This window comes from Lygodium microphyllum, chromosome 8, assembly GCF_053477565.2.
Source record: "Lygodium microphyllum isolate KBCC chromosome 8, Lygodium_microphyllum_v1.1.10, whole genome shotgun sequence".
Lineage (NCBI taxonomy): Eukaryota > Viridiplantae > Streptophyta > Polypodiopsida > Schizaeales > Lygodiaceae > Lygodium > Lygodium microphyllum.
In genome coordinates, this window is record NC_141142.1 from 54,866,490 (window position 1) to 54,938,578 (window position 72,089).

General features: G+C 38.6%; 1 protein-coding gene across 1 annotated transcript; it reads left to right on the forward strand.

Moving 5' to 3' along the window:
• The first annotated feature begins 20,546 nt into the window (after nt 1–20,546).
• Nucleotides 20,547–35,730, forward strand: LOC148032299 (Chaperone DnaJ-domain superfamily protein). Its single transcript, XM_087682943.1, has 8 exons — nt 20,547–20,955; nt 21,180–21,278; nt 21,384–21,485; nt 21,621–21,680; nt 34,499–34,605; nt 34,694–34,776; nt 35,052–35,139; nt 35,215–35,730. Exons 1-8 carry the CDS (start codon nt 20,860–20,862, stop codon nt 35,426–35,428), a joined length of 849 nt encoding a protein of 282 aa, XP_087539069.1. The 5' UTR covers nt 20,547–20,859; the 3' UTR covers nt 35,429–35,730.
• Nucleotides 35,731–72,089: the final 36,359 nt, after the last annotated feature.

Consider the following 72,089-nt stretch of genomic DNA (forward strand, 5'->3'; position numbering starts at 1 on the left):
TGTATCTTTAGAAAAAATAACTATCCTATGTAGGCATGAGACCTTGCCATGCTAGATTTTCCCTAATCAAGAAAAGTTAACATAGGCAAAACAAGTCCAACCCTATGGTGTGCATGGGGCCATTTTGATGACTCCAAACTCCATCCTTGCACAAGGTAGGACCGAGAGAGAGAGAGAGAGAGAGAGAGAGAGAGAGAGAGAGAGAGAGAGAGAGAGAGAGAGAGATCAACTATCCTATGTAGTCATCATCTTTCCATGCAAGATTTTCCCTAATCAAGAAGAGGTAACATGGCCAAAACAATGCAGACCATATGGCCCACATGGGACCATTTTGATGATTATAGACTCCATCCTTGTGTACCATTAGCTGGGGAAGAGAGAGAGAGAGAGAAAAAAAAACTTCTTCAACTATCCTATGTAGACATGAGATCTTTCCGCGCTAGATTTTTCCTAATCAAGAAGAGGGTAACATGGCCAAAACACAACTCAAAACCTATAACATGTGTGGGACCATTTTGATGACTCCAAACTCTAACCTTGCACACTGTAGGATTGAGATGGGGGAGAGAGAGAGAGAGAGAGAGAGAGAGAGAGAGAGAGAGAGAGAGAGAGAGGACCTAAGAGTGTCCACCTAGGAGTTTTTTTGTAATGTTAACAATATATATTATGTGGAATCACCGTGAATGTTTTTTTGTATTGGCATAATATCTTAAAGGGAAGCAACTTGGAGTTATTTTGAGCATTGATATAATACCTTAAAGGGAAGCATACTACCTCAAGCATGTGTAAATATTACCTTAAGCATGTCTAGATCTTTCCCTAGGCCTATGTAGATATTATCTTGAATCTAGATCTTGAGTGCTTGACATATCTCCTACACACCTAACTCACACCTAGGCTCAAGAAGACATAACTCTTACCTAGTCTTGCTTATATTGGATACCTTGCTCCAAAGCTTTATAGAGTTGTGAAGTTTCTTAACACCTTGACTTGCAAGATGTTACCTTGAGTCACATTTTTGCATCCATAAACATTTCCAAGAATTGATCATATTGATCTAGAAAGTCATCATTGAGCACTTATTAAGCTCTTCTTAGGAATGTCATAACATAGCCAAAATAATTCAAACTCTCTAGTGCACCTAGGGCCATTTTGATGATTGTGGACTCATCCTTGTGCATCATAGGGTCAAAGAGAGAGAGAGAGAGAGAGAGAGAGAGAGAGAGAGAGAGAGAGAGAGAGAGAGAGAGAGAGAGAGAATATAAGAGTGTCCACCTTGGAGTTTTTTTGTAACACTAGTATAACACCTTCTTTTAAATCACCATTGATGTTGTTTATCATTGGTACAATATTTGGAAGGGAAGAAACTTAAAGTTATTTTCATTGATTTAATACCTTCAAGGGATGCATACTACTTCAAGAATGTGTGGGTCTTACCTTGGGCATATGTAGAAATTACCTTAAATCTGGATCTTGTGTGCTTGACATATTTCCTACACACATAAGCTTGAGAAGACTAAACTCTTACCTAGTCCTGCTTATTTGGATACCTTGCCCTAAAGCTCGCTAGAGTTGTGAAGTTTCTTAATACTTTGAGCTTGCAAGATGTTACCTTGAGCCACACTTTCACATTCAAAAATCCTTAAGAGATAGCCTAAGAATTGATAATATTAAGATAGGACGTCACCATTGAAGCACTCATTGCACTCTTGCTTAGGAGCCTCCTAGCATAGCCAAAAGAACTAGGACCCTACAACATGCATGGGGCCACTTTGACTCCAAACTAATGATTGCACATTGTAGGGTCCAGGCGAGGAATAATGAGAGAGAGAGAGAGAGAGAGAGAGAGAGAGAGAGAGATCTAAGAGTGTCTACCTTGAGTTTATTTGTAACATAAGCGTAACAGTTTCGACAGAATCACTATGGATGTTTTTAAGCATTAGCACAATATTTGGAAGGGAAGCAATTTGGAGTTATTTTGAGCATTGATATGATATCTTGAAGGCAAGCATACTACCTCAAGCATGTGTAGATCTTAACTTGGGCCTATGTAGATGTTAACTTGAGTGTGGATCTTGAGTGCTTGACATATCTCCTACATACCTAAGCCTAAGAAGATAGAACTCTTACGTAGTCTTGCTTATTTTGGATACCTTGCTTTAAAGCTTTCTAGAGTTGCGAAGTTTTTTAACACCTTGAGCTTGCAAGATGCTACCTTGAGTAACATATTGACACTTAGAAACCCTTGAAAAAAAGGCTAAGAATTGATAATATTGAGCTAAGGAGTCACCATTGAAGCACTCATTGCGCTCTTAATCAAGAACCTTATAGCATAGCCAAAACAACTCGGATCTTATGGCACACATGGGGCCATTTTGACAATTCCCTACTCTATCCTTATGCATCATAGCATATACGTGTGTGTGTATGTGTGTGTGTGTGTGTGTGTGTGTGTGTGTGTGTGTGTGTGTGTGTGTGTGTGTGTGTGTGTGTGTGTGTGTGTGTGTGTGTGTGTGTGTGTGTGTGTGTGTGTGTGTGTGTGTGTGTGTGTGTGTGTGTGTGTGTGTGTGAGAGAGAGAGAGAGACCTTTATCAGATACCTAAGCTTGTCTTGGATAATAAAATAGTAGACTTCAACGATGTAACATACTAGAGCTTTGACATAATAAAAGAATACAACTAGACTTGGAGAAAAAGATAATATCATGAGCCAAACTTTGAGATGGAAGGTGTAATAGTAGTAGAAATAAGATAACTCCTATTTTGATCTCTAATTGGTCCTATGTACATGGTAGGGTTCATGGATCACAACAAGGGCTGTAACTTTCACTCCAAAGCTTGAAATGGGGTCATGTTTGTACTTAAAGTGATTAGACTGGGCCTCTTGAGCTCATTTATGGCATTAAAATGATGAGGATCCCCACCCAAAATAAATTTATATCAAGAGCTCAATTTTCTACTACTATACTCCTTCCATCTCAAATTTTGGCTCACGATACCATCTTTTTCTCTTAATCTATTTGTATTATTTTATTGTGATGTAGTTATAGTCTATTACATCATCCAAGTCTAGTCTACTATATCATCCAAGCCTAGGTATCTGATGAAGTTCTCTCTCTCTCTCTCTCTCTCTCTCTCTCTCTCTCTCTCTCTCTCTCTCTCTCTCTCTCTCTCTCTCTCTCTCTCTCTCTCTCTCTCTCTCTCTCTCTCTCTCTCTCTCTCTATGTGCACAAGGATGGAGTAGGGAGTTGTCAAAATGGCCCCATGCAGGCCGTAGGGTTTGAGTTATTTTGGCTATGTTACAAGGTTCCTAAGCAAGAGCACAATGAGTCAATGGTGACTCCCTTCTAGCTCAATATTATTAATTCTTAGGCTATCTTTCAAGGGTTTCTAGATGCCAAAACACAACTCAAGATAACATCACTATTAAGTGTCACTACAAGGATTTGAGCTAGTAGCGACGCCGATTAGCGACGGCGGATAGCGGCATCGCTATTGGTGTCGCAAATAACGACGCAAATAGAGACACTCCACAGGGAAAAAAAGCAGCCGAAATCGAGCGTGGTTTTCATTTCACGTTTGCTCCATTGTGAGTTTTGAGAGCGAGAGCGAGGGAGAGAGCGACCGTCGTGAGAGAAGGAGAGGAAGAAGACTTGCCGCCGCCGCCGCCGCCGCCGTCGTTGTTCGCGAAGGAGAGGAGGAGCCTTCATCGCAAAGAGGAGCCATATCTCATCGGTGAGTCTCCCTCTCTCTTTCTTTTGCTTGTTTAAGGTTTAAATCACTCTCTTTTGCTTGTTTAGGAGAGGAAATGAAAGAGAAAGAGAGGGAGAGGGAGAGGGAGGGGGAGGAAATGAGAGAGAGAGAGAGAGAGAGAGAGAGAGAGAGAGAGAGAGAGAGAGAGGAGAGTGCATTCTCTCTCTCCCTCTCCCTTTTGCTTGTTTAATGTTTAAATCACTTTCTTTTTTGCTTGTTTAGGAGAGGAAACGAGAGAGTAAGAGAGAGGGAGAGGGAGAGGGAGGGAGAGAAAGAGAAAGAGAAAGAGAGGGAAAGGAGAGGGAGGGGGAGGAAATGAGAGAGGGAGAGAAAGAGAAAGAGAGGGAGAGGGAGGGAGAGTGCATTCTCTCTCTCCCTCTCCCTTTTGCTTGTTTAATGTTTAAATCACTTTATTTTTTGCTTGTTTAGGAGAGGAAATGAGAGAGAAAGAGAGGGAGAGAAAGAGAGAGAGAGGGAGAGGGAGGGGAAGGAAATGAGAGAGGGAGAGAAAGAGAAAGAGAGGGAGAGTGCATTGTCTCTCTCCCTCTCCCTTTTGCTTGTTTAATGTTTAAATCACTTTATTTTTTGCTTGTTTAGGAAATGAGAGAGAAAGAGAGATAGAGAGGGAGAGAAAGACAGGGAGAGGGAGAGGGAGGGGAAGGAAATGAGAGAGGGAGAGAAAGAGAAAGAGAGGGAGAGGGAGAGGGAGACGGAGACGGAGTGCATTCTCTCTCTCACTCTCCCTCTTACTTGTTTAATGTTTGAATCACTTTCTTTTTTGCTTGTTTAGGAGAGGAAATGAGAGAGAAAGAGAGAAAGAGAGGGAGAGGGAGAGAAAGAGAGGGAGAGGGAGGGGAAGGAAATTTAAGATAATAGACTTATTGATAATGGTATGCAATGTGCTTTGCCATGGGCCACGTACATTGGTGACTCTTTAAGATGGCTTAAAATTGGTCATGTCCTTCATAATGTCCAAGTAGGGGATCTAATTGTGATATGCATAATTCATTGTTTTTTTATTAACTTTATAGGCATAACAAATTAGAAATCATGCCAACTAGTCAATGAAAGGACTAAAAGAAAATGATACCCTAGCTAATGGTCATTACGGTACTTCATCAAAATGAACCCAAAAGTATTGTTATAGAAGAAGAATCTCTTAAATTGAGTATAGGATATTTTCTCTCAGGTCTTATGACTACGAGTAGAATTGATTGAAATAAATTTTATTACTATAGTTGATAAATTTCATAAATGGCATTAATTTTAATACGCGATCCTAGGACAAAAAAACCACATTTCTAAGATGCTTTTTGTTGAGACTGATTTATTATTAGACTAAGAGATCCTCAATGATGCTCATAAATGGATTACTTATACTCAAAGTCCTCTAGTGCAGTTTTTTACAATAACGAATAATTATCTACCGGGACAAACAAATCCTTGAGCATGATACAAGGCCGAGATATAATATCGAAAAATCTCTCAACTACTATGTACAATGCAAGATTTATGGTCAACTTGCATCTTGACGTACATCTTCATAAAGCTATCCATTTAAGACTCGTTTGCTGTAATGTAGATAAGATGGAAAACGAAGAAGGTCTTATTGTTCAAGACCACGAGACGTATCTTAATCAGCGTGTCCCATGTCCTTGCACTCAATGCAAGTTGGCAATTAGATGAAAACGCCGATCGTCTATAGAACACGTACGACGATTTGGCGAGTTTCAATCTGAGATCATTGATCAGGCGATTGCGGATTTTCAGCAAACGGTAATTTGAAGTTAATATTAATCATGCATTGTACTCGCAAGCTAATTGAAAACCATACACAATAAGATTGGGTCTTGTTGGCAAACTTTCTATCCAGGGGGGTGATGTCTCGACCCAAGGGGGAGTGCACCCTTTGCGACCAATTAGAAGAGTTCGTGGACGTGCAATGGATGGATTGCAGAAGCCAATCCACCACTCGCAAGGCCCATCTATACCGTCAATGCCAGAGGAGACAGACAACCTTCCCGACCTACCTACAATCTTGGAGCCTGAGATGGAGGCAATGATCGATGCATTGATTCCCATGGATGTTGAGACATCTGACCCACTTAGAGAGGAAGCATCCATACCATTATATGATGGGTGCCAAGTATCTCGGTTGAAGACATTGCTTGCACTCTTAAGTGTGCAAGCAAAATACGGTTGGAGCGATAGGAGTGTGACTGAGTTATTCAGGTACCTTGCACATAGGCTTCATTGATTTTTTTTAAAACAGTATTATTGCAAACATTTGTGTTTTTTAAAGGTGTTTTATGATTTTTTTCAGGTTATTGAAATATCATATATTACCACCTGCAAATACCATGCCTGAGTCTCGTGATGATGCACGACATGTTTTACGGAAGCTTGGCATGGACTACAATAACATCCATGCATGTATCAACGACTGCATACTGTTTTGAGATGAATATGAGACAATGGAGACATGTCCAAAGTGTGGTGCTCACAGGTATCGACAGGACTTGCAAGGGCAAACCATCCCTCAAAAAGTTCTCAGACACTTTCCGCTCATCCCCCGCATAAACTACATGTTTCACACGTCTGGCATGGCAAGCTTAACAACGTGGCATGTGCAGAATAGGTCCACAGATGGAGTTCAACGAATATTAGCGGATTCACGCGCATGGAGCCACATTGACTCTACCTTCCCAACCTTTACGCAAGAGCCATTGAATCTTCGGCTTGGTCACGCCATGGATGGTGTGAACCCATTCAGTCTGCGCTCGACTTCTTACAGTGTGTGGCCTATAGTGCTTGTCAACTACAACATCCCTCCATGGCTTTCTACAAAGAAAGGACATCTCATCCTTAGCTTGCTCGTCCCGGGCCGCTACAAAGTAAAAAATATGGACATGTATCTTCGTCCATTAGTCGATGAGCTTAAGATTTTGTGGAAGGAGGGGGTTACTATGCAAGATATGAAGAGGCGCGATGGTCGGCAGTCAACCAACATTCGAGCCATTCTCATGTGGACGATGCATGACTTTCTGAGATTGGGAGAGTGCTCAGGTGAGCAGACCTCCGTTCTCGCTGGTAATATCTATATTTTATTTCATTCAATCAAGTATTCACTAGGTCGTGGCTCGCCTTACAGGTCTGGTTACCTCAAGTTATCATGCATGTCCATTGTGTGGGCCACAGTTAGACTCTCGAAGGTCATGAACCATGAAGAAGATGGTATATCAAGGACATGCCGCTTTCTTGCCGGAGAATCTTGAACTCAGGGAAGGTTTTCTTAGACGACCTCCAGTATGTATGAACGCTGCAAGCTGGTACGAGTTGAAAATGGTAAACCCGGAATCACATCCAAATGGAATGCGATGGTTCTCAGTTTTCTACGAGTTGCCATATTGGACCCACTTACAGATCAACCACTTGTTGGATCCCATGCATATTTTCAAGAATGTGGGCAGCTTGCTATGGGACCACATCACAGGCAGGAAAGAGAGACACTATAGGGCCATGAATGGATTTGAAGGAGGTAGGTAAGATGGAGGCGCTTTTGCTGCAGTCGAGTGCTGAAGGGGGAGTGCAGCTTCCTCGCGCTCCTTGGGTTTTGTCTACCAAAGAAGAGCACATTGTGAAGCAAGTAATCAAGTCTATCCGCACTACGATGGGTATGATGCGTTCTCTCAGGTCCGCATTTTCTAAAGATGACCAATTGTCGAGGCTAAAATCCCATGATTAGCATAAGATATATCAGGTTTGTGAATAGAATGGATTGTAATTAGCGTGGGCATTTTGCAATTTGAAAAGTGGCCATTATTCATAATGCTTTCTCATTTGTGGCAGTTTGTCCTACCGATCGCGATCGCAGGATGCCTTACTCCGGAAATTCGTGGGGCCATTTACAAGTTGTCGACTTTGGTGCAATGGATCTCACAAAAAGAGATTAAGACGTCCTCTATTGAATCCGCAAGGCGGGGAGTAGTGGAGACGGTCTGTCTCTTTGAGAAATACCTACCCACTAGCATGCTCACGATACAAGTTCACCTTCTTGTGCATCTTGTGGACGAAGTGGAGATTGCTGGACCTGTCCATACGCGATGGATGTTCTTCCTGAAGCGCTCCATGAAAACCCTAAAAGGCTTTGTGTGACAACGAGCTCGTCCAGAAGGTAGCATGGCAGAAGATTGGTTGGTGTCAGAGGCGTTAGTGCATATCTGACAATGGCTACCAACGGTGGAACCAGACAATGAAATGCTATGGACGTTGAAGGACGATGATAGACTGACTGGAGATGTGGTGGTTGGAAATGGGGTAGAAAAAAGAATGGATGCCTCAATGAAAGAGAAGGTGAATCGCTTTTGTATGTTGCACCATGCCTCCATGGAGACGTGGCTTGCCAAGTACCAAATTGCAAGGCAAGATCGAGAGGAAGCGCGAGTTGAATTCCGACGCAGTACGCGTCATCGACCGATTCGATATCTCGAAGGCATGGAGGAGATGCCGCGGTTTATGTCAACACGATGGTTGCATGGAGCCTTGACCACAGCATCCAGCGAAGGGACAGAGGTCTCAATGGAGGAGTGGGAGTTCTCGAGGGGATGTAGTCCAAAGGTGATGAGGGGTTTAGAATGTGTCGTATCTAAATTTTATATGCGACATCTAATTTGAATGTTTCAATGTACAGTACAAAATATATAGTGCAGCGTGGTCATGCAGACGGCATTTTCGTGTAGAGTGTATTGACAAAATGCACTCCACAATGGATTGTGGTGTCATGGCAAGGTTTGAGCAAGAGAGCCGGAGACGAGCAACGGATCCAAACACGGTTGTGGATAAGATGGAGTATTTTGGGAACTTGCAAAGTATTATTACGGTGGATTACCGTAGCTTCTCCATGATACTATTCGATGTGCAATGGTTCAAAGTGGTACTTGGAGGAGCTAGATTCGACGAGGTCCATCTGGATTTCTCGAAATAGATTCCGAAAAAAAATGGACGGATATGTTCGATGGTGGTATGTTATACCTGGATTTCTCGAAACAGTTCGATGGTGGTATGTTATACCTTCAACTCCTCGAAGTGCGAGAGTATATGATCAAAGCGATGTTTCAGGCATAGATGAAGAATATATGCAAATAGAGGGGTCGATATTACAAGGGGTGGAGGCCACCGCAAGCTTGGAGCCCGCATCAGCTAACAATGATGGAAATACAGAAGTCCAAGAATTTTTTGAGAACAAGGCAGACTCGTTTTTTTGTGGTGACATGTCTATCGACCTTCCAGTGTATGCAGAGTTGTGTCAAGAGATTAACATGGGACCATAGAATACTTCATTCTTGGAGAATTGTATTACTCAATTCGTTGTTTAGATATTCCATAAAGGTACATAAGATATGCATTTTAAGAGGGATTTTTCAAAAATGATTTATATTATATCTGTGCTTTGTATAGTTTAAATTGATTATTCTAACACCATTTTTTATCTGTGCAGGTCACATTTTCAGGATGAGTCGAGGGATGAGCGATGAGGAGTTTCAGGACATGATGGCACGCATGTCTCCAGATCAGCTCACGAGATTCAGAGAGATGGCAAACCAGGAGCTGTCTCGTTCTTCGTCCGGACGCTCTGCTAGATCTGCTTCAGCGTGATTAGATGCTTCAACTTCGAGCAGACGATCTCGACGCTCACGACTTGGGCTAGAGGGAGGGACTGCATTAGGATCAGGGGAGTGCTGTTGTGGAGACACGGATGTGGTGTCTCCGTCTCATCGTTCAGCTGGAGCTGCATCACCTCCAGGATTTGTCACACCTATGGGGACGTCTACTCCAGTTACTCCGGCTTTTGCGCAGCCGTCAGTAGTGGCACCCCTTTTGGTGGCACCCCTTTGAGTGCCACTCCGAGAGAGGTTACCCCCGTCGGTACACCGGATGTACAGGGGTCTCTTGGATATGCCCAGGAGCGTGGACGGAGATGGGAGAGGACCCATCTTAGGCAAACTCCTAGGGGTTATGGATACCTAGTTCATAGTAGGTCATGAGCCATCATCATGAATGATGAGGGGAGGAGGGTGATGGCTCGCATGAGGAAGTTGTGCCAACAAGTTTTTTAGCACAACGTCCTGGATCATTGGAAGAACATACCGGAGGGGAGCAATGACTACATAGTAGCATCCTTGCACGAGGAGTTTCCGGTGCCAGCCGCAGTAGATAGATTCTCTACGAGCTGGATGATGGATTGCATGCGTGCATACATGTCACATAAACGATCCGACGCACGCAAGGCAATCAAGAGTGGGGCTGCAAAGCCCGAGTGGTTAGATGCAGACGACTGGTGCCAACTGAGGGAGGAGGCTACAGATTCGCCAAGACGTTGGAGTCAGCAGCAGCGGGAGGCGGCGAGGGCACGACTCGAGGCCGGAGTGGTCCATCATCTTGGGAGTGGCGGCCACATGACATATTTGGAGGAGTTTGTAAGTTTCTCTTTTGTTTTGCTTATTTGTTTTTTTGAAATATTCTTTGTACTGACAATCATGTTTCTAACAGTTAGCATTTTGTTTTCTTTGCAGCACTCCATTACAAATCGCGATCCGCAAGGCCTTGAGACTCGATATGCAGAGAGGCACGGTCTCAATGCATTGATCGACCGATTGTATAAATGCGGCGGCCTTGTAAGTCACTCATCTTTCTTGTCCGTAGTTACCATGAGATATTTGAATGCATTATTGTATGGTAGATTGATATGTTGTTTCTTTTTCTGCAAAATCCGTTCGATGCTCCTTTGCGGCGGGACAAGCTTTCGGGGGACGAGGATTTCTAGCTCGCCCTTGGATCCTTGGAGCTCACACACCTTTAGTTTTTAGTCGCCTGATCTATGTAGACATTTTCTATGTATTAGTGATATCCTTTCATGATTGTACCAATCGCATTTTATGCGATCATGTATTTATTTCATGTATCAGTTTTATGATTTCAGTATACATTCTTTTTGTTTGCAAGCGCTTTGTATGCAGTAGTGCAGAAACTATTTTGTATGGCTCTCATACAGCACACAGTGCTAGCTGCCATGCCACAAATTTTTTTTTTCCATGTTACCATCGCTATTTGCCTCGCTATGCGCGTCGCAAATTCTCTGGTTGCGTCGCTACTATAGCGACGCATATAGCGACGCCAATAGTGACGTTTCTATGGTGTCATCCATAACGATGCTTTTTGCGATGACGGGGGCAAATTTTGTTGTTTGTATTTTCGTCGCTTTAAATGTCGGTATAAGGTCTATATCTTGTAGTGTGTTTGACAATATAATATACTGTATATTGCTTGGTATATTGAAAATTTTGTTAACATTGTTAAAGTAATAGCTTTGTCTAGCTTAATAAATGAATTTTTTAAAAAAAATCACTTGGGAATCGCACTCTATTGATAACTTCCAATCCAATACAATTATCCTTTATACTAGGGTTATATGAGGCTTTTGCACAAACTCTTCTTTTCTCTTTACATACCAATGACACCAATTAGTTGGAGAAAATAATAATTGTTTGAGCTAATATTACAATATATAAGAAATCTTATAACACTAATTACTTGGAGAAAAAGATAGTATAATGAGCCAAGATTTGAGATAGAGGGTGTCTAGTAGAAAATGGCCATTTTAAGACCATATATGAGATCAAAAGGCCCATTCAAACCTCATAGAACCAATGTACAAATGAAATTTGGAGAAGTTTTAAAGCTTGATCAAACAAAATTTGTTATACTTTTGGTATCTTTAAGCATTAGAAAGGCTGGCACAAAGATTAGTATATCATAGCACCCTTTCACGAGGGATAAGTTTATATATATGTAGTAAAGGATTTAAATTCTTTGGGTAGTCAAAACTCTGTTGTCTATGGAGCTCCTCCCAAAGGATTGCAATACTTCATCTCTAATTTAGGTAAATGTGGTTGATGATTTTTTCCAAGGAGACCCCAATAAAATGTTTACATGGGTTTCAAGAGTTGTACTCTCTTCAAGTTTCTCACTAGTTGTTCAATAATACTTATGGATGGTGAGTAACAACAAATTCTTGGAGGTTTCTAAAGTTAAAGCTATGCTTATAAAGAAGATAATGCTTATAAGTGATCTAAATTTTATTTTCATTATTTTTATAATCCATGGTATCATCTATACATCTCATGGCATCAACAAAGTATCTTTAATTAAATCTTTATTGCTTGAAGGCTTTCCAATTTGTAAGTGAAGAGTATGGGAAGTTCTTTCAATCTTCCATACATTGTACCTTTGTTGGAAGAATATATCATAGAGCAAACATTCAATTCATTTCTAGAAAGAATGATAAATGATAGCCAAGATGAAAATAAGATAGCCAAATTCCGCATGTATGATGCTCAATATACTTGTTAATGATTTCGATATTCACCACTCCACACTTGTTAACAATACTATATCTGTACAAAGTTTTCATATTCAAATCTAAATTGTACTTAAAATTATAACAATGTAAATAATTGACATAATTATTACATTACAATAACTCAACACAATTATTATCTTATAATAAGGTGAAAAATATTATGAATAAAAGGTACTAAATAAAGATTGTTTATAGAACATAAAAATTAAATGTTTACGTATCATCCTGTAATTTGAAGCTCAAAATCCATCATTTCTTGTGAAAGTTGACATGATCTCTTTTCTATTTATTGATCTTGTGAGGACGTTTGTAGAATGGGATCATTCTTGTGCAATCGTGAAGCTTGTAGGTTATAAATAGTGTACATCATTCCATCTTGTATTTTGACTTGTGTATATTCATATAGAGATGTAACATGGTTTCCTATAAAAAGCTATGGAATAAGTTTGCGGTTTTGAAAGGAAACAAGACACAAAAACTAAAATAAAAGATACACATTAGACATTAACCTTGCTTAAAAGGTAAATTTTGCTACCTTATAATATGATAAAAAATATTACTACATAAAAGGTGCCAAAGTGAAGATTCTTTGTAGATTACGTGTTGAATGTTTGCATGTTATTCTTAATTCTACGAAATTGGAATCCCCAAATTTATCATTTCGAGTGAAATCTCACATCTTCTCTTTTCTATTTAGACTTGAAAAAACCTTTGCACGAGAAAAGCCTTGTTATCCAATCGTGGAGCATGAAGGATCTTGGATATACTAGACATCATCCTCTCTTGCATTGTAGCATTACACACTTGTATAGAGTTAGATGGTTGTCAAGAAGAAGCTATGAAAGAAGAGTCTTGAGTATTGACTAGAAATGAGGTTAAACTAGAGTTGAAAAGAAACGAGGTTAGAATAGAGTAGAGGTAATGCAAAAAGGAGTTTGTCAAAGCTGAAGTGCCAAAATAACGAGAGTTATGAGACAAATGCACACAAAAAGGGTGTGAGTAACAAAAAAATTTAAAATATCTTTTAGATCAATATAATTTTTTTTTAGTTTTTTTAATTTTGAGGCAACTTAAGAATCTTATTTTTCAAAAAGCCATGTCAAAGTGTTGAAAGCAAGAAAAATGGCCTAAAAAATGTCATTATCAAGGACATGTCATTTGTCTAGAATTGAATCATGAACTAGATAAGTTTAGAGATCCCTTTTTACCTTTTTGTTACATGTAGATGAAGCACAAAAAACAATTAGTAGAGAGTCAAATGTTATGTTCAACCACACATGGCAGTGTCCATTAGTCTATTCACTAATATTTCATTAGTGAACACTAATTAAAAGACCCATTTTGCCTCAAATTTGATTCTAACATCTCCTAATTGCATTGTTCCTAAGTCCACTGTTAAGGTTGAGGAGATAAATGCCTTGGAGTACAATTCAAATGATTACATACTTGTTGCTTTTTCACTTGATACTACTCAATTGATTTATGTTTAGTTTGCTTACTCTTAGTGTGTTGGCTTCTTGATTTGGGGGCTTTCTTTCATGCAACTTGACATTATCATTCATTTCATATGTATTGTACTATTACAAGCTCAATTAGATTGGTTGATGATAATGTATGTGATATCTTGGCATAGGTGATGTGAGACTACGGTTTGGTATTGGTACTCCCTTTATGTTGGATGATATATGTCATGTCTCAACTTTGACTAGAAGCCTTATCTCAGCTGGAAAGTTGGATGATGATAGGTATAATGTATCTTTTGGTGATTCTAAATGGAAGATTATACATGGCAACCTCATTTTTTATAAAGGTGCCTAGGTTGGTAGATGTATCCCTTGCTTGTATCTAGATTTGTTGATGATATTTTGGCCATAATTGATATTCCATACATGTCTCTTTGGTATCACAATCTTAGCCATATGCCCTTAAAGGAATTAAAGTCTTGATTCATTTGCAATACTTATCACCTATTGACTAATCTTTGGATTCATGTGATCATTGTTTATATGGCAGACAAACTCGTAACTCACATCAAAAGTCTGATTCTATGCACATGGGTGAGCTATTGGCTCTTGTGCTTCCATGTGTTTGTGATCCCATGTTCTATTAGCCATTAGGTGGTGCAAAGTATTTTGTTACATTCATTGTTGATTATTCACATAAGATTTGGGCCTTCCATAAATAAAAATTCATAAGATTTGCCTACATTTCAATGCTTTCTTGCTATAGTTGAGAACCAATCTAGGAAGCCTACAATTCGACAATTGGGATGAACATGTCTCTAAGGCATTTGAGCAATTTTATGGTGAGAAGGTATCAGGCATCACTTGACTGCCCCTTACATCCCACCCTAGAATGGTGCTGCAAAGCGTATGAATATAAGTATTCAGAAATGAGTCTATGATATAGTTAAATAAGCTTACCACGATGTTTTTGGGCTGAGATAGCTACTACTAAAATTTATTTGATTAATAAATCCATGTATACCTCTCTTGGTGGTAGAATTGCAAAGGAGGTATAATCTAGTAAATCTCCCTCGTATGCATATTTGTTAGACGCGAGGCTTTTTGCCATATTTCTAAAGACAAGTGTAGCAAGTTGGATCCAATGTCTATCAAATACATATTTTTTGGATATAGTGATGCAAGTGAGATGGACTATCACCTTTGGGATTCGCAAGCTTAAAAGGTTATCGATAGAGCCATGACATCGTGTTTATGGGAATAAGATGTATATGAGACCATAGCACATGGTTGAGCTAGGCAGGGTGATCTTTCAAGAGAAACCTCTTTTTATAATACAACCAGTGCCAATTAGACAATGTGTAAAGCTAGTAATGATGTAGTGCCCTAGGATTTGCTTGTTGTGTAGGATCATGATGATATACAAAGAGGACATGTAGCACATGCTCCATAATTGCTTTTCCTCTTGATCGTTTTGAGACCTTTATCCATTATATCTTGGTGATAGATTCTAATGAGCCCCTTACTTATGAGGAGGCTATTTGTAGAAATGATAGTCACTCTTGGGAGAGGGCCGTTTGAGTTTGATTCACTATAGAAAAATCATATATGGGAGTTGGTTTTCTTACCACATGGTAAACATGCATTGCTATGCAAGTGGGTATATAAGTTGAAGAGTACCTTGGTCGCCTTAAGCTAGTATATAGTATTTGATTACATAGTTAGATCTAGAGCTTTATTAGATGGATGTGAAAATGACTTCTTTATATGGGGACTTGCATAAGGATATTAATATGTAGTACCCTAAGGGATTTGTGGAAAAGGGCATAGAATACATAGTATGCAAGTTGAAAAAGAGTCTCCATGGACTTAACTAGGCACTTAGGGAATGGTACCACAAGTTTGATGCTTCTATGCATTCGCAGGGTTATTCCCACAACGCTATGGATTTGTATCTTTGCACGAAGAAGGCTCATAATGATATCCTTGTTATTTTGATACCATATATTTATGATATGCTAATTATTGGGAGTGCATATATTGAGCCGAGTGTTTTGAAGACTCAACTTAAGAAGAGATTTGAGATGAAAGACATGGGATATGCCTCTCACATACTTGGTATATGCATTACACGCACTCACTATAAGGGACTTCTCTACTTGTTCTAAAAGGAGTACATCTATAGAGTTCTTGGGTGATTTCGTATGTAGAGTGGTAAGCTTATTGGTTATCAATAACCTTATCATGTGAAGGTTAGTCAAATAAATTGTTCCTAGACAGATGATAAGAAGGCTAAGATGCCCGATGGATAGTTTGATGTATGCCATGATAGCCACTAGACTTGACATAACATTTGTAGTGGGACTTGTGGCTTATTATATGGTAACACCTAGCCAATGACATTGGGATATTGTGAAGGGTATCACGAGATACATTAAGGCCATTGCAAATACGTGCATTTGTTATGGTTGCTAGGATACTAGAGTCACGGGCTATATAGACTCTAATTATGCAAGATATGTAGATAGTAGGAAGTCCACCTCTGGCTATATCTTCATTTTTAGTGGAGGTGCTATTTCTTGGATGTCCAAGGTGTAGAAATGAATAGCCTCATCTACTACAAAGATTGAGTACATTGCAACCATCAAGGCTTGCAAGGAGATCCAATGGTCAACAAGCCATCTATTTGTAAACCTTGATATGACTATGACTCCTATATTGCATTCAAACTCTATGAGTGACATCCTGTTGGTACATCATTCAATCTTTCATGTGAAGACCAACCACATTGAGGCCCATTATCACTTCATTAGAGAGGTGATTGAGAACAAGTAGATTGAGCTTGTCAAGATCTCAACTGATGAGAATCCAATTGAATTGCTTGCTAAAAGTCTCATAGTCAAACATTATGCGTTCATTAGAATGAGATGATGTTTATTTCTTATATCGTCATACTTATATATACACCTTGTAAATTGTCACTTTTTTCCTATTATCTCCTTACTCGGGTACATTCACCTTTAAGTGGGAGATTGTTGGGGGTTAAAGGCCATGTGTGCCTAGTCGTCTACATTTACTTTATACATAGTGTCTACACATATGTATACTACTAGTGGCATCGAGGCTAAAGGATGCCTATGCCTAGTCACTTATATTTACTTTGTACACAATGTTCACACACATGTACACTGCAAGTGGTGACCGCTTATCTTTGTCACTTTCTTCTTTATTATTTTTATGACAATAAAAAAGGAGAAGGTAGACCACACATTCTGATTGTTATAGTTCCCACATACCGTCTTGCTTTCTCTTAGTAACGTGCTCGCCTATTTGCTGTCTAGGCATGTTTTTAGCGGTCCATCGAGAGATGAATCTAAGCATAGCCGCCTCGTACTCCCTTGGAATATTACGGGGTTTGTCGCCTATGGTCTCCCGAGTCCCGAAACGTTGAACCCACTAGGGTTGACCTGAAACCTGGGTTTCTAGTGGACAAGGTATCCTAACACCATTCTACCGTCGGATTCTGGACATTCTACTTTACGTAAAGATACCCAATTCGAAGTAGACCCATGCCACACTTGGCTCAAAGAGAATGGGAAACGAGAGGGATGCGCCGCTCAACTTCTCTGCCCATGGGGCATAGTCCCATTCCGGTTCCGTAAAACGGCATGAATTGGGTTCTAACCTAACAGTACCTAAAGGTCATATGACTGTAGAACCTTGTGAGAAGCCTCCCAGTTCTCTAGGACTACCCTGTCATAGGACGGACCCGTTGAGGATTCCGCCCATCCGCTTCCCTTAATAGCTTTAGTTTTGTAATTAGGTCCTATCACATTTATATGTGACATTCAAAATTAGCTTCCTTAATTAGGCCTTTTAGGGAACAGGGTTTGTTCACGTAATTTAAGGCATAGACACGAATATAAAGCAAGAAATCCTTTGACAAATAAGTTTAACCAAGTTCCTTAACTTATCTTCAAGTTAATCTTTGTCTCTTGCCCATACATGAGAAGTTATGTATCCCTTCTGTCCAACAGAAGTACCCGGTCCAAATCACATGCCACCATAATTTCCATCCATTAACTAGAATAGGATCTTCCAATGCCCTAGATGTTGGGCTCACGATAGTCTACAACTTCATTCTGGACTCGACAAGGGGTGTTCAGAGCTACATTGACCCCAAGCGACCTAGGAGTGAGACACACTTTCCATGGTTGACCTTTTCACCACTCAACCTTCGGCTCGTGAATTGAGAAGTGCCCTCTCGAGTTGAAATGTGGCGTGACCTTGGAGATGATCCATCCGCGCAAATTTTCTTCCTTAATTAATCCAATTTAAGAGTCAAGCACACTCGAGGCAATTGGCTATCATCTTCCAAGAAGACATTCCTTTATTTCCCATGGCAATTTGTCATCACAGACCCTTGCCATGTATTTACCATCTGACACAAGCACTTGGAATAATCATCCAAATCACATCCCAACAATCAGTTTAATGCAAAAGCATTTAGGACGCTATTTGATCAATCAACAAAAACAACGGTATCCTTTTTCCAAACATTGTAGAAATAGTCGCGATAATCTTTCCATCGCGTACTTGTTCTCTCCCTTGGGATGAGGAGTAGTTCTATGTTAAATTTACTTAACACACCCTTCTCAAGGCATATGTTACAGTTTCAAACTCTGCACATTACATATATTCTATTAATCACTTACATTGATTGATAACCCAGCCTTCTTCCCAACAAGTACAAAAACATCGGTATTTCCTTCGACTTAGGGTTTCCTAATCCTTGAGCTCTTTGCTTGCCCTAGAATAGAGTTGTTGTCACATCTAGCCCAACCCGGAATAGGATTGATAAACATAGTCGCTATTGGACAAGTCTCAAGGTGTCTTAATTTTAATCCTTATGATCGTTGTTTGTGCTAACTACGCATTAGAGTTTTGAGATTACATTACCTCTAGGATAGACTACTTACCATGTGATCTGTCCAGCATGCAAGCTCAATGTACTTTCAGTGTGGTAAAATACTTATCTATTATTTTTCAGAAAAGGAGAGTCGACAATACCTTGGAATACTATTATGCTATGTGCGGGTTAGTTGCATAGCATCTAGATACAATTAACTTCTCATTATACCCGCACTTTACAACTTTATATTTCGAATGTATGAGATGAAACCTATCCCTTCCCATGACCTAATTCTCGTGCGGCATCTAGTGTACTTCATGTGGGAATCAAACAAGAAAAAATTTATTTGGAAATACATTACTTACAACCAGTACTGCAATTGGATTGGCAGTGGTGCCCTTGCCCGAGGCTTCGTTGCTCGTTGTGGGGTTGCCGTCTGTGCGCGACATTTTCTGCTTGGGAGCCATTCTTGGTCTTTCTTTTCCTTAGGCACGAGTTGCACGACTTTTGCACATTGGTTTGATTAGTGGAGCCAATTGGGGAGAGAATTAGGCTTGCGGGTGGGGAGATAGTTTCGCGGAAAAAGGTACAGTGATTCGCGGTTAATGAGAAAAAGAGATGCGTGTGGCCACCCTCTTAGGAGGGGAAAAGGGAAGAGTCTCTCTCTCCCCCCCTCTCTCTCTTTCCCTCTTCTTATTCTTTCTCTCTCTCTCTCTCCCTCTTCTTCTTCTTCTCTCTCTTCTCTTCTCTCCCTCTTTCTTTCTATCACACACACACACGCACACACACACACACACACACACACACACACTCTCTCTCTCTCTCTCTCTCTCTCTCTCTCTCTCTCTCTCTCTCTCTTTCTCCTAGCAACAACAAGGGCCAAAAAGGTGGTACCCTCTCTACCTCCTTTTTATGAGGGGGGTTATATAGGGGAGAGGGGGGTATTATTGGTGGGGGGGCATGATGGAGACCCTCCCCTCCATGTGGACGGCCAGGTTTGAGTTGCCGTCATGTAGTCTACCGCTTCTCGTCGCGATCATCATCCTTCTCCACTCCTTTCACGTCATTGTCGGCGGCTCTCTCTCCATGTTGATGGCCTCTCTCCCCCTTGCCACCTATTTGGTGACGACAGAGGGGGAGAAAAGGAATTAAAAATTTTTCATTTTTCATTTATAAAGGGGGGGTTCTACTGTGGCTTGGGTACAAGGATTGGTATCCTCGAGGTGCTTATGCACCAAGATAGTTTGTGTGCAATACATGTTAACCAAGGACAATATGTTGAGCCTAATGAACTTGCTAGAGGCACTCATGCATTGACATAGTTTTTTTGTAAGACATGCGAACTAAGGACATGTTAGGCTAACCAACTTCAACCATGTTGCATGCCAGCACACGAATAGCCTAGCCATCTACCAAGGCAACAAGATGACCTACAAAACCATCATACTTGTCTTGATTCTATGCGAGGATTCTTGTGACATGATTCGTTAAGACAAAAGTGGGTGCCCTACATGTGTAGAGTGTCTCCAACCCTCAAAGGACACAATCTAAGCATACTAGAAGCATAGGAGAAAACCACAAATAACCTTCCTAGTATGGCAAAGAGTTCATCATGCTATGTGACAAGGACATGAAGAGCCATGTGTGACAACTTGATAAGCATGTTCAATTAACAACATGCATAGAAACTCCCAGTTGGTGGACCAACAATAGCACATGTATGATTTGCATAGATAACATTTGTACTACATGAAAAATGGTAACATTCCAACATGTTGGAACCTACCACTGTTGGTCTAATCATTTTATTACGCACGTATATTTGTAGTAGAGTTTCCGCAACTACTCAATATTGGTCATGCCATAGGTCTACCCTATGCCTATCTAGGTGTAATGAAACTACTTCGATGTATACAATTCCCCCTCCTGCTAGGCACGCAAGGAATGCTAGTACGGGTTAGGCAAAAACATTGCTGGTCCCTTCTACTTCTTTTCGATTGGTGTGATGCTACTTCTAGCAGCTTGCCTTTCGTGCCATTGACGACATCGTAGTGATCGCTTGCGGTACCTAATAGATACTACTACATTAACCCTTTCTTGGATGGGAAACGGATGAAAAGAAAATGGCGGGAATGGCTTTCTTGTGCGACTTAATGAGGCAAACGATCTCTCGCTGTATGTTTGTGAGTAGACCATCAATCCCACGCATTCTCGCTTGCCCTTGTAAGCGCGCGTCGTCTCTGGGGTTATCCGATCCCTTGGCATTCTGCCTTCGTCCTTAAACAGCCTTTTAGCGCTCCTGCCATTCCCGCCATGCCTCGCCGAAAGCGACAGCAACATCAGGAGGAGATTGACGAGGACGAAAGCATCGGAGAGGACAGTTCTGCCTTTCACACTAGCCTTTACGAGGTTTGCCTCTAGATGATTAAATATGAGCCTTTTAAGAACGACAAACTACGATTCTTTTTCTTAGAATCGCAAGCGTGTTTCATGATTCATCTTTTGGTTCAACTTGATCGTCCTGGTTTTTGGCAATGTCAAACTTGAGGTCCTTATTTGGAAATTTATGTCACACAGTAACAATTGAGACACTAAAAGGAACCTTACATACAGTGTTCAACGTTGTGCATCAGGTTCTAGGTGTAGAGCGCACTGCCACACATGATGAGATCCGAAAAGCTTATCATAAGCTTGCCCTGCGTCTCCATCCAGATAAGAACCCTGGGGATCAAGTACATGCTTGCACTTTCTCAATTGGTTTTTATTTTAACTCTCATTGAACAGTTCTTCACTTCGCACAACTCAGTGTGCCTAATTGAGTTGCATTCTGTGTTCAGAATGCCAAGGAAAAGTTTCAGTCCTTGCAGAATGTCATGGCTATCCTTGGAGATCCAGCCAAGCGGAAAGTGTATGATGAGACAGGATCTACCGAAGATGCTGTGAGACTTTTTTTCTGTGCTATGTTTTGACAGATCTTTCTTGATTTAACTGGTTTCAATTTGTTGTGAAAGATGCGAACATCTCTCTGAAGCATGTTAAAAGACTGAAACTTCTGTCCCAATATCTATTTGCAGGAACTTTCAAGTGAGACAGTGCAAAATCTGTATGAATTTTTCCGGATGCATTACAAAAAGGTGACATTTTGATCCTCTTAAATGGTTAAAGTACTTATGGGGAATTTTATTGGGGCATTTGACACTCAGGATATCCTTGGAGGCTTATCCTGTCTTGCACTCATTGCTCATTCTATGTGTGCTATTATTTATATCATGCTTAGTGGGAACACTATTCTTATTATTCTTCATATAATGTGTACGGATGAAAATCTGAGGAGTAATGCATCCATAGTGTATCATGTGGAATTTCAAAAGATATGTCTCCATACCTTATGAAGTACTAGTAAGTAATTCATGAATCCTCCATACCCTATCAAGTACTAGTAAGTCATTCATGAATCATCCATCTGCTTGGTCCCCTTTAATTGTGACAACAGTAGTGGTCACCGACTCATCATCTAGGAAATTTGAGAACACCCTTTTCTTATTTCATATGTGTCATGTGATTGTAGGTCAAAAATGGACAGCCATGGTTCATTAACAACTACTTCTTCTTAGTTGCATCCAAGTCTTCCTCATGGGATGAGTGCCATATGACCAATTTGTAGGAGTTGGTGAAATATTGAAATGGATAAGACAATGGAGGAGTTCCTTAACCTTTGCAAAAGGGCTACATGGTTCCATGTGATTGGAATAATATCTTCGATAGATATTGTAAATTCTGAATGTGAGTGAATTTATATTGGTGATTGGTCAATCAAGGCAAAAAGTTTTGCCTCTAGGTAGCTGCCATTTAGGTTGGGGCTTGAGTTGTGAAGTGAATAGGTTGACAAGGTAGTGTAGGCTAGGGAGCAAATGGCAACCCATGGCACTAGTTTTGGAGGTCTTGAGGATGTGAAATCAAAATTGAAAATGTAACAGGACATAGCACCATGAAATGTCCATTAGAGATCCCATTTGAAGTTTATGTACCATTGAGAGGTTCTAATTGTGGATAGTGAGCAAGAGGTGTATTGACACCTTCAATTATGCCCAAATTTTATCATAGGTAACTCGATAGATCTTATAAGTGAAAGCTTGATGGGCAATTTGGATCTCCTCAATCAGTGAACTCAAATGGCTTTGCTTCCAAATGTACTCTAGAACACACACACACACACGCACGCACGCAGAGTTTCTTCACTTGAGAATTGGGTACAAATAGGAGAAACTAGTTGATTGGAGGCACAACCACCAACCTGAACACTTGATCTACCTTGGTTTAGTGTTGCACTCAACTTGAACCTGCTAGCTTTGGACTATGTAGGTGAGACAAGCTGATCATGCAATTGTGCACATGATGCAAACAAGGTAGACTATAGTGAAATGTAGTAGGAGCAGCATTGAGACGATGGCTTTTGTGGGAAACATGCACAAAAATAGACATACCAACTGCACAAAGTGGAGTATATGACTAGGCCTATGAATGTGACTAAAATGTAGGCAACAAGCTACTTTTCCAAATGGATAGTAAACTATCATGAGGCTTGATTGAGGTGGGCCCTCTACATGCAAGTTGCAAAATTGAGGAGAATTGAGCATGGGTTGAGTGCAATGGGATTGCAAAATGCCGGAGGCAAGTATTCCAAACAATCAGTAGATTATCATGAGGTTGGTTGAGGTGGAAACTCTAGACGCAAGTTGTAGGAGGAAAATTGAGCATGGGTTTGGTGCAATTGCTTGGTGATGGAAGGGCAACAACCATTACACTATAAGTTGAGTGGAAAATGTAGCAGATATGACAAGAGGTCGAGTGTGGACTATTGTTGGTGATATTACATTGACATCTACACTTTTACATGGTCAAGTTGCATATGGCTAGACAAGGAATTGTTTGTTAGAGGATTGACTTTTGACTCCCATTACAATTAAGTGGCTAGCTACTAGTAGCTTTTGTTGCCAATTTATATTATAATAAGATAGAGTTTCAACTTTACTTTGAAACCCTTGTCTTTGTATTCCCTCAAATTAGATATAATAGAACCAAACTTTGAGTCATCCCAAAACTCTAGGAGTGGGGAGCAAAGGATTGACTATCTACTTGTTGGCTTAAGCCGATGACTTGTGTATCTTAGGCTTAGTCCATGTAGATCTACAAGACCTTTATGCTTTTACCTATCCAATCATGTCACATGTTCTAAGTGCCAATGGTTACATGTGGTATCCTCTCCCACTTAGCTTGGTGGTGGTAGTTGCTTGGAGCCTATATAGTACATTGACCTTGGAAACTCTTGCTAGTACTTTAATCAAAATTGTCTTATAGTCCCTTGGTCCTTGAGCTTGTTTGTGATGAACACTATATATCTAGTGGAACCCTTGCTCACCACTTTGCAAGTCTCTACAAATGATTTTAGAGGTGTATTAGGAATGATTTAATCTTTCCTTATGGTCACCTTCACATCCTAGTGATGATAAACATCTACTAAGACCCAATGGGCATTGGCTTGTATTGTATTGTGAGAACCACCTTACATTGAGGATTATAATCAATATTGATTATTGATTACAAGCACAATCACATAATCTTGACAAAATTGACCCTATTAAGCTTGGAGAGGGACATGTAATTCCACTTATTGTATGTAGATTGCATTTTCTCAATACTTCCTAGTAGTAGACTTGGCACAAAGTCTATAGATTGGCATATTGAGTGGCCTTGATAGAGATTATGTCCTCATTGTTATTAGTCTCAAACAAAACAACTACTTTTTGCAACTAATTGACCATAAGAACGTGGAGATTCAAAACTAAAGGCCATGTGCTTTTGAATAGCTTCTTGATCAATCCAACTATTCTTATTTTGGGTTGAGTATATTGAAGGAAGCATTGACTAAGTGGTGTTAGAAGTGGATGCAACAATGGAAGCATAGAAAATTGTTGTAGTAGGCTGTCTAACACTAGAGTGAAGAGAAAATAACATTGCAAAGAAAAGAATTCGAAAAGAAATAGATGCTTGAGAAATGGAATCCATATACCAAGACATGAGATAGTATAGAAACAATGTGATGCCCGTTTGTATTGCTTTTGGGTGAAATAAACCACCAACGTTACCGTCTTCAACTTTTTGATCTATGGTCAATCTAAGCTGATTGGAAGATTGGATGATTGACTCTCAATTTGTGTTTTCAATGATGAGTTGCTATTTGAGATTGTATCATTGAATTTTTGTGACTTAGATCCTAGGATAAATTGAATGACACTTGCTTACCCTTTAGGCATTTCCTCATTGTTGCACATCTCAAAGTTTTGAGCTAGCTTAAGAGCTCTTTGATATATCTTGGGTTTTCAATCTACCATGTCTTCTTGAATTTGATTGTCAAGGCCATGCAAAGAAACTTTCAAGGTCTCATCATGTACTTTTCTAAATGCTCAATTTTAAACCAAGCAGGGTATTATGGTGGTGTAAATTGGGAATTTTAAAAATTATATGTGGTTTTACTTGTATTTAGGTAAATACGATTGCCAAGGTAACACCTACGACCACACACATGCAACATTAGTAAGATGTGCTAACCAATAAAGTTTTCATTTGTTTGTGTACGAATGTGTAAGTTGATGCATTTTGCATTGATGTGAAGATGAACCAACTTGAGAGAGATCTCACTACCGTACTTATTGAAGGAAGTAGTGGGTTGTACTATCAATCTAGAGTCTTTTTGGATGTGGTCCATCTTGGTAGCCAATTCTTGCTAAATATCCTCATGTCAAGCTTTTGTCTTTACCCATTTAGCCTTGAGCCTTGCATCAGCTTGATGTTGCTTCATCTTGATGAGGAATTGCTTAAGGGGAGACTTTGGTGGTTTGAATCTTTTTGGCCTTCTTTTCTTCAAGCATTACTTGGAGGAGTTTCCTCCCTTTGTATCTTCTTCTTATGCCTTTTGGAGCATGGAGATCAATGGTTGCATTGTGCTTGAAGGAGCTCAATCTTTTGGTTCATTGGTTCCTTAAGATCATCTTTTTGAGAGCCTTGGAGCTTTGGAACCATTTTTAAAAAACTTATATGTGAAAGCTCGATAGGCAGTCTTGGTTTCTTCTGTGAACTTTGAATGACTTTGCTTTCAAACGCATCTTAGAACATCAGACTTGACATGGTGTGAGAGAGAGAGAGAGAGAGAGAGAGAGAGAGAGAGAGAGAGAGAGAGAGAGAGAGAGAGAGAGAGAGAGAGGGAGGGAGGGAGAGGACCTGGTCAACCCTAAAGAGGCTTGGCTATGGAGAAACTATAGGAGTCAAATGGTATTGATATGGCTTTTCTTTATTAGCATATCAGGAATGGGGATGATAATGATTCGGTCAAATCAGACGGTGACTCGTTAGCACATACTCTGGATAGTTGATGGATGGGGATGAGATGGAACATTGTAAAATTACGGTTGATGAACCGGTCTTGTGTGCTCGGAATTTGCCTCAGCCAAATGTTCACGCTTCATGCTCTCAGCTTGAGGGGCCTTTTCAATTTATGTTGGCTACTGCTAATAATCTAGTGTCGGATTACGCTCAAGTCAATGAGGGTAAAGCGAGTTCTTTACCGGAAGGAAAACATGTGGTAGTTGTCATAGGCACAGATCTAGTTTTACAGCAGATTGTTGCTTTCCATGAGAGGGCAGCCATCTTCTACTTCACGGGAAGGACTCCTTTGATCACTAGAATTCGTGCTTGGTTGCAGTCTATGCTTGTTAGTGCTGAGATGGGTAAAGATGATGCTTCAGCACAAGTGCAGGGCCCGCTTGTTGAAGAGATTTATGATGGGTTGAAGGGGTTCTTCGAAGTTCTTTTTCACTCCTCGGAAGTGCATGCTTTTATTATGTGACGTATCCTTTGTTTATGGATGGTCAACTAGTATATATGGTCCCTTGGAGACCTATGTTGGAATTTAAGGAAGTACTTAGGCAGGCATGTTCTATTTGGATTGAGGTGATTGATTTTCTTGCGCATGTTTGGAGACTTCTACCTTTGGTATTGAGAACTCTTAGTGAAGTATTGGTGGAGCCTTGGTTGGCCTCTCGCAACAGGATTAGGGCTTGCATGCTTTGGGATACAAGGAAACCTGGCCCGACTAAAGTCCTAGTTCGAGGTTTCGGGATTGTAAATGTTGGTTTACGAACTGAAATGGGGAACATTTGTTGGTCATTGTTTCAGGTGTGGCCAATTGGGCCATTTCATTTTTGAATGTGATAGAAGCCTAGATGTTTTGCAAAGTTCCATGGTTTGTGACACGGATATGCATGAGCATCATCCCCAGCAAGTGGTACATCATCCATAAGCGGATCATGAGCTGCTTATCCAACATGGACATGATGATGGAAAGAAAAATGTGTCTCAAATTGGTATAGATTGTGCATCGCTTTCGGTTGGTTGGAATTTGCCTCTGTAGGATAATTCTTGGATCATTGTGGTTTGACGCAATGCCAGATAGGAGCCTCGTTTGTCTCTTGCCTACCCATCTCCGTTGCCTATCACTCAGACTTTTCAACGTAGAGGTAGGGGTTTCTACATGAAACCTCAATCCTCCTGTTCTCCTGCAATTGCTGCGGAGGATAAAAGGGCTTTTCATTTTGCTTTGCGCTTTGATCCGCGAGGGAGGCTTATGCCTCCTTGTGATGATTATCGTTCTCAGTAACATCAGTTTTCTTCCCTGATTCAACTACTAGTTTGCAGAGAGCAAATTTGATAGATGTGATCCAAAGTGAAATGGAAAAATTTCAAGTAGCTAAAGCTATTGATGTGAAAGGGGTGGTTCAATAGCTTTCTTTCTTTGTGTCATCATGAAAATTACTTTATGGAATGTGAAAGGTGTTTCTTCGAGTAGTAAGCAGCATCGGTTGTGGATAGTAGTGTTAATTGGAAATTGGGATGTTTTTGGTGCTATGGAGCATAAACAACATGCTTTGGCAGGATCTACCTATGTATATAAGAATTATTCAATTTTTTTAGTGGACGTGTTTCACTTAAATCTGGAGTTATGTTGGTTGTCAAATCATCCCTGCAACCATCTTTGGTTTCTCAAGACCATTGTAGTAGATTTATGATTCTGGAAATTCTATATGAGGGAGAGGTTTTGTGGCTAGTGGGGATGTATGCTCCTTCTATTGCTCGAGAACGTCTCAACTTTGGGATGATTTGTACTGTCTGTCCATGGCTTGTTCAGGCTTTGTTATGGGTAACTTCAATGCATGTGTATTTATGGGTCAGACAACTTTACAACAGTCGGTCATGGATGGTAAAGACCATATTGAAAAAGATCTTATAGGAAAAAATCTTTTCCTATATGATCTTTTCTTATATGGTCTTTACCTAGACTATGTAGGACTGATGTCTTTCCATCAATAGACCATATAGGAGAAGATTCAACTTTTTTCAAGCACTCCTATTTTCTTATAAAAGTTGTTGTAAGAAGTCTTGGATGTTGAGGCAGTGCTTGTAGCATTAAGTGGTACAGTTGTGGTGGACAAAATGGGTTTAGGAGAATGATGATGATGATGAGTATTCATCTGAGCTTTGAGTATTGATGTGGTGAGATCTTTTTGTCCTGTGAGGATTGATGGGGGCAAATTCTTCTTCAATTACGAGGTTATGGCATATGCTTTATTTTGCTCAAAGTAGGTTTGATCATGGTAATACCATGCAGGTAACTCCATTCGAGGTTGATGAGGTGGATTTTGTTCTATACTCTCACCCATAATTTTGGAATCCAGTCTTTTGTGAAGATGACGCGTAAGTTCATCATTGTCTTTTTCTTTTGGGTTGATGCACAACGGCATCTAATCTAGCACTTGGTTTTTTTCTCTTTGTCTTTGAATCTTTTCAAGGTCAAAACGGTCTATCTCATCAAAAGCAGTCTTGTAGTCAGTTTTTGACCAATCAGGAAACATGAATTCGAGATACTCTGCTAAGTGAGTTGTTGTATGACTTAGTTGAATGGCCTTTTGAAAAAGTCTTGGAGGTGTGGACTGATGGAACCAAAAACCAGTGGCTTGGTTTTGTATATCTTCTACCATAGGACAGTAATGATCCTACTACACCATCTCTCCTTGATAAGGATTTATATTGTTTTTTCTTTTATATTTTATACTTTTATGACTTTTGGAGGAGTAGTTTTTTTTTTTCTGACAAGTGATATCTAATTGCCACTCATTAGGTAATTCAATTTCGGACCAGTTTACACATTCATGTAAGAACCTTTGTGTAATCTCATCCGATTTCATGATAGTGGTTTGACCTTTATCATGGGATGTGTTTACTCCTTCTACAACCCTAGGAATGGCTAAGGACATATATCTAAAGACCATTCTATATTGTATTGCTAGATGGGTGGATGACGCCTTCATCTGCAGTCCCATTGTTCTGATGTGTAACTTGAGTAGTTTGGGCAAATAGGGATCATCTATGGCGATTACATAGTTTGGTCCGAGCTTGAAAAATATAGGACCATTAGACAGTGGTGACATTGCTGCTCCTACAACCATACCATGAAGGTTGAGATGGCATGTATCTAATACTGTTGCCATACAATATGCATTTAGATCTCTACGAAATAGGGGTATAATGCCTATAGCAATGTAGCCAAGATGTATATAAGGATACTCTTTTCTATTCTGTTGTTTTTGGATTTTTGGATAAACAAGAGACAACAAATTCACATGTTGATCCTTTGAAAGAGAGTCTCCAATAGTTAGAATACCTTGATCTTCAATATACATGGTTGAAGCTTTGAACTTGAAAATTTCATTTTCTCCATAGATCTGTGAAGCATTGATCTTCGGCAGGTTGAGATTCATCAACGATGATAGTGGAGTTTCCCAATGATTTGTATCTTTCAAATAGTTGCTTGAATGCAGAAGAGAAAGCATTTTCAACTTGCTTGGAAGCCATGAGGGGTTTAGTAGACTTGGAGAGGATGAAATGCTCAAAACCGGTAACACGGCACTTACAAAGCCTCAATGCCTAAGTACGAGCTAAGCAATTAATATCACTAATAACCTCACTTCCTTTAAGTTGATAAATGAAAATCTCGCTCTGATACCAAACTCAAAGAGACACAGCGGAAATGGAAGAACATACAAGATCGAGATAGAAACTGTTCATAACAAGCACTTGCAAACACTAAGTGGATGAAGCTGAACATGAGGCGATGAATTTGAGACGGTTTGCTCAGAAAGCTTCAAAAGACAAGGAGACAAGACTCTATTTGAGTGAATGTTGCTCTTGTATTCAGTTATATTATAATGGTTACAATGGGTGGCTTTTATAGACGTGAGTCAAGAAGCAAAGGGTTTCCCGCATAAAGAGATAAGATGGTATCTTTTTGAGTGTGGGGTGACATGGAGAAGTTTATGCCTTTTGACAGGAACAAGATTGGGCTTTTGCTACAATCAAACATGAATATTGTACAACAGGAATAATCTTTTGCTTTTTCTAAGGTGGTTTTTTGAAAAGGAGATCCGCTACAGTGTTTTGTATTCTCGGCACATGTTCGAAATTGACATTTAGTGCATTGAAGAAAAGTGACCATCGAAGCAATCTTTTATCCTCGATTTCATTCGGGTCCTTTTCGGTCAAGTAGCCTAGAACATGCTTTAGGTCTGTACGGATTGTAAAGTGGACAAATTCGATGAAGAAGTGAAAGGCTTTGATGGCCTTTATTATTACCAGTATTTTCTTTCGGTAAGAGGGATAATTTTTTTGTGTGCTTGAGAATATGCCTGAGGCATATCGGAATGGGTATAATTTTGAAGATTCTTCTTTACAAAGACATGCTTCTCACTCAGAATCTGAAGCATTTGTGTAAAGAATAAGGGGATGACCAGTTGGCAACCTTAACGGTGGAAGATTGCTAATTAATTTTTTAATGTTTTCCATGGCTAGTGTGTGAATTTTCTTCCATTGGAAATTATCTTTTCTTAATAAGGAATATAATAGTTTAGTTCAAAGGGCAATGTTGGGGGTCGAAGAGTTAATCCAATTTAAGCACTGCTTGAGTTGTTATTGCATTTTTTTTATTTCTATATTATATTTTTTCATTTTCATTTTTATCCATTGTTCCTTTGCATTTCTCTTGGAAGGATTAATAGCTTCAGCTATTGAATAGATTGGTTTTACCAATCTTGGGTAATAAGGGTATTTCCGTCTTTTTTGCCTTTATATGAAATGTTGAAACAGTCTGTCCAAAAAGTGTATGGTACAAGATGTTGTAGGATATCCGTACCTATAAGGAAATCATATCTCATTTACCGCATTAATTGTATTTCAATAGGCACTTTTGCTTTTTCAATATGCAGATAGGCTTGGGTAACATGTATAAGGGTAATTTTCTTGTTATTTAATAGAACCACTATAATTGGAGTAGTGGCTTTTATGCAACTCTTTGGAAAGAGTTCAAATGGAGCTATGATTAGGTTGGATCCTGTATCAATCAAGGTATCTACAAACAATGAAAACTGGGGCACGTTTTTTAATTTGACGCATACCATTGGAATGAGTCCACCTGTATCCAGTACATTGATCTTGTATGTTTTGGGTTGAGATAACCTTATCTGATTGACAGGGGCTGTTGGTATTGTAGGAGTAGATGGGGTAGCATTAAGCTTCCAAAGTATTGTTGTAGTATCTTGGGTAATCTCTTTTTGGCTTGAAAGAATTCTTATGTAGACTTTACACAACGAATGAAGCTCTTGTTGGATTTGAAGAAAAGCATTCACCATTTCATTACCTATGTGTTGTGTATTGGAAGTTGTTGGAGAGAGAGACTAGAGAAGTTGAGAGACAATTTTGGGCTTATGAATATTCTCTAGCTTGTGAGGTAGTATTGACTTGATTTTTGGTTTTTGGTCCAAGAGTTCTCGGTTTGGGTAGATCATAAGGATTAGCAAAGAATTCTTGCCTAATCTTGTTCTTATACTTTTTATGCTCGGACGAAGAAGTATCTGATGTGTTAGAATTACTTGATTCAGTGGAACTGATCTTTGCTTGCTTTTCTTTTGCTTTCTTTGAAAAGTCATTCTTGAAGTAGAAAGTAGAAGCCGAAGATATGAATTTGTCTTTTCTTGCTCCACGAAAATATGTTTCATCAACATTGACAGGTTGGAAACTTGTAGGACTGATAGTGTCTTCATCCGTTACTTCAGTAGCATCTGATGCAGTATCTTTTTCTGAGGATTCTTTTGCTGTATGCTAAGAATGATTTGAAGAGTGTGATTCTGATTTTGATTCTGCATCTGACTTAGTTGTTGATGTAGCAGTTGATTCTTTCAGACTTTCAGTTGTATCATCATATGAGTAACAACTCTCAGCGTTAGTAGAATATTTTGAGAAGTCTTTTGAAGAGTTAGTATCATAATAGTGCATGTTTACTTTTGCAAAATTGTTTTGCGTTTTTTCCCTTTTTAGGGCACTTGTTTGCCAGATGCGAAGGACTTTCACATATGAAGCATTTGAGGTCTTTCTTCTTTGACTCTTTTGGATTTTCCTTGTATTTTTCAGATCTGTACTGGGATTTGCCTTTTTTATATTTATATGATTTTCTTAAATGCTTGCCTTGAAGACCTGTGATTGTTACTATTGTCTTGTCTATTGAAATAAGATATTGAATGAGAAGAATTTCTGTGGTACTTGGATGAGTGTGGATGCCTGTGATTGGAGTGACCATATTTATGGCTGTTGTCATAGTTGCATTTGTCGCATCCAAAGTCAACATAAATTTTGTAAGCTTGCTTGCAGACAGATTGAGGAAATTTCTGGTTCATCTTCTGGAGATGACAGACTTCCTTTGTGGTTTGCTCGATGGTTTGAATAATCTGACCAACGCTATCTGTAAAATCCCGATTCTCATTCTTCATCTTTTGTTTGCAGTAGAAGGGGATTGGTTCAGGGAAAGAACAAACTAGGTGTTCTTTCATGGTGTTATCATGGGAACCTAATCCCTCGTAAAAAAGATCTCTCATATATATTAAGTATTCTTTGTACACTCTAGGATCACAGAGTTTTGATTTAAAGAAAGCTTCTCTAGCTTCTAGTACATCGTCTAGCTTATTTCCCATTGACTCTCCCAGTAACAATTCAAAGAAAATCTATACAAGGTCAAGGTTTTGTACTATGGCCAATTTATGAATTGATGTCCACGAGTGCTTGAGACCTTCCACAAAACCATGGGTTATGGCATTGAGGATGTCAATGTTGTTTGTTTGTGGCTTTTCAACTATCTTTTGGCTGACGTATGCATACATCATGTAGATCAATGCATGATACACATGTAGCACCAAGTAAGATTTGCTACTAAGGGACACTCTTGTGCCAATATCTTGCTCAACCACTATCAATAAAATGCAGCAAGGTCGAAGATGAGCTAGGTGGAAAAAAAACCCCAATGTTTGAGTGTCTTTCAAATAGAACGAGAGACATTCGATCCCTTGCTAATGCTGCAAACTTGGGTTATGTGTAAATCTGCTCAAATGCATTTTGGATATCAGGCCTTGTGTTGGATGACTACGTTTTGGATATCAGGCCTTGTGTTAGATTAATCAATCAAATCGAACATTCAATTGTCTATTGATAGAGTGGAACATTATAGGGATTTGTAGCCCCTTCAATAGAAAAACAAAAGTGAGTTTTCAGAGTGTAGGAATGTGTTTGTTGTCTTCAAATTGAAATTGTTGAAGTAATTGTCCAATATGCTTGGATTGTTGCATAATAGTAATACCCCTCAAGAGCACAAACTGAATACCTAGATATTTATGCAAGTGACCACGATCTGCTATAGCAAAGGCTTGTTCTAAATCAGATCTAGAAGCTACAATGTTTTGCTCATTTGTTGTAGTCAATAGCATATCATCAATGTACAATATGAGATAACAAGATCGTGTCCATCATGTCTGATGTAAAGCGTGCTCTTTATCACACTATTTTGAAAACCAAGTCTAATCAAGTAGGAATGAATCTTTTTATACCATGTCCTTGGAGCTGGCTTGAGGCCATGCAAAGTCTCGTGCAAATGACATTTTTCTTTCTCAACCTGTTTGAACATAGCCAGGTGGTTGAATGACATAAACCTCTTCATGCAAATCCTCATTCAAAAACATAAATCTCTTCATGCAAATCCTCATTCAAAAACACACTTTTTAACATCCAACTGATGCACTCCATAGTGTGCAGCCTCTGCAATGACTGGGTATGGTTGTTCTACATGATGTGCTGCAAAGGTGGTTTCATTGTGAATCCCTTGCTTTTGGGTTTGTCCCTTTGCAATCACTCAAGCTTTGTAATAATCAATGCTACTGATTGCGCTTAGCTTCAGCTTGGAGATCCACTTTGTGCTGGTGGCACACTTGCCCTCTGGCAAATCAGGTAACTCCCAAGCTAGCACGAATGCTGTCTAGCTTTGACTTTGTGGCCAACCAAATTTTGTCCTCCACTATCTTCAATGCACAATGGCTCTTCATTACATGTGGCCAACAATGCATGGTTTGCAGAATTTTTTGATGCAGATGAGTTGCTTCTGCTGTTGTATTTGGAAGTGGAGTGAGTTGTTTCCTCTCTTGCAAAGTATCTAATGACCATCTAGGCACTGTTTTGGCTTCCTAGATACTAGCCTTCTCTTTTTGTCTCTACATTATGATCTTCTTGATCAAGTGGTGGCTCTTTTTGTCTCTACATTATGATCTTCTTGATCAAGTGGTGGCATATCAGGCTGTTTATTGGCAACGACAGACTGCTAAATCGGTTCAATTGAAAGGAAAAGAGGCATGAATTTGTCAAACAAATCTCTAATGAAAAAAGGGCGTTTCAACATTTTTTGAATATGCATTTTATTGCCTTGTCTAGAAGCTAATGTTAGTAATGCTTAACTTATTTGTGTCATGCTTAGGTTACTGAAAAGGACATTGAGGAATTTGCAGCCTCGTATAGAGGATCTGAAAATGAGAAGCAGGATTTGAAGGAACTCTACAACAAATGCAAAGGAAACATGGACAGGTAATGTTTTTACCTGTCTTACCTGCCAGGCCTTTTGGTTTTGATTGAGCTGTGGTTATGAGACTTTGATGGGTATCCATTACTGCAGAGTCTTTGACAGATTAATGTGCTCTATACCTCAGCAAGATTCTCATCGGTTTATGGACATCATCAATGAAGCAGTTTCTGCTGGTACAATGGCACACCATATGTTAATTGCTTGTGATATGAAATTCTGGGTCACTGCATGCTGTGGTCATTGAGTGTCAGATCCTCATATAAGCCCTCAAATGCTGTTTAAGAGCTTCTTTACTAACCACACTACTATTCACGCCAATATTGCAAATTACAAGCATTTGTGGCTTTGGAACTGCAATTAGTAGGAAAATCATCAGTGCAAATGTTCTTTTAGAGCGCACGGTCTGATTCCTTTAGATTGTTTCTTGAAATGCTATTTTTTGTTGCAGGTGAGCTGAAGAAATATGATGTGTATAAGAAGTGGGCTGCCAAAGTGGTGAAGAAACCTCGACCTTCAGATCCTTTGAAACCTCCCAAGTAAGCTCTCTTGCTCAGTACCTTTGACTGATTTTCTATCTTTCAACTTCTAAATACTTACCAAATTTTTATCAGGAAAAGCAAGAAAATTGATGAGCCTGCAGACCGCAGTCTCACTGCCATCATCTCAAGTCGTGAAAAACAGAGGATGGATTCTTTGACTGCAATGCTGGAGGCTAAGTATGCAGGCAAAGGCAAATTAAAAAACAGTACTGCTGAACCATCGGAGGATGAGTTTGAGGCAGCTAGGCAACGACTAAGCCAAAGAATGAATGGGAAGTACAAGTAGAAGGGTCAAATTATAAAGCTGGCTTTTCCAGGCACCATGTCTTTGTGGACTCTGTTTTTGTTTCCGTGTAACATATAGCTCTTCAAACTATATAGGGACTTCTGGATGCTTCCTGAAACTTTGTGTATTTCCTTATGCAAGATTAAGTTCGTGAAGAGTCTGCAGTCATGTAAGTGCAGCACAAACCAAGGTTCTTTTCATCGTGTACCCTTAGTACTGATTGATTTGAGAATGTCACAAAACTCAAATCTTTGTAAGGTTTGCTTGCCAATGCCCCATAATCAAAGTGCATATATTATGTATGATAGTAATAGTCAATGCCAGGGGATCAAGGTGTACAATGACCAGCATTGAGTCAAGCTCACAAATGGTAAGAGGTGGAGCCTCAGAGCTCCTGCAGCATTCTCCCTCAGTGTAAGCAACACTACACTCATTTGATGCCTCGCGTGTTTCTATTTCATGTTTTGGGTTCCTTCAGAACGGGAGTTTGAGAGATGATTTAACCCTTCTATGAATCAAGAGCTACCCTACATCAGCACCCCTTTGTGAGGAAAGGTTTCTTTGCTCCGTTGGTGGCTTCATCCCCTGCACAATTGTGCTTCAGGGACCATTGTTCTTTGACTGCTGGTTTTACCTTTGACAATATTCTCCTCTTCAAATATCTTATACGGGCTGCCTTTCCCTCCCTACCAAACTACCAGACTAGTTGGAGGGGGAGGTGGGTGCTATTACAGGGAACAGGGCAAGGTACTTGTTGTTCCTAAGAATACTGGTAGGGTGATGCAAGCAGAGAACAGGGCTTATGTTATTGAATTACTAATCTGTATACTATTTTGCTAGGAGACTGAAAATGTTTAGACGTGATCGATTGCTTGGAACTTGTGCATGATAAAGGAAGAGAGCAAAGTCCCCTTTCCCCTTGTAAGGGCTTTGTAGCTATACCATGGTGTTGTTGCTAGAAACACTTATCTAGCGAGTAGTGGTGGAGGGTGTAGTTTTAGGATGTGTCTATGTTGCACTGTTTCTTTCATTGAATAATACAAGAGTATATCTTGCTCTTATGTATTGTGTTATCTTTTTGTGTCGTGTTGAGTGAGTGTAGGAGCATTACACTTGGAATCAGAACAACTCTTGCTCAAAGTTATGGAGCATCTATAGAATTAGGAGAGAAGATCCTTGTCGCAATGCCCTTCGGCATGTTGATCTTAACATGATTTTCAGTGTGATGACCTTGACACAAGTTACCATTTGAAGATGTGATGCGTCTTCCTTGTAGCACAACTATCACGTCAAGGCAAAATGCAGCTTTCCTATAGTGACATTACTAGAGCTAAGGCATGGCTTTCCACAACAACTTGGAGGACAATAGAGAGAATGCACCCATCCCAATGGTTGAAGTGAAAGAAGAGTCGAGGTAAAAGTGGAGAGAAACTTAGGAAGAAAAAGTAGTTAGATAAGAGAGATAGTTGGAGGGCATGTCAGGCTTGTTAGACTCAATTTGAAAGAACATACAAATGAAGGAGAAAGAGAAGGAAAATAGAAGAAAGTTTGAAGAGAAGCAAGGATACAAGAAATGGATGACACATCAAGAGGAAGAGGAGGAAAATAGAAGAAAGTTTGAAGAGGAGTAAGGATGTAGGGAATGGATGATGCAACAAGAGGAAGAGAAGAGAGGAAAACTACAAGAGAAGGTCGATAGATTAGCTAGGAAAAGGAAATATTTAGAAGATGTCAAGGCATGAAAAAGGATAAGGAGAAGGGATTCGAAGTAGAAAACAAGAGGAAGGATAAGAAGGTGAGATAAAGCAACAAGAATGGAGAGGAGAGTGAAAGCTCAAAGGACTACTATGGCAAGTTCAAGATGTATCAATCCATCAAGTAAAAGGAAGAGAGGTTAATTTTGAAGAAATGGATTGTGGAGGTAGATAGATACTTCAAGTATGTTAGAATCATTGAAGATAGAAAGTGAGAAGTGATAGTTATTTATTTGGAGAAGGATACCGTGTAGTTGGTATCTATTGGAGCAAAAGCAAGGATGCACTATTTTCTCATGGAAGGAACTACAATAGGAGCTCAAAGATTATTTCATTTAGAAGATAGAAAAATTTAAAGTTAGAGATGAGTAAAGAAATCTCAAGTAAGCATAAGGAAAGATAAAGGAATATGTTAACACGTATCAACAATTGATGTTGCAAGTCTCAAACATGAATATAGATACAAAGTTGTATGGGTTTGTATTTGGCATGCAAGAGTGGATCAGGAGAGATGTAGAAAGACAAGAACTGAGTTTGGTAAAGGCCATGAGGATTGTTGAAAGATTACTAGACTTGGAAGAGAGGAAGACATCCAAAGGGAGTCAAGCTTGAATCCAACATCAACCTCATCACCAACTCTTGGACCTTGATACCCAATCCTCCTAGAGGTCCCATCTCGGAGATTTGGAGTTAAATTTTAGGAGTAATCCTAGTCACTTCACAATTTGCCTTGGTACCAAGGGGAGTGTCACGGGCATGTCACGATCAAGTGTTCAGATTAATTCTTGCTCATGCCTTATGAATTCACACTTCATGTGAACGCATCCTTAATGGGACATCCTCGATCCAACTATGTGAATCCACCCTTGACATGTCATCATAGAACCTTCTAGAAAATATATCATGTCATCGCTCGCATCATTGATGATGTCATTATGGAACATTCTAGAAGATCTTTAGCCGTCCTTCAACATCTATAAAAGGAGGGGCTTGCCATAGAGCTCTTTAGTCTTGCAAATGCCAGTCTTGGGAACTCAAGGAGTTGAGACTTCCAAGCAAGTAACTTCGAGTTCTAGTTCTAGTTTTTGTCTAGTCATGGTATCTAGTCTTGTTTTGTTTTCCATTATACTCCTATTGTTTCATCACCTTATAATCTCATAGTATGAGATTTGATCTAGTACTATTCTTGTATCTTGTTCATTCTTGTCGAGAGAGATCTTGTAATTTTGATAACTTATATCCATACTTATAATCTCAGGTTGTGGAATCCTTTAAATCTTATTGAGTCTTGTTGTCTATATCTACGGTCTCGAGTTGTGGGCTTTTTTGTATCTTGTTATCATTATACCGTATGCCCTTATGTGGGATTATCTTGTAATCAAAATTCTCGTAACAAATCTTGCATCTAGTCTAGTCTCTCAAGCATAGTCTAGTTCTCCCATAACTGTTTGGCAAGATTGCTTTCTAGCCCTATTGAGGACCATGGAGGTGACCCTTGAAAGAATCGTTGCCTCCCTTCAAAACCTCCAGTAACAAATTCAAGACTTGAATGAACGACAAGCGCAACTTCAAATAGAACACCCTATACATCTAGGCCTTGGGCTTCAAGAGATGTAAGACCAGATCCGAGACTTGTAGAACAACAAAGGAAGTGATTAGATGATTTTGTGTGTTTATTAACCCCCAACAAGAGAATCCAAGATCAGCATGCCAGAGAAGTTCAAAGGTGATTGTTCGAAGTTCATGGGATTCCTGCAAGTAAAGCTCTATATTTGCATGCAATTGGATAGGTATCGAAATGATGCTTCCAAGGTGGGATTCATTGGGACTTTGCTTTGTGGTCAAGCTTTATCATGGTTTGCCCCAATCTCGGAAAATAATATACCATTACTTCATAACTATGAGGTATTTCTTTGCGAGCTCACTTCCACATTTGGAGATGCGGACACCTGGTCGAGTAGCAGAAACAACTTTGGAAGCTATGACAAGGTAATTGCCTTGCCTTTGCTTATGCATTTGAATTTAGGCAATTAATATGTGATCTCACTTGGTATGATGAGTATTTTATCAGCTAGTTCTGATGGGGTCTTCAAGACGACATCAAGGATCTCATGCTCTCTATGCCTGAGGTAAAAACACTCAACGATTATATCATGTAAGCCATACAATGTGATACTAGATTGTTCGAGAGGAAGCATCGAGAGGAATTAAGGCCTTGCCAATGGAACCCAATCCCAATCAGAGAAGAAACCAAGCCCAAACCAATGCAAATAGATAATACTGAATTTCGGCCTTTAACTTCACAAGAAAAGCAGTATCAAGAATTCCAAGATGTATTTGAAAAAAGAATGGAGATCTCCTGCTTGAACACAGACCATATGATTGTGCTATAGAACTCCATGAGGGGGCTCAACCACCATTTGAACCCATTAATAGGGTATCCCATGATGAACTAGCTGAACTACGCGATAACATTGATGAGAACTTAGCCAAGGGGTTCATTAGGCACTCGAAGTCTCTTGTTGGAGCCCCAATTTTGTTCATGAAGATGAAAGACATGTCACTTCAAATGTATGTGGATTATCAAGGACTCAACAAGATAATAGTCAAGAATTGATGCCCTTTGCCATTGATACCAGAGCTCTATCTTTACAGAGATTGATCTACAAGGGGCTTACGATCTTGTATGGATCAAAGAAGGAGATGAGTGGAAGACAGCCTTCCACACAAGGTATGGTCACTTTGAGTATGTTGTTATGGCATTTGGTCTCACAAATGCTCCTACAATGTTTCAACATATGATGAACGATATCTTCCAAGAGTATCTAGTTGATTTTGTAGCTATATACTTGGATGATATCTTGATATTCTCAAAAGATCCAAAGGAGCATGAGCATCGTGTAAAATTAGTTTTGAAAAAGCTTAGGGAACAAGAACTATATGCAAAACTTGAGAAGTGTTTTTTCCATTAGACAGAAGTGGAATTCTTGGGGTACAATGTCTCCTAGAGAGAAATCTTCATGGACCCCAAGAAGATCTAGAATATTCTTGAATAGTAGACATCCACATATGTCCGCAATGTCCAAATTTTCCTTGGCTATGCCAATTTCTACAGGATATTTATCAAGAATTACTCAAAGATAGTCATACCACTCACCAGACTCACAAGAAACTCAAAGTTCTCAAGGAAGGCCTTTTAGACCCTGAAGACAGCTCTCACCACTGCTCCAATCCTAGTCCACCCAGATCCTACCAAGCCATTTTTCTTGGAGACCAATGCATCAGACTATGCCTTAGGAGCCTTCTTGTCCCAGCATGGAGATGATGGTCATATGCATCCTTCAGAGCCATCTTGTCTTAGCATGGAGATGATGGTCATATTCATCTAGTGGTATTTCACTCAAGGAAGTTCTCCTCTCCAGAGATAAACTATGAGATCCATGACAAATAACTCCTTACCATTGTAGATGCCTTTGATACTTGGCGTCATCATCTAGAGGGTGTAGCCCATAAAGTTATTGTCTATACAGATCACAAAAATCTAGAATACTTCATGACAACTTGCATTCTCAATCGAAGACAATCCCACTCGAGTAACTTCGTATCTAGGTTGACTTTGTTATCACCTATCGCCCAGGATGCCAACAATGCCAATCCGATGCTTTATCAAGAAGATCCTACCTGGCACCTAAGAAGGGAGAAGAAGTTTTTGATTAACAATGAAGGGGGGAGAGATCTAATCCCCCATCACTTGTCCAGATTGAAGATCATGAAGAGTTTGAGATCGAGCATGTCTTAGACTTAAGGATCTCCCGAGGTTGATTGGAATACCTTGTTCATTGGAAAGGATATGACATCAATGATTGCACTTGGGAACCTGTAGAATATCTCCAAAGAGTATCTTTCAAAGTTAAAGAATTTCACAAGAGAAATCTAATGAAACTTGAACCAAACCACCGAGTTGCTCCTTGTGGAACTCGTTGCTAGAGGAGGGGGTGATGTCATGAACATGCCATGATCAAGTGTATGGTTTAATTCTTGCTCATGCCATATGAATCCACACCCCATGCAAATGTACCCTTAATAGAACATCCTTGAGCCAACCATGCGAATCCACCCTTGCCATGCCATCATAGAACCTTTTAAAAGATATGCCATGTCATCATGGAACATTCTAGAAGATCTTTCGCCTCCCTCTAACACCTATAAAAGGAGGGGCTCGCCATCTTGCCAATGCTAGTCTTGGGAGCTCAAGGAGTCGAGATCTCCAAGTAAGTAACTTCGAGTCCAGTTCTAGTTCTTGTCTACTCATGGTATCTAGTCTTGTCTCATCTTCCGTTATACTCATGTTGTCTCATCACCTTGTAATCTCATAGTACGAGATATTGTCTAGTATCATCTTGTATCTTGTTCATCCCCATCGAGTGAGATCTTGTACTTCTAAGATCTTGTATCCATACCTATGATCCCGTGTTGTGGGATGTTCATATCCTATCGAGTCCTGTTGTCTATACCTATGGTCTCGAGTTGTGGGATTTTTCATAGCTTGTTAAATTATCATTGTACCTTATGCCCTTATGCGGGATTATCTTGTAATCAGAATTCTTGTAACAAATCTTGCATCTAGTCTAGTTTCTCGAGCACAATCTAGTGCTTCCATAATAGGGAGCATTTGGAAGGTGGAGAAACAACCACTACAAACAAACTCCTAGAAAATCTTATGAATATGTAGAATCAAACACATCATGGTGGATTCCAAGTTTCAACCATAAGGGTTAGATGTTTCAAGTGTGGGGGACTACACTACCAAAATAGATGCCCTATGAAAGACACAACTTTAATAAGTGGATCTAGAGTAATAGTCACAAGCACTTATAGAGGAGAGGAGCCACAACCCTTGTGCATTCATTAAATCCCCAATGGAAGTGAAGAGAGCCTAAATCACCCAAGAATGGAGATAGTGCATGTCCCTAAAGCATGATGGCTTGGGTAGCAATATTACATCACCTATACCTCAAGGAAAGAGTTAGTGAAAGAGATCAAGCGATTATGGTAGATATTAGAGCCACTCACAATTTCATTACACCAGAGTGTATAATAAAACATGGGCTGAAATTGTCTAAAGTCCTAGAAGGATTAACAAAGAATTTTGCATAAGAGGATGACTTGGCAGACCATCCTTAGTTGTTGTAGCTTTACCTAAATGCCTTTCAGTTAGAGTCAACTTCAGTTCAGGCTCTGTCACGTTCAACAGAGCAGGGGTTCAGAGTATTGCCTAATGCTCAAGGGGGGAGGTAGCATTTCCACTTCACCAGTTATGGATAGCTCTCATATGTAGTGGATGTCAAATGTATTCAGCATGCATCCAAGGTAATGTGCTGTCAATATGTTTGCCATGAGGTCACTACTTAGTGTACTAGTTACAATGAGATGTATGCAGATGAGTATGAGTTTCATCTGAGCACTGGAACTATACTTTCGCATTAGCTTATGATTAATTTGGTATGAATTTTACCTTAATTTTGAGACAAAAATTCTTATCAATTTCAGCTCAATTTTTGATAAGCTTGAGAATCATTAATGGCCACTTCTTTTGGGATTAGTTTTGCAATAGTTTTTTCAATGATTGTTGGTCAGTTTTTGTGATGAGTTTGTGATTAGTTTGGGGTCACATTTTGCGATAGTTTGTGATCAGTTCTCAAATCAACAAGTGATTAGTTTATGATTGAATTATGCTCAGTTTTCAATGGTTGATATATGGTTCCATGGACGCCAATATATGTTATGATACCATTAATGTTTTAGCCATAGTTTATGCTTGGTTATGCTATGCTATTGTTTGGTTTTGCAGATGAGTCAAGCTCATGAGAAATAGACATGTTGCATGATAATTTGACAATGTTTTTGAGCTTCTTTATGAGTCTTATATTGTGTTATGATTGGATGGTAATTTTTAGCATGTGTTGGGCATATGGAATGGTTGAGAAGCAATCCACAATGTTGTGTTAACTATGATGTCTTGTGGAAATTCAAGTCTACTATTTTTCTTTTGATGCATCTAGCAGTGCAATTGATGACGGTTGCAAGATTTTAAGGGGGAGGGTTGACATGAGGACATGTATTTTTGAAACCTCACTTAACATGTAGATTAATTTTTAATCACATGGTTAAGTAAATGTTACACATGTGAGGTGTAACTAGGGTTAGAGTAAATTTATGAGCTCATGACTCAAGGAAATCATGGAATGTCAAAGGCAAAAGTTGCTATAATTTATGATGCATAGGTACTTGGTGATATCTGGTGCTAGTTGTTGGCCTAGGTCATTCATTTGGCCATAAGTATCAGTTGGTGACATTAGAGAAGTGGCATTTAATGGTACCTAACGCCAATTTAATGGTTAAAGATGTTGAGAGTATATGGATATGAACTCTTCTTATGCAGGAGTGGATAAGGGCAGGCAGGTGTGAATGGTTCGGAGGGGAAGGGAAAACCCTAACCCTAGCCAGTTTGGGCTATATAAACAGCCCATGGGTCTACATCAACCTTTGAGTGAGAGCGATCCAAGTTGTACTTTCATGAGCAACTCAATAAGCAAGACTTGTTCTTGTACTTTTGAGCTCTTCTCTCCCTCTTGTGCACACTTCAATGTTGGCTTGCACTTTGATTTCTCACATGGTATCAGAGCCACCTCTGATCCTTAGCTTCCCTCAGCCTCATTACGCCGCTAAGTGCACATGAGCCTTCATCTTTTTCATCTTACCCTCTTGACCTCCATAGCCACAGCTTGACCCCCTGACCTTGGAGGAGCTGGTGTGGGCAAAGGAGGCATTATTAGCTCTTGAGATCTTCTAGAGACTTCACCCCCAAGTAAGGGTGCTCTAGGACGTCACATCAAAAGCAAACATAGGGCAACGTGGAGGGCAACATTGTTGAAATTGTAGAAGATGGCACAGTCTGGGCAACATGGTGTCTCTGAGTCTGGCACGATCAGCAGCAGGCGGCACAGTCTCTTTGGCTACCATAGGGCTTTCATAGCCCCCCTAGCGGGCCATCTCTCTCTAAGAGGGTTTGACCTCAGTCCACTCCTATTGTCTAATGTGACCAAAACACTAATTGTGGGTATCCTAGCAGCCATAGCCAATAAGCTTCAAGCTTTCCTATTCTCATTTTTTCAATCTGGGCATTATCAACATTGATTCTAATCACTAAAAAACCCTTGTCAGGATCTGTTACTACCATGTGGAGCTCAAATGCAAAGTTTCTTCTTATCTCATGGGTACTACTAAGATCGTGAAGATTGACCTTCATTATGAGTAGAAGAATGGAAGTCGGTACAAGTGCTTCTTAGCATTACTGATGCATTTAGCTGATGTTTATTGTTTGATGATTGCTAGTAAATCAGAGAAATGAGTATTATTGTACTCTCCTCTGATTCATCCCATAGCATAGAGTTGATTGATCAGCCTTGTTCCACCAAGAACTCCTCTAATGGGCCACATTATCAGGAGGAGCCAAAAGTGCAGTCTAAGTTCACTTCACTAAAGCCAAGGAAAACAATCAAACATAAAAAAAGGGTTGGTCAAAGGCAAGGACCATCTAAGTACTATTTCAAAATACTCCATATGTATGATTTTCAATCATTCTCAAACTTGAAGTTTTAATTGTAAAATCTACATTGTTGTTGTTCTTGCACTAGTGGTCCTTTGTAAAGGATTAGACACTACTGCTTGCACTAAGCAACTAGTAAGACCTTCCTATGGCCTCAGTCTAGGCCGACCTTTGTCCTCAAATTGGTAAATTTGATGGCAAAGACTTTCATCCCTAGAAAGTACTCATTAAGTACAAAATGATGGAGAGAGGTAATTGGCCTCTCATTCAAGGGACTAGAGCTGTTGATCCTACAAATCTTTCTGATGTGGAGGATGATCAATGTGCTCAAGCAATAATCATATTACACTTAGATGAATCCTTGATTCATCATGTTGATCAACTCTCCACTGCTAAAGGAGAAATGGGATGAGCTTGAAAAGCTCTATGGTGCTACAAGTAAAAACACTAAGATTTTCTTTAAGATTGAATTCTTTAGCTTGGAATATAGAGAAGGAGAAGACTTGGAAAAATTTATTTCTCATATGAAGAGCCTCATGGCACATCTTTCTTCAGTGCAAGTACCAATCCATGATGAGGATGCTATTGCCATTCTTTTAAAAGCAGTCAAAAAGGTCTTTCCCACACTTGAAACAACTCTTACTAATATTCCCTATTCTATCTTGGCAAGTACCATCCAATCTTGTTTGGATGAAGAAAAAAGAAATCATAAAGAAGGAAGCACTAGTCAGACATCAACTTCAACATCCCGTTGACCAAAACTTGGTGCATACAATTGTCAATAAGTGTAATTTTTGTAAGAAGAAAGGGCATATTGTAAACAACTATTGGAAAAAATACCAAGAAAAGATGAAATGTAATAAATGTAAGAAGATAGGACATATTGCCAGTAAATGTCCTAACCATCCTAAAATACCTAAGGAATGGGAGGCCAATTTTGCCTCCCAATCCATTGATTATCGACTCTTCTGAGTTCTGTATCCTTTCTAACTATAACTATCCTTGTAGCCTGATCTATAAAGGCATCCTAGTTTTGGTTGTGGGAGCATTCTCTTATGCATTATATTCTAATGCCACCTGGTATTGAGGGGGGGAGTTGAGAGTATAGACATATGAACTCTTCTTATGTAGGAGTGGATAAGGGCAGGCAGGTGTGAATGGTCCTGAGAGGAAGGGGAAACCCTAACCCTAGCCAGTTTGGTCTATATAAACAACCCAGGGGTCTACATCAATCTTTGAGTGAGAGTGACCCAAGTTGTACTTTCATGAGCAACTCAATAAGAAAGACTTGTTCTTGTACTTTTGAGTTCTTCTCTCCCTCTTGTGCACATTTCAATATTGGCTTGCACTTTGGTTTCTCACAAAAGATGGCGTAGAGACACTCAGGAATGAAAGTTGCCTAGCCAATTTAATTATTGGCTAGTTAGATTTTTTTTGGATAAACACCAAAATATTTATTAGATTAAATTTTAATATTAAAAGATTGAAAACTAATATGTTATTATGGATAATGCTGAAAAAACCATTTGGAAAGGTTGCCACTTATAAAAAATGCCCATGTAAGATTGAAAAACGTTTTTAGAGGTTGGAGAGAGGCATTTTAGTGAATTTAGCCCCTACAAGAGAGAGAGAGAGAGAGAGAGAGAGAGAGAGAGAGAGCTAGTCTGATCTACAACCATTAGAGGACCTATTGAGGTAGCCAGGGAGGGGGGGCATGAGAAGACCAATCAATAGCAAGAGACAACATCTCTACAGGTTGTTGAGACAAGGCAACAGTAGTGAATGATTGATTTTCTTCAATTCTTTGCAAATAAAAGTGAGATTTTTTTCTCTCCTCAATATTCTCTTTCATCATTTAGCCTTTCTACAACCTTACTTGGAAGATAAAAGTGAGATTTTTTTCTCTCCTCAATATTCTCTTTCATCATTTAGCCTTTCTACAACCTTACTTGGAAGATTACAACGTTGAAATCACTAGAGGTTGAGAAATTTTAGATTTCTCTAATCTGTGCAGAAATTAGGGTTTAGTAGTAGTTTTGAGAAGTGTGTTAGAAATTGAAAGCTCAAGGACTTGAATTCAATAGGGCTAAAGCTGTTTTCAGTCAAATTCAAGTGGATACACCATCAAATCAATGAATTTGGGGCAATTTCCATCTCCATCAAAGCGCGTGAAAGCCAATTGACTGCCCGAATTAAATGGCAAATCAGATTGAAGAATTGTTGGTTGTTTTGGATAGCAAGGGGAGTTGGAATACAAAAAGGGATTGGGAGAATCCCATTGTACATAAACTTTTTTTAAAATTTAACTAAATAAATATCAAAAGGGGCCCTAGTTTTGGGGCCAGTAGGGTGTCCATTATCCAAGATTGTAAGTTAATTTGCATTTCTCAATTTTGTAATAAATGTTGCTACTGTAACTAAGTTGAAATCAAGGAATTACCACCCATCCATGGAAGGAAGGTTGGTTTTAGAGAAGCAAAGGAAGTAAAGCAAATATTTGCAGTACTACAGGTGGAAGTTGGAAAATGGAAGGCTAGGCTCAACTTTCTAGTAAAATACATATGGATGATTTTGAAATTATTTTGGGTCTAGAGTTCTATGACAAGTATATAATCACACTATTTGACAAATGAGTTAATAAGATGCTATTGGAAATGCAAGGAGAGGGCGTAAGAGTACCATGTGAAAGGATGCAACTCCCAAGCATGACACCAATCAAGGTGCAAATGAAGGAAAACAAGCCTCGAGTTTCTTTCCATGTTGCAAAATCATGACCTAGCAAACCGGGAGCTCTAGTTCAAGCAACACATAGCAAGTCACAAACATTAGATCTCGTATCATGACCTATAGTGCCAAACAAGTGGAGAAATCAATGAAGTAGGGAGATATAGTATACTTGTGCATGATCAGACCCGTGGAGCATGAGGTTGCTAAGGGTCCCAAATTATAAGTTGGCAACAACAACAAAGTGGAAGAGATTCTTAAGGAGTATGTAGATGTGATGCTCGTGAAACTACCTAAAGGCTTACCTCCCAAAATAGATGTAGACCATTAGATTGAGTTGATCCCAAGGGTAGTTCCACCAGCTAGGGTCCCATACAGAACGAATCACACTAAATTGATGGAGTTGAAGAAGCAAATGTATGAATTGGAAGAGCAAAGCTTTATCCAATTAAGCAAGTCTCCATTTTAAGCACTAGTTTTTTTGTCAAGAAGAGGGATGGAGGACTCATATCGTGTGTAGACTATAGGGCCCTTAACAAGATCACCATCAAGGACAAATATCCCATGCCCTTTGTCGAGGACTTATTAGATCGACTCCATGGAGAAAAATACTTTAACTGCATAAATCTTAGGTCAAGCTACCACCAAATCCGTATAGCCGATGAAGATATCCCAAGAACAACTTTTGGCACTAGATATGGAAGTTTTGAGTGGCTAGTCTTAGGCTTTGGATTGAGTAATGGATCGGGTACCTTTTGTGACTTAATGGATGGAGTATTCTAACTAGAGATAGATGTATTCATAATTATCTACATAGATGATTAGTAATACAAGGAGCATTTAAGATTAGTTTGTGGAGAAGCTGAGGTAACACAAATTGTATGCAAAATTTGAAAAATATGAGTTCACAGATGAAGGAGTTGAAATTCCTAAGGTTCATCATAGGAGAAAAAGGCATCAAAGTAGACCCCAAGAAAGTTGAAGCAATGAAGAAGTGACCAGTCTTAAAAATTGTCATAGAAGTTCAAGAATTTCTAGGATTCATTGTACTTTTTTTAGAAGATTTGTAAAAGATTACAGCATGGCCATGGCTCCACTATCCCACTTGACCAAAGGAGAAGGAAATTTCACATGGGGAAGTGAGCAACAAGTTGCCTTTTATTTGATCAAAGAGTATATGAGTCATACCCCTATACCCCTATATTGAAAGTGCCAGACATCACCAAGCCCTTTGAAATCTCCACAGACGTATCAGATTATGGCATTGGGGGAGTGTTGATGCAAGATGGACACCTCATAGCTAATGAATCCAAGAAGTTCACAATCACAAAAACTAGGTGGAGTACACATGAGAAGGATATGCTAGCAGTAATCCATTTCCTTAGAAAGTGGAAGCACTAAGTACAAGACAAGCACACAATTGTACTCACAGACAACATCTCACTCAAATACTTCCAATCCTAGCCCAAGTTGTTTGCCAAACAAGCCAAATGGCTAGATTTCCTGGCAAAATTTTCCATGGAATTCAAACACAAGCTAGGAACCAAAAATAAGATCGTAGATGCACTAAGTTGCAAGGCCGATTTGAATGCAGTGAGTATAGCTAACATCAAATTCCTAGAGTTAATGAAGAAGGCCCTAGAACATGATTGGGAAATGCACAAACTAATAGAAGAAGTGTGAGAGTTGAGTAGATGCCAGATGGAATGTATATGCTAGAAGAGGGAATCCTGTTCATAGGCAAGAGATTGTACATTCCCAATATTGTGGAGTTAAAGAAAATCATACCTCATGAAGTGCATGATGGGAAGCTAGGGGGACACAAGGGCCAAAACAAGACACTTGAGGCTCTAAGAAAGCAATTCTTTTGGCGAAACATGAAGGAGGAGGTCATAGACTATGTCAAGACTCGTCCCACTTGCTAACTAGTGAAAGCTCACACACCAAGTCGACTGACTTACTTCAACCATTGCTAGTGCCAAGCTGCCCATGGGATGTCATTAGATGGATTTTATTGTGGAACTCCCAGAATCCCATGGCTATACGATCATCTTTGCAGTGGTGGACTATTTTTCCAAGCAGGCATACTTTATTCCCACCAAGCCACCATTAAATGATAAGGAGGTAGGCCACCTCTTCTTTATGCATTTCTTCAAGTTAAATGGGCTTCCATTAGCCATTGTATCAAATCGAGATGGTTGCTTCATGAGCAACATGTGGAAGTAACTCTTGAAGTCTCTAGAGATAGCTTAGATTCTCATCATCCTACCACCTTGAGATAGATGGGCAAACCGAAATAGTGAACCAAAGCATTGAAAACTATCTCAGAAGCTATGTATAGGTGGACCCAAAGGATTGGGCCTTGTACCTTGATGTGCTCGAGTTCCACTACAACAACTCAATCCATTCATCACAACAAGTTACATCCCCTTTGAGTCATCCACTGGGAAAAGTAATCACCCACGGCCTTAGCTTAGGAGCGGCCAAAGCAAAATATCAGGACACATAAGAATTCTTGAAGAAATGGAGAGAGAGAAATGCAATAGCCAAGAAAAGTTTGGAAAAGAGAAAAATCACCATGACTGAACAAGCCAACAAGAAACACAAGGTCGTACTATTCACCAAAGGTGACATGGTCCTCGTCAACTCCAAGCATATGTCCTTACCAAAAAATATAAGCCCCAAATTCAACCATCAGTGCTATGGACCCTATCACATCACCCAAGTTCTCAATGAGGTCACCTATAAGTTGGACCCGCTAGGAAGCATTTACATCGTCAATGCATTCCATGCATGCATTGTGAACCCTACCACATCACCCAAGTTTTGAATGAGGTCACCTATGAGTTGGACCTGCTAGAAAGCATTTGAAGTAGAAGCAATCCTTTGGCACTGGGAGCACAAGGGTTACCTTGAATACCTTGCCAAGTGGAAAGGGCACTCTCTCAAAGAAGCTAGTTGGATTTCAAAGTGGAGGCCCACGAATGTGGTAAAGAGTCCTTCGGTACCTTGCTCAAGGAGAATACCAAAAATACTTTCAATGCACCTTGAGTCATATCTTAGATTACCATAGGACTTGTACACCTCCACTCCTCAAATGTAATTGAGTCAACGTTGACTTGAATAAAGAAGAATAAAAATCAAGTCTAAATAGGCGAGCTTGATAGGAAAATCTGTGCTAAGATCTCCAAGTTGTAATGTGATAGACATTGACCAGCTTGATAGAAAAGGTTGCATTAAGTCCTCGCTAATGAGTCAATCAGCAAACATTGTCCAACTTGATAGAATGAGTTGTGTTAAGACCTTGGAATCAACCAAAAAGTACTACCCTTAGATTGCTAAGGACAATAATACATTGTGTGGGGATGAGTGTAAGGTTTGAGGTTTGTAGCTATACCATAGTGTTGCTGCTAGAAACACTTATATAGAGAGTAGTAGTGATTCCGAGCCTTGTTTGGTTTCCACTCTATGTGTGATTCCCTATACCTAGCGGTAAACTCTCACATGTGCAGCACCACAAGGGTGTAGTCCTAGGATGTGCTTATGTTGTGCAATTTGTTTCATTTAATAATACAAGTATACATTTCTCTCACATATCGTGTTACCATTTTGTGCCATGTGGAGTGTAGGTGCATTTACCTTCCTACTAGCCCCCCCCCCCCCCCCCCCCAAAAAAAAAAAGGAACAAAAAATCCCTCAAAGTCCAAAACACAAAAAAATTGATGTAACTTTTTTGGAGGCTAAGGCTCACTCTCTCTTCGGATGAGAGCAGCTTGATGTTTAGTGGCTAAAAAGGATTCATGATGTTACCCATTTTTACAAGTGATGATGGTTGGCATAGAGCCAAGACTTGAATAGTTTTTTTCTTTCATGTGGTGAATGCATTTTTTTCATCTTGGTCGGCCTTAATGAAGACAAGCTACTTCTCCTTCAAAACATTGATGTTTACGTTTAGGTTTGAGAAAGTATCAAGATGATAGTGCTCAAATTGAAGAATAACTCAAGGTGGCTGATGCTCTTAATCATTTTTAAGTTGAGGAATTTACATTAAGGCAACAAAGAGACAATTGCATTGATTGAGAATGAGAAGGCCTACAGTATCTTCTAAAGTAGAGATTGTATGTGCCTTCAAAAAATACTTTGCTTCCATTGTCTCAAAGGACATAGAGATTGTAGGTGCGTTGGAAAGGCTCATTGTTGCCATTTTCCCAATGGACTTTGTTAACGATCAATATGGGTTGAACCACACAAGCTTTCCTAAGTGCTTTGCTTGAGAAAGCTCAACCAAAAGTGGCTTTGTTGTTAGAAAGGCCTTTCATGTGGGATGAACTTGATTTTGTTTTGAAGTAAGGCAAATGAGAAAGGGAAAATCTCCTAGCTTTTGATCGTTCCCCCCCCCCCCCCCCCCCAAAATTTTTTATTCCCCTTTGGGATGTATGTGATGAGGATGTGTGATTTGGTCAATTATATTGGAATCACAAGTGAAATTAGGGTTGCCATTAAATTGAGTTCTAAGGTTGTAGAGACATAAGCCTAATCAATAACACCCTCTTTGTTAGAATTTCAAGCTCCATCCGTCTTTATTTGTGTGTGTATTTGACCAACATTAGCTGGAGACAGCTATACATGTGTGTGACATTAATAAGTCAAGACCTAGCCATAATTAGATGATGGTTAGTAAAACCTAGTGTAAGACTCACTTTTAGTTTGGAGTTGGATAATGGAATTGTGAAGAAGAAGAAGAAGAGCTGAAGCTCATGGTTCCGCTCCACTCTTTATCTCTCTCTCTCTTCCAATATGGTATCAGAGCCATCATGGATGGGCTCTCTAGAGCATGGCAATAGTTGGGCTAACCCTAGATCTTGGAGATAATGTGTGTCATTTGAAAGACCATGCTTCTATTGAGCTTCTATGAAGGTATGTACCAAAATTGTGTGGCTTCCATTCATGCAATAGTTGATCAAAGCTTGTTGGGGGGCTTTCCAAGGCCTATTTGAGCACTATAGTGCTGCTCATGACCATCATCATCATCAAGAACAAGAAGAAGAAGCTGCTGGCATGAACAACATGATTGTACCTCTGAGGCAGCCTCATGTCCTTCCTACAAATCATATATTGGGAGCTTATTGGAGTGCTCTATTGCTTGTGCACACACCTTTGGAAGGTGTTGAAGGCATCTAATCATCGAATGCTTGATGTTGAGCTCATTATTGGGATATGTGAACAATTTTACATATCTAGAGAGGGCTGAACTGTTGTACATTAACTGGAAAACATGTTCTTAGTCATGTTTGACACACTGAAGCTCTTTGACATGTACTCTGGCATCATTGAAGCATAAGTATATGCAAGAAGGACATATGCACTTGTTCTTGTGCCTTGGAGTTGAAATTTGGAGGTCAAAACATTCAGATCTGGGAGCCTTTCTCAGGCTAAAAATTGTCATGAATCTGTGAACAGCAAGCATTGTCTACACTTGAAGCATTACATGACATTCGTTGGTTCCTATGAACTATATGACTTGGGATATGCCTACTGAATGTCTAGAGAAATAAGACAAGCATTGAATGCTACTGAAAATTGAAGTCTAGAGCTGAAAACAAATGCATTTAAAGTATCTTGGCTGGTTACAAGCACGGAATGCAGTCCATGAATTTGCTCCTTGAAGAGACAGAGTCTCTATGGTTGTATGTATGGTCATGTATTGACCTTGACACACCAAAGCAAATGTACGAAGGGATTTGAAGACATTTTGGAGTTGTATAAACTTTGTTTTGCTGAGTGCAACCTGCAGGCAAGATATTTGGCACTTGTGTCTAATGTATATGCACAAATATGTGCCCGAATGATCATGTATGGAATCATATATGCACTAGCAGATATTTTGGAGGTTTTGGAGCATATATGACATGTATACATCTCAGTTTTAGCTTTGAATCAACTGACAGTTTATAAATTTAGACTTCATGTATGTACTCTGACAGTAAGGTTGCATGAGACAGAGTTAAAGCAACTACATGGTCTATGTATTGATGGATGTACCTATGGGTTATGCCACATGTTTGTGGATGGTTTTGAGATGTTGATGGGCTGAAATATCTTGGTTTTAATACTTAATTTGTTGCAAAAAACTATCATAAATAGTGAAATATTGTAGTTGGTCAATGAAACTTGTTGGCTTGCAGGGAGTCAAGCATGACATTGTCTATTGCAACATGGCAAATGCACAGGGCACTGACACCATTACCCAGATTGTTGGTGAGAAGTTGGATAACAAGAATTTTGCCTTGTGGAAATTTAGAATGAAGAAATTTTTGGTTGGCAGAGGATATTGGGATCTATGCACTGGTGATGAGGCTGACCCTGAATTGCCTGAACGGCTGACACCTGATCATAAAAGAGCCCATAAACAGTGGATAGAGAGAGCATGCAAAGTGCTATATTAGTTTTCCTTATGTATATCTGATGCTATGACAATACATATCACTGGATGTGATTCGTCGAAGGATGCTTGGAACATACTCATGAAGAACTATGGAAATGTAAAACATGCATGAAAGATTCAGTTGAAACAACAATTTAACAACATGTCTAGGAATGGCAAAAGCATCCAGGCTTACACAACAGAGATAAAGACCATAGTGGATCAACTTGCCGCTATTGGATCATAGGTATCAGAGGATGATATGATTGCAATCACTTTGAATGGACTTGGCAAGGAATATAAAGCATTTGATACATCTATTTTTGTTAGATCTGAACCCCCTGACTAGGATGAGTTGCTTGCTTTGTTGTTGCATAAGGAAGTAAAGCTTGGAGTGGACACAGGTTCTAGTACATCTCAAAACAGAGACACAGTCCTTTATTCTAGCTAGCATGGCCAAGGCAGCAGAGGCCGTGGCTCTTTTCGAGGTCGTGGAGACACTCAAAACACCTATGGACAACAATAACACAGTAATTTGCATGGCACAAATACACAAGGCTAGTGTGGATCTAGTAGCTTTATAGGTAGGGGGAGATCGCCGCAAGGTAGAGGTGATGGATCCTGGCAGTCGAATGATCGGTCCAACAGGGACAATGAATGTAATTGTTGTGGCAGATATGGGTACATTGCAAAGGATTATCATAAGAAGCATCCAAATATGAAGGCTAAGGGTAGACAACATGGGAACTATGCATCTTCTAGTGGTGCTCATGATGACCAGGGTGATAGGTTGTTTGCCATGCAGCATGTGCCCAAGAATGCACCTAGGCAGAACACAAATGAGAGATGGTACATTAACTCTGGGGCTTCTAACCATATGACACCCCATGGAGAGTGGTTTGATGAGTTGGTTGCAGGCTCACATGGTTATGTTTGCACTGGGAATGACACCCAACATGATATTTGTCAGTTCAATAGATGGCAGAACAAAATCTGCAAGTTAGATTCAATAAAGATGGCTACTTTATTGAAGAATATGGTAATGGCTACAAATTAATTGCTTGAGGCAGAAGAGATGGCAAGATGTTTACATTGGGATGCGACCATTCCAGAACTTATGGTAGCCATGTTTGCACATGATCATGGTGCTATTTAGGATGTTGAGATTTGGCATAAGAGGATTGGCCATGTTAATGTTCAAAAGCTAAAATCTATGCATCGGAAGGAAATGGTACTTGGATTGCCCAAATTCAAGTATAATGATCTTCCCATGTATGTCCTGCATGTCAGTTTGGAAAGTAGGCTCAATTTCCCTTTATGAGACATGTGAAGAATAGCTCAAGACCCTTGCAGTCGATACACTCTGATGTCTGGGGTCTGTCTCATAATGTTTTGTTTGGAGGTGCTCGTTACTATGTATCTTTCATTGATGATTTTGGCAACGAGTACACTTGGCTGTATATATTGAAACATAAAGACGAAGTGTTTGATTCATTCAGAGATTTCAAGAAGCATGCTGAAAATGAATTGGGTTGCTACATCTCTTGTCTTAGGTCAGATGGAGGTGAAGAATATGTCTCTAAAGAGTTTGACAGATATCTTGCAAAGTATGGGATCAGAAGATAGCTTACTTGTAGCTATACACCGCAGCAAAACGATGTACTAGAGAGGAAAAATAGGGTACTGATGGAGTTAGCTAGAGCCATGTTGAATGAAAAGTGTTTTCCTAATGCTTACTGAGCTGAAGTAGTGGTGACTACTGTATATGTGCTAAATAGAACCCCTATAGTAGGGATTCATGATGTAACACCTTATGAGAGGTTGTTGGTGGTCATAAGCATGACATTAGGCACTTAGAGGTATTTGGTTGCATTGCATACGTGCATATTCCGAATGAAAAGGGGAAGAAATTGGATCCTAAGGTTGTCAAGAGCGTGTTTTTGGGTTATGCACATGAAAGAAGAGCTTATAAATGCTATGTGCTATCTACTCATGAGACGTTGATAAGCAGAGATGTTGTCTTTGACAAACTAGCTTCTTAGTATGGGAATCCAATTGTATTGCCTACTGATGGATTAGCCAACACATGTAATGCTGAAAATACCCCTGCAATTAGTACATCTATGAGTGGTTTGATAGGTGATGTGTCATCTACAATGAGTCCTTGGTCAAGATAGTTGCAGAATCGCACTCCTACGTCAACTAACATGGACATGCCAATGAGGGGGAGATTGGATAAGGAAAAATAAAAGATGTTTGAGGATATAACATGTCCACTTATTGCAGGTTATGAGTTGTCCAATAGTGATAGCTTGGACAATGAGTTGGGGATTCCTTCTGTTATGATGCCTGGTGCAAGGCAAAATCAGTATGTACCACCTCATGAGAGGCAAGCTCAGAGTGAGCCATAGTTGAGGAGATCTGAAAGGGTTAGAAGACCAATTTTTGAAAAACTTACGTACACTAGATATTTAGCCTGTCATTTTGCCTATATGACTAAGGTGACAAGTTTCAAAGAACCCACTAAATTTGATGAGGTAGTTGCAGTTGAGAATTGGTGTGTTGCTATGGACGAAGAGTATTCAACTTTGGCTGAAAATGGAACATGGGATTTGGTTCAGTTGACTGAAGGCAAAGTCCCCATTGGCTGCAAATGGGTGTACAAGGTCAAATGCAAGTTGGATGGGTCATTGGAATGCTATAAGGCCAGGTTGGTTGCAAAAGGGTATGCACAATAGTATGGCCTTGACTATGAGGACTCTTTTAGCCCTGTAGCTAAAATGGAAATGGTTAGAACAGTCATTGCATTGGCAATAGCTAAAGGCTAGAAGTTATAGGAAATGGATATAAAAAATGCCTTTTTGAATGGTGACTTACAGAAAGAAGTTTATATGGAGCAGCCTGAAGGCTATGTGCATCCATATTTTTGACACATGTATGCAAGCTAAAAAAGACATTATATGGGCTGAAACAGGCACCCAGAGCTTGGAATGCTCGAATTAGCAGTTATTTATAGCAACATGGATTTAGATTGGGTGGTGCATATCACAATTTATTTGTGAAGAAGACAGATCATGGCTATGTGTTTATGGTTGTCTCTATGTTGATGATTTAATCATTACTGGAGATGATGAGAGCGGGATTGCTGAAATAAATTCATTGTTGTAGGTTGAATTCAAAGTCAAAGATCTTGGTGAGTTGAAATATTTTTTGGGAATTGAGGTAGTGTCTACGCCTCAAGGCATATGGGTATTGCAGAAGTAGTATGCTTATGACATGTTACAGAAGTATGGTATGGCTGAATGTAAGGCTATGGATACAGCCCTAGACCAAAATGTCAAGCTGCAAATTGATGTTGGGACCGAGATAGAGAATGTTACCATGTATAGATAGATGGTGGGTAGCTTGATCTACCTGCCTCTTACTTGACCTGACTTGAGCTATGCCGTGGGGCTGATTAGTCAATTCATGCAAAAGCCTCGCAAATCGCATTTGGATGTCTCAGGAGGATAATGAGATATGTAAAGGGTACTACAGATTATGGGTTGTTTTATGCATATGGAAAACCCCTTGACTTGACAGGGTACACTAACGCTGATTGGGCTGGTTGTGCCTATGACAGGAGGTCAACCAGTGGATATGCATTTGGATTGGGCAGCAGGATGATCACCTAGCAAAGTAAAAAAAAACCTACAGTTGCATTGTCTAGTACAGAAGCTGAGTACCGAGGTGTGGCCTTAGTTGCTTGTGAAGCTGTTTGGTTTGCTGAAGTTACTTAATGACTTGGGCATACACTTGGACAACAAAGTGAAGCTGCATTGTGATAATCTTAGCAGTGTGATGCTTGTAAGCAATCATGTCTACCATGCAAGATCTAAACATATTGAAGTACATTACCATTTCATAAGAGAAATGGTACTAGTAGAGCAGATTGACTTGATGCATGTGAAGACTGAAGGACCAGGTAGCAGATATCTTTGCCAAATCACTTGGTAAAGAAAAGTTCATCTATTTTAGGCAGCTACTTGGAGTGTTGTAGATGGTTTGAGCTTGAGGGGGAGTGTTAGAATTTTAAGCTCCACCCTTCTTTATTTGTGTGTGTCGTTTGGCAGTTAGCTGGAGACAACTATACATGTGTGTGACATTAATAAGTTGGGACCCAACCATAGTTAGATGATGGTTAGTAAAACCTAGTGCAAGACTCACTTTCAGTTTGTAGTCGGATAATGGAATTGTGAAGAAGAAGAAGAAGAGCTAAAGCTCATGGTTCCGCTCCACTCTTTGTCTCTCCCTCTCTTCCAGTACTCTTAATACTATGTTGAGGGTCTTTTGCAATCTACTTTCTAAAGCCCTTTCCCTAATACTTAAGTTTGTCCTTCCGAACCTTCTCCATAAACTACAATTTGTCTTTATCCATGGAAGGAGAATTCAAGATGGTTATAGACTTTGCAGTGGAAGAAAAGGAGGAGTTTAATCTAACCAATATAGATTTGAATAAGTCTTATGTTGAATATGTTTGGATTTTATCCTTACTGTCTTGATTTCTCTTGGGTTTGGTCCAAGACTTTGTAGATTGGCTAGAGTTTTATTTAATTACCAACATTAACTCCAAGATTTTCATCAATGGTTGGGTATCTCATCAATGGTTCTCCCATGTGTGGTGCAAGAAATTGAAGATTCTTTTGGCTATAACAACTCTTGACTCTTGTTATAAATTTTTGAACCATTAATTACTATGGGTTCAAGACATGTTGAGAGTTGAGACCAATGTGTAAATGTCACATTGATACTCGAAATCAACATATGAATTACAAAAATTGTCTAAAAAGAGAAAGCCATCCTGCATGAGAACTTGGGGCTTAAGCTATGAAAAAGGAAAAAAGTTGAATTAAAGAGGGGGGCCCTTGGCCTTGCATTTTAAAGGGGGGCTAAATAGACTTTGCAGTGGAAGAAAAGGAGTTTAATTTAACCAATATAGATTTGAATAAGTCTTACATCGAATATGTTTGGATTTTATCCTTATTGTCTTGATTTCTCTTGGGCTTTTGGTCCAAGACTTTGTAGATTGGCTAGAGCTTTATTTAATTACCAACACTAACTCCAAGATTTTCATCAATGGTGCTTCTAGGTGGTGCAACAAATTGAAGATTCTTTTGGTTATAACAACTCTCGACTCTCATTATAAATTTCTAAATCATTAATTACTACAAGTTCAAGACATGTCAAGAGTTGAGACCAATGTGTAAATTTCATGTTGATAGTCAAAATCAACATATGAATTACGAAAATTGTCTAAAAAGAGAAAGCCATAGTGCATGAGAACTTGGGGCTTAAGCTATGAAAAAGGAAAAAAAAAAGAAATAGAGAGGGGGGCCCTTGGCCTTACATTTTAAAGGGGGGGCTAAAGAGACTTAAGTGTAGTGGAAGTAAAGGAGGAGTTTAATTTAACCAATATAGATTTGAATAAGTCTTGTGTTGAATATGTTTGGATTTTATCCTTATTGTCTTGATTTCTCTTGGGTTTGGTCCAAGACTTTGTAGATTGGCTAGAGCTTTATTTAATTACCAACACTAACTCCAAGATTTTCATCAATGGTTGGGTATCTCATCAATGGTTCTCCTAGGTGGTGCAACAAATTGAAGATTCTTTTGGTTATAACAACTCTTGACTTTCGTTATAAATTTCTAAATCATTAATTACTATGGGTTCAAGATGTGTTGAGAGTTGAGACCAATGTGTGAATGTCACCTTGATAGTCGAAATCAGCATATGAATTACAAAATTTTCTGAAACGAGAAAGCCATTGTGCACGAGAACTCGGGGCTTAAGCTATGAAAAAGAAAAAAATTGAATTAAAGAGGGGGGCCCTTAGCCTTACATTTTAAAGGGGAGGCTAAATGGGGAGAGTAGGGGTGACCAAAAACAATTGACCCATCCCCCTCCCCCCACTAGGGTAGTCATAAGGATAAGGGCTTTGTAGGTATACCATGAGGTTGCCTATGGATGCACCTCACACATGTGTGACATCATGAGGTTGTAAGCTTGAGATGTTCCTCAGTGTTGTATCTTTCTATATCATGAATGCAAATGATTCTTTATTGATATATCTTGTGTGTCTTTCCACTATGCCATTTTTGTGCCTCATGATAGGCTATGATTTGAAGTCTTGTGCAGGTTTGTACCCCCTTGGCACGCGCGCGTCTGCACACACACACACACACACACACACACACACACACACACACACACACACACACACACACACACACACACACACACACACACACACACACACACACACACACACACACACAAAGAGAAATTGTTGTGTGTAGAGAGAGAGAGAGAGAGAGAGAGAGAGAGAGAGAGAGAGAGAGAGAGAGAGAGAGAGAGAGAGAGAGAGAGAGAGAGAGAGAGAGAGAGAGAGAGAGAGAGAGAGAGAGAGAGAGAGAGCAAATCAAGTCAAAGATGAGGTGAGTTAAGAGTAGAAGAGATTGTGCAATAAGAGACCCTTCTATTTTCTTATCTAACCATTCATTCCCTTTCGTCATGCCTCCATGCAAGAAAATTAATTTGATGAGACCTTCCAATGCAGAGGGACCCTCATCAATTACCAATGACACAAGTACAAATGCAAATTCTTCAAGTAATGATCATGTACCCATCATATATCTATTTGCAAAAGAAGAAACTAAATTTAATAAGAGTAAGTGATAATAATAAATATTGGTTGAAATTTAGTAAAATGAAGCATAGAGTTTAAAGTTTTCTTTTGAATATTATAATTCATCATTTGTAGAATGAGATTAGATTAAAAAAACATTAAATAAGGATAAATAGTGGCATATATAGTAACAATTATAGGATAAGGACAATCACAAGATAAAGTAATCAATAGGACGTGGCTATTATGTGCAATAATAACATTGCTGAAAAAAATCACCTAATTCAAGTAAATTAATAAAAAATATTGATAGGGTTAAGAAAACAATAACTAGGATGATTAAATAATAGATGTTTTCAAACTAAAATTATATTAGCTTCACGATATGTATGGATGTTATTAGAGCTTTGTTGAATGCAAGTAATAATCAATTGACCTTGTAATAAACCAATGATGGTTTAATAATATTCATTTGATAATATCCAAGTATTGTAGAAACTCTATTATGTAATGAATAATATATGTAATTCCCTTAAATCTACCTAGTATTATGATAGTTTAACAAAAATTTAGCACTATATTCTATAAACTACTAGAATAATTACAATTAGTGACCATAACTATATAAGTTAGTCATTAAAACTCAACATTTAACTAAGAGGATTTGGCAAGAGAGCTAGTAATAAAATAGATAATCCATGCTAGTTTAGATTAGTCTCTTAGCAAGAAATCTTGATTTAAGAATATATGAGTAATTACAAAACCGTAGTTAACTATTGGGACCACATTAGATAAAAGTGTTGAGGCACAAAACTAAGGAAAGACATGGTCCCAAGGAACTTAACACTAAGGAATTCAGTAAACTCATTTGAAGCTAGATTAAGAAATAATGTCACTTAAATGTCTCCCTACAATACATGAAAATTGCTTTTTAATTGCAAGAACCATGAACTTGTGTAATATTTCCACACAATAAAAGTTAGTTGGTTAGTTTGAAAGTTAGTTAGTCAATTAATAAGTTAGTATAATTACTAACTAAAGGCTAACTAAGGTAAAAACTAACTAGCATTAATAGCAAATAATTTTCATTCAATTAAAAATATACTAAAAAAATCAAGAGTCATAAATTTGATATTTTTCTCGGATTGATAAGGATCGTAGCCACCCTTCACGAAAAGTACAATGTGAATGGGACTTATGAGCCATATTAATCACTAGTATTCATGTGTATAGTTTGAATGGTCCAAAAATATTAGATTTTGGGGGGGGGGGGGGAAACTATTATATTTTAGATATTGTCCTAAAAAGATAGAACTGAAAGTCATTTAAAAGAAAAGACAAGTGATGTTTTAGTTAGTTTTGGAGATTTTATAAAAAGAGAAATAAAGAAAAGTGACTGGCAAAATCATGCACTCCGCAATCGCAGTCTACAGGTAGTAGACAGCACTTCGAACAGAGAAAAGAAGAAGGAGTGAACTAAGAACTTTCTAATCAAGTGTCTTGGGGTTTTACCCCCCTTTTGGAGCTAATGCAACCATCAGATTTATAATCTGAGCATTAGCTCATTGAGTCTTCTAAGAGCCCCTCCACTCTTGTTCTCAAACTTATCCCCTCCTCTCTAATTCATTATAAATATAAGGGATGGAGAGGCACAAGGGAGCATAAGGAGACCCCGAAAAGGCTGCAAGAGAGAGGGAGAGAGAGAGTATACCCCTCCGAGAGAGAGAGAGAGAGAGAGAGAGAGAGAGAGAGAGAGAGAGAGAGAGAGAGAGAGAGAGAGCAAATCAAGTCAAAGATGAGGTGAGTCAAGAGTAGAAGAGATTGTGCAATAAGAGACCCTTCTATTTTCTTATCTAACCATTCATTCCCTTTCATCATGCCTCCATGCAAGAAAATTAATTTGATGAGACCTTCCAATGCAGAGGGACCCTCATCAATTACCAATGACACAAGTACAAATGCAAATGCTTCAAGTAATGATCATGTACCCATCATATATCTATTTGCAAAAGAAGAAACTAAATTTAATAAGAGTAAGTGATAATAATAAATATTAGATGAAATTTAGTAAAATGAAGCATAGAGTTTAAAGTTTTCTTTTGAATATTATAATTCATCATTTGTAGATTGATATTAGATTTAAAAAAACATTAAATAAGGATACATAGTGGCATATATAGTAACGATTATAGGATAAGGACAATCACAAGATAAAGTAATCAATAGGACATGTCTATTACGTGCAATAATAACATTGCTGAAAAAAATCACCTAATTCAAGTAAATTAATAAAAAATATTGATAGGGTTAAGAAAACAATAACTAGGATGATTAAATAATAGATGTTTTCAAACTAAAATTATATTTGCTTCACGATATGTGTGGATGTTATTAGAGCTTTGTTGAATGCAAGTAATAATCAATTGACCTTGTAATAAACCAATGATGGTTTAATAATATTCATTTGATAAAAACCAAGTATTGTAGCAACTCTATTATGTAATGAATAATATATGTAATTCCCTTAACTCTACCTAGTATTATGATAGTTTAACAAAAATATGTATGAATGTAAATTTAACGTAAGGTTAGTGGTTAGCATTATAATCTATAAACTACTAGAATAATTACAATTAGTTACCACAACTATATAAGTTAGTCATTAAAACTCAACATTTAACTAAGAGGATTTGGTAAGAGAGCTAGTAATAAAATAGATAATCCATGCTAGCTTAGATTAGTCTCTTAGTAAGAAATCTTGATCTAAGAATATATGAGCAATTACAAAACCGTAGTTAACTATTGGGACCACATTAGATAAAAGTGTTGAGGCACAAAACTAAGGAAAGACATGGTCCCAAGGAACTTAACACTAAGGAATCTAGTAAACTCATTTGAAGCTAGATTAAGAAATAATGTCACTTAAATGTCTCCCTACAATACATGAAAATTGCTTTTTAATTGCACGAACCATGAACTTGTGTAATATTTCCACGCAATAAAAGTTAGTTGGTTAGTTTGAAAGTTAGTTAGTCAATTAATAAGTTAGTAAGATTAATAACTAAAGATTAACTAAGGTAAAAACTGACTAGCATTAATAGCAAATAATTTTAATTCAATTAAAAATATACTAAAAAAATCGAGAGTCATAAATCTGACATTTTTCTTGGATTGATAAGGACTGTAGCCACCCTTCATGAAAAGTACAATGTGAATGGGACTTATGAGCCATATTAATAACTAGTATTAATGTGTATAGTTTGAATGGTCCAAAAATATTAGATTTTTGGGGGAAAAAAACTATTATATTTTAGATATTATCCTAAAAAGATAGAACTAAAAGTCATTTAAAAGAAAAGATCAGTGATGTTTTAGTTAGTTTTGGAGATTTTATAAAAAGAGAAATAAAGAAAAGTGATTGGCAAAATCGTGCATGCCGTGATCGCAGTCTATAAGCAGTAGATAGCAGTTCGAACAGAGAAAAGAAGAAGGAGTGAACTAAGAGCTTTCCAATCAAGTGACTTGTGGTTTTACCCCCCTTTTGGAGCTAATGCAACCATCAGATTTATGATCTGAGCATCAGATCATTGAGTCTTCTAAGAGCCCCTCCACTCTTGTTCTCAGACTTATCCCCTCCTCTCTAATTCATTATAAATATGAGGGATGGGGAGGCACAAGGGAGCATAAGGAGACCCCGAAAGGCTGCAAGAGAGAGGGAGAGAGAGAGTATACCCCTCCAAGAGAGAGAGAGAGAGAGAGAGAGAGAGAGAGAGAGAGAGAGAGAGAGAGAGAGAGAGAGAGAGAGAGAGAGAGAGAGAGAGAGAGAGAGAGAGAGAGAGAGAGAGAGAGCAAATCAAGTCAAAGATGAGGTGAGTCAAGAGTAGAAGAGATTGTGCAATAAGAGACCCTTCTATTTTCTTATCTAACCATTCATTCCCTTTCATCATGCCTCCATGCAAGAAAATTAATTTGATGAGACCTTCTAATGCAGAGGGACCCTCATCAATTACCAATGACACAAGTACAAATGCAAATGCTTCAAGTAATGATCATGTACCCATCATATATCTATTTGCAAAAGAAGAAACTAAATTTAATAAGAGTAAGTGATAATAATAAATATTAGATGAAATTTAGTAAAATGAAGCATAGAGTTTAAAGTTTTCTTTTGAATATTATAATTCATCATTTGTAGATTGATATTAGATTTAAAAAAACATTAAATAAGGATACATAGTGGCATATATAGTAATGATTATAGGATAAGGACAATCACAAGATAAAGTAATCAATAGGACATGTCTATTACGTGCAATAATAACATTGCTGAAAAAAATCACCTAATTCAAGTAAATTAATAAAAAATATTGATAGGGTTAAGAAAACAATAACTAGGATGATTAAATAATAGATGTTTTCAAACTAAAATTATATTTGCTTCATGATATGTGTGGATGTTATTAGAGCTTTGTTGAATGCAAGTAATAATCAATTGACCTTGTAATAAACCAATGATGGTTTAATAATATTCATTTGATAAAAACCAAGTATTGTAGCAACTCTATTATGTAATGAATAATATATGTAATTCCCTTAACTCTACCTAGTATTATGATAGTTTAACAAAAATATGTATGAATGTAAATTTAACGTAAGGTTAGTGGTTAGCATTATAATCTATAAACTACTAGAATAATTACAATTAGTTACCACAACTATATAAGTTAGTCATTAAAACTCAACATTTAACTAAGAGGATTTGGTAAGAGAGCTAGTAATAAAATAGATAATCCATTCTAGCTTAGATTAGTCTCTTAGTAAGAAATCTTGATCTAAGAATATATGAGCAATTACAAAACCGTAGTTAACTATTGGGACCACATTAGATAAAAGTGTTGAGGCACAAAACTAAGGAAAGACATGGTCCCAAGGAACTTAACACTAAGGAATCTAGTAAACTCATTTGAAGCTAGATTAAGAAATAATGTCACTTAAATGTCTCCCTACAATACATGAAAATTGCTTTTTAATTGCACGAACCATGAACTTGTGTAATATTTCCACGCAATAAAAGTTAGTTGGTTAGTTTGAAAGTTAGTTAGTCAATTAATAAGTTAGTAAGATTAATAACTAAAGATTAACTAAGGTAAAAACTGACTAGCATTAATAGCAAATAATTTTAATTCAATTAAAAATATACTAAAAAAATCGAGAGTCATAAATCTGACATTTTTCTTGGATTGATAAGGACTGTAGCCACCCTTCATGAAAAGTACAATGTGAATGGGACTTATGAGCCATATTAATAACTAGTATTAATGTGTATAGTTTGAATGGTCCAAAAATATTAGATTTTTGGGGGAAAAAAACTATTATATTTTAGATATTATCCTAAAAAGATAGAACTAAAAGTCATTTAAAAGAAAAGATCAGTGATGTTTTAGTTAGTTTTGGAGATTTTATAAAAAGAGAAATAAAGAAAAGTGATTGGCAAAATCGTGCATGCCGTGATCGCAGTCTATAAGCAGTAGATAGCAGTTCGAACAGAGAAAAGAAGAAGGAGTGAACTAAGAGCTTTCCAATCAAGTGACTTGTGGTTTTACCCCCCTTTTGGAGCTAATGCAACCATCAGATTTATGATCTGAGCATCAGATCATTGAGTCTTCTAAGAGCCCCTCCACTCTTGTTCTCAGACTTATCCCCTCCTCTCTAATTCATTATAAATATGAGGGATGGGGAGGCACAAGGGAGCATAAGGAGACCCCGAAAGGCTGCAAGAGAGAGGGAGAGAGAGAGTATACCCCTCCAAGAGAGAGAGAGAGAGAGAGAGAGAGAGAGAGAGAGAGAGAGAGAGAGAGAGAGAGAGAGAGAGAGAGAGAGAGAGAGAGAGAGAGAGAGAGAGAGAGAGAGAGCAAATCAAGTCAAAGATGAGGTGAGTCAAGAGTAGAAGAGATTGTGCAATAAGAGACCCTTCTATTTTCTTATCTAACCATTCATTCCCTTTCATCATGCCTCCATGCAAGAAAATTAATTTGATGAGACCTTCCAATGCAGAGGGACCCTCATCAATTACCAATGACACAAGTACAAATGCAAATGCTTCAAGTAATGATCATGTACCCATCATATATCTATTTGCAAAAGAAGAAACTAAATTTAATAAGAGTAAGTGATAATAATAAATATTAGATGAAATTTAGTAAAATGAAGCATAGAGTTTAAAGTTTTCTTTTGAATATTATAATTCATCATTTGTAGATTGATATTAGATTTAAAAAAACATTAAATAAGGATACATAGTGGCATATATAGTAACGATTATAGGATAAGGACAATCACAAGATAAAGTAATCAATAGGACATGTCTATTACGTGCAATAATAACATTGCTGAAAAAAATCACCTAATTCAAGTAAATTAATAAAAAATATTGATAGGGTTAAGAAAACAATAACTAGGATGATTAAATAATAGATGTTTTCAAACTAAAATTATATTTGCTTCACGATATGTGTGGATGTTATTAGAGCTTTGTTGAATGCAAGTAATAATCAATTGACCTTGTAATAAACCAATGATGGTTTAATAATATTCATTTGATAAAAACCAAGTATTGTAGCAACTCTATTATGTAATGAATAATATATGTAATTCCCTTAACTCTACCTAGTATTATGATAGTTTAACAAAAATATGTATGAATGTAAATTTAACGTAAGGTTAGTGGTTAGCATTATAATCTATAAACTACTAGAATAATTACAATTAGTTACCACAACTATATAAGTTAGTCATTAAAACTCAACATTTAACTAAGAGGATTTGGTAAGAGAGCTAGTAATAAAATAGATAATCCATGCTAGCTTAGATTAGTCTCTTAGTAAGAAATCTTGATCTAAGAATATATGAGCAATTACAAAACCGTAGTTAACTATTGGGACCACATTAGATAAAAGTGTTGAGGCACAAAACTAAGGAAAGACATGGTCCCAAGGAACTTAACACTAAGGAATCTAGTAAACTCATTTGAAGCTAGATTAAGAAATAATGTCACTTAAATGTCTCCCTACAATACATGAAAATTGCTTTTTAATTGCACGAACCATGAACTTGTGTAATATTTCCACGCAATAAAAGTTAGTTGGTTAGTTTGAAAGTTAGTTAGTCAATTAATAAGTTAGTAAGATTAATAACTAAAGATTAACTAAGGTAAAAACTGACTAGCATTAATAGCAAATAATTTTAATTCAATTAAAAATATACTAAAAAAATCGAGAGTCATAAATCTGACATTTTTCTTGGATTGATAAGGACTGTAGCCACCCTTCATGAAAAGTACAATGTGAATGGGACTTATGAGCCATATTAATAACTAGTATTAATGTGTATAGTTTGAATGGTCCAAAAATATTAGATTTTTGGGGGAAAAAAACTATTATATTTTAGATATTATCCTAAAAAGATAGAACTAAAAGTCATTTAAAAGAAAAGATCAGTGATGTTTTAGTTAGTTTTGGAGATTTTATAAAAAGAGAAATAAAGAAAAGTGATTGGCAAAATCGTGCATGCCGTGATCGCAGTCTATAAGCAGTAGATAGCAGTTCGAACAGAGAAAAGAAGAAGGAGTGAACTAAGAGCTTTCCAATCAAGTGACTTGCGGTTTTACCCCCCTTTTGGAGCTAATGCAACCATCAGATTTATGATCTGAGCATCAGATCATTGAGTCTTCTAAGAGCCCCTCCACTCTTGTTCTCAGACTTATCCCCTCCTCTCTAATTCATTATAAATATGAGGGATGGGGAGGCACAAGGGAGCATAAGGAGACCCCGAAAGGCTGCAAGAGAGAGGGAGAGAGAGAGTATACCCCTCCAAGAGAGAGAGAGAGAGAGAGAGAGAGAGAGAGAGAGAGAGAGAGAGAGAGAGAGAGAGAGAGAGAGAGAGAGAGAGAGAGAGAGAGAGAGAGAGAGAGAGAGAGAGAGAGAGAGAGAGAGAGAGAGAGAGAGAGAGAGAGAGAGAGAGAGAGAGAGAGAGAGAAGAGTTACCCTGAGGGGCTACACAATTTCCCTCTATCTCGATCCTCGATTTAACCATCTTCTCTTATGCTCTCCCATCTCGAATCTATTCCACCTTCTTAATCTCTTGAGTCTACTTGCGGACGATGGCCTCCAAGCGAAGAATGTCACGTGCAGATGACAATCCTACAACTAGCAACAGAGCTTCGGGTGAAGGTATCACTGTCAATCCAATTGCGGTACCGGTCGTAAGTAATGTATTTTCAAATTGATAGATGTTTGTTTTAATGCTCACAAGAGATACATTAGGCTCTGTACCTTGTGGTGCTAGACGTTGGAAGATCCTATTCTAGATAAAGGATAGAAATTTCGATGCCATGAGATTTGGACTGGGTACTTCTGTTGGATAGAAGGGATACATAATTCTCCTGTATGGGCAAGAGACAAAGATTAACTTAAAGATAAGTTAAGGAACTTGTTTGATAAAAGGACTGCTTGTTTTGTTTTTGTGTATGTGTTGTAAATTACGTGAACGAACTCTGTGCCCTGAAAGGCTTAATTAATGAAGCTGATTTTAAATGTCCCACATAAATGTGGTAGGACCTAATTAGACAACTAAAGCTATTGAGGAAAGTGCGGTGGACGTGACTTGGGTCCGTTCTACGGAAGGGTGGTCCTGGTTAGTTGGGAACTTTTCTCAAAAGACGTAACAACGAAACTATGAAGACCTAGAGTCAGTAGAGTTAGAATCCCGATTTATGCTGTTTTAGGAGAGCGGAATGGGACTATGCCTTATGGGCAGAGAGGTTGAGCTTTGCATCCCTCTCGTTTCCCATTCTCCATGAACCAAGTGCAGCATAAATGTGCTTCGACTCTGTTGTTCCTACACAAAGTGGTTCATCTGGAGCTTGACGCTAGCTACTTTCTAGAGACTTGGCTGATAGGAAAGAAACCCTGACTTCAAGTCGGTCTTAAGTGGGAACGGCCGGATACTTCCGCTTCGGGGCCGACTGGGAAGACCTAGATCGCAAACCCTGTGACATTCCTTGCGAGTGCCAGGTGATGCTCTCTAGACTTCCCTCCTGATGGGCTGCTAAGACGTGTCCCACAAGTGGACAGGTGGACACGTTGCAACTTGTAACTTGGAAGGATCCATTCATGAATTTAAGAAAATGATATAAACTATAGGTATACTAAGTACAAGTAAAATGTAAAACTTTACTTTTAACAACCTTAAGAACCTTAACAAAGTATCCTAGATCAAGGAAATGAGTATCCAAAGCATTAGGCTTATTCCATATAGGAAATACAATTATCTTAAAGCAAAGTAGGATACTAGCAGTTGTTGTAGGAGTCACATAGATCTTATGACCTAGCTAAAATTTTCTAATTCAACTTAAAAAGGTAGCGATTCAATTACTGAATAAGTGTTACTTGGAAAGACCTAGCAAGAATCACTAAACTTGGGTACTAGTAAAAATCCTGGTTTATGTATATAGTAACGAGCTTATTAATCACCTTTGCATAACCAAGAGATATGAATGCAACATATGAAGTAAATTAGAATGTGAGTTTAGCTATTAGCATGGGGAATAGCAATGAGAAATAAGAAAAATATGAAATTCCATGCTTTACCCTAGGAAAAAAAAACAGGTTTAAAGTGAAGAGAAGAGATTTAAGATTAGTACTTTAGGGACCCAATTTAATCCAAGTTTTTGGTTTATAAGAGATTGTTTGTAATTACACAATGCATTATACTAGCATAATGGATGGTTTTTATGATTGTTTGCTAGCATTTCTAGGAGTTAAATAACACCATTGGAAAATTTTGATTGTGCTATTTGTGCCTCATGTGTTGGATAGAATTGATAAGTGTTGCACCTCCCCTAGGGCAACATCACTAGGGCTCTTACACTAAAGCCAGATTTGATATATCTACAAGTGCCTGACTAATGTCTAGGTAGGAGGTCACGTGTAGAAGGTTTTTCTTGCAGCAACGCAAGAACCATGGGGCTTTGGTCAATTTTGGGGGGAAAATTTGCACAAGTATGATGCGGTGTACATTGACTATGGATAGGGGCATTTCCTTCCAATAAGGCGAATCTTTTGTGTCTATGGCTTGAGTGGAACTAGTAATGGATCAACATTGCACCTCTCCTAGGGTGACGGTTCTAGGGCTCTTACACTCAAGATGGATTTTATCTACCTACAAGTGCTTGACTAATGTCTAGGTAGAAGGTCATGCGTAGAAGGTTCCCCTTGTGACACCATGAGAACTAAGGGGCTTTGGTCGATTTCGGTAATATTCTTGACGATTGTTCCTATGATAGGACATAAATCTACATGAGTATGATGTAGTGTATATTAGGAGCCTAGGACTATGGATAGGGTGTTTGCCTTCCAATAAGGTGGATCTCTTGTATTTATGGCTTGAGCAGAATGGGTATAAATATAAAAAAAATTGCTTTGGAAAGGAATGACTTACTTGTTTTCATGTACATGTATTTAACAAAGATTTGAAATGAACCATGTTTAAGGATAATTAATAAAGCTATTTTTATATGTCAAACAAGGTGCCTAGTACACTATGTTTAGAAAACTAAAAATGATTGCACTTACAAATGGAAAGTGGGTGAGTGAATTTTCCCAACAACAAAAATGCTTGATGGGCTAGGTGGACCCAATTAGTTGGTGCTTTTCAACTGATAGAAAATAGGACCAGTGCCAAAGGATCACTTCTTAGGGCCAAGTCCTAGATCTTGAGTAACCACCATTTTAGAGGGGTACGAGTTGAGATTTTGCCTTATGGATAGAGGGGTTGAGACCAGAACCCCCTCATCTCTCATGCTCTTTGAACCAAGTGCAGTGATTAGTCCACTCTCATCTTTGACTAATTACAAAGTAATATTCAAAGGTGGGTGCTAGAATGTTTTTAGAGACCATTAGGTCAATAGGATCCCTCAGGCCAATCCTTGTGCGTTGAGTTCAAAGGCTTCATTGCGAGGTATATAGGCTAAAAAATTGGAATCTAAAGATAACCTTGATGAGTGGTGTGAAGCCAATGAATAAATCTTAGAAATATTAAGATGGTAAAGTGTTAAGCAAATATGAATACTTGGAAATTGGTAAATTCCCTGAAAGAGGATATAGATTAGATATCCTTCATGAGAATAGAAATGTCATGTAGCTTTACCTTGAGAGAGGAGATATTTTGCACAATGGAGCTGTGTACCAAAATTTATGCATGGTTTGACTAGCTACATTGGGGTCTATCCACGCAGACCTAACAAGGGACATAGAGTATGACCTATGGGGGAGGTTGCATTGGGTGAGTTTTGCTTCATGCAAATATTTAAATTTTATATAGGAGTGACACGAATCCAATGGTGCACAAAGATGGAGAGACAATGACCCTGAATCAATGGGTTTATTGCTATGTGACAAGAGTCACCCAATCCAATCGTGTAGTGGTA

Bases quoted from the DNA above. Each gene is read 5' to 3' on its own strand.
- LOC148032299 (XM_087682943.1), top strand. From the start codon at position 20,860: ATGCCTCGCCGAAAGCGACAGCAACATCAGGAGGAGATTGACGAGGAC. The intron at 20,956-21,179 runs GTTTGCCTCTAG...GTTGTGCATCAG, and splicing joins TTCACACTAGCCTTTACGAG to GTTCTAGGTGTAGAGCGCAC. The intron at 21,486-21,620 runs GTGAGACTTTTT...ATCTATTTGCAG, and splicing joins CAGGATCTACCGAAGATGCT to GAACTTTCAAGTGAGACAGT.